General features: G+C 37.6%; 1 protein-coding gene and 1 pseudogene across 1 annotated transcript; both read left to right on the plus strand.

Moving 5' to 3' along the window:
* Positions 1-6,597: 6,597 nt before the first annotated feature.
* On the plus strand, positions 6,598-33,066 carry LOC143553329 (uncharacterized; annotated as a pseudogene).
* A 29,612-nt stretch (positions 33,067-62,678) lies between these two features.
* Positions 62,679-64,986, plus strand: LOC143553324 (disease resistance protein RUN1-like). Its single transcript, XM_077043345.1, has 2 exons — positions 62,679-63,769; positions 64,898-64,986. Exons 1-2 carry the CDS (start codon positions 62,756-62,758, stop codon positions 64,973-64,975), a joined length of 1,092 nt encoding a protein of 363 aa, XP_076899460.1. The 5' UTR covers positions 62,679-62,755; the 3' UTR covers positions 64,976-64,986.
* Positions 64,987-72,089: the final 7,103 nt, after the last annotated feature.

A 72,089-nucleotide genomic window follows, 5' to 3' on the forward strand; every position in this document is an offset into this window, starting at 1 on the left:
TTACTTATAAAAATATAATATTAATAACTAATGCAATATATTTTATATTAAACAAATTAACATATTTATGATGGTGTTAATTCTTTTAAATTATGATGGAATTATTAAAAATTGAAAAAGATATATTAAAAAGAGAAATGTACTTAATATGAGAGAGAGATATGGGTGTTCATCGGATCGGATAACGGATTATTCGGGTTATTCGGTTCGGGTTATTCGGATTTGAAAATTTTTGGACCCTATCCGAAATCCGATCCGATCCGAATTAGGAATATTCCTATCCGATCCGAATCTATCCGAATTCAATTCGGATCGGATTCGGATAATATCCGAATAATCCGAAATTATCCGAATAATCCGAAATAAACCTAAAAAAATTTCGTATTTTTTTGTTCCTAACATTTAATAGTTTAGAATCACAATAAACATACAACCCGGAAAATACGAATTACTCTTAACACAAATTTAAAGTTTAAACTTCAAATAATAGTCTAATAGATATACCAAACCGGAAAATACCACTAAAAACATGTTTTTTATTCGGATTAAATGGATATCCGAATAATCCGAACAATCCGAATTTTTTCAAATTCCATATCCGAATCCGATCCGAATCTGAATTAGTTATTCGGATATTCGGATTTATCCGATCCGAATATCCGAATAAGAATTTGGATCGGTTTATTTGGGTTTCGGTTTCGGTTCGGATTTCGGTTTTTTTCGGAATTCGGATTTCTTGAACACCCTTAGAGAGAGAGAGGAGGAAAAATTTTATAAGAATTAATATAATGGTGACATTTGGCATTTAGAAATCTTTATTTATTAAATAGTATAGATTATTGTTAAATATGTTTTTATTAATTAGTATTTGAGTATGATATGTAGTTTGTATTCTAGTCTAATTAGGTTTTCATGTTTAAACTAATATATATACCCGAGCCTGTGGGCTATATCATTGGGCGTTTTTAGTATTGTGATATTCGAGTTAATGAGAATTACAAATATCAAGCTTATGATCTAAAACTTCTTTTTTGTATTTATCGATCCTGGTCACCAAAATTCTCTCGTCTGCTCCTGAAAGCATGAACTGTTGAAAAAGATATATAGCATAATTAATTATGAACTCTACAATTCCTATATAAACTTTTGAAATTCAAATAAGCAAAAAGTTTTAAGTTATAATAAGATCAATTCAAAAAAGTATTTCATGAATTACTTTAAACATACAGTACAATCGGAAAATCAAGAATTCCCCTTTTTGTAAGGGTTAAAGTGAATGTGAAAATTAAAATCAAAATTAACATAGTTTCAATTGTAATAAAAAGAATTGAACAGTTACATTTGGTGATGGAAATCTATTCATGATCTGTGATGGTATTCTTTTGAATCGTAATATCCACTACTAAAAAAATAGCTTTTAATGACGAACAATTTATGATTTGGTTCTTTTTCTCCATTAAACCTAAAACTTTGTTTTTAGTAAAATTGGGTTTGTTATCTAAAATGGGGTTGCGGCGCAGCTTGTTGCCCGCTTACCTGCCACTTTATTGTGAATCGTTTGGATGTTTTTAATGAAATACTTAACTTACCTTGAAAAAAAAAAAACCTAAAACCAAAGAAATAGATCGAATCAGATCAACAGTATCAATTCTCAGTTATGCAATAGGTGATAATTTTGCCTGATAGAATTTGCAAGAAGAAGAACGACAGGATGCGGCATTAGGGTTAGGTGTGTTAGGATTAGCGATATTACATGAAAAAAAATGGATCAAATGGAGCGGGTTCAGGTAAAATGGGTCATGAGCAGGAAAAGACCTCAAAATGTTGATTACATGTGTTAAAGTTATTTTTTTTTATTAAAAGATGTAGTTTTTTATATTTATGACTAGCTTTTAAACCCGTGTATTACACGGGATTTATAAAGTAATAAAGATAAAAAGATCCATTATCTGAAAGAATAAACAAAATTATAGATAAAAAGAAGATAAAATATATTAGTACAAACAATAAGAAGTATAGAATCTCAAATTTACAAATTCGAATTTTATTTATATACAACATTTGCAAAAATTGTTTTGACCAATTACCCGTGGATAACTATGATAATGAGATGAGAGATTAAAGAATTAGAAGAGAAATTATAACTCATTTCTCAAAATTGTTTTGTCCCATAACTCATGGATATGTAGGATAAATAAGATAGGAAATTAGAGAATTAGAAATTAAATTATAACCTATTTGGCAAAATTATTTTGACCCATGACCTGGATAGTTAGGATGAATGAGATGAAAGATTAGAGAATTAGAAAGGAAATTATAACCCATTTGACAATACTGTCTTGCTCCATAACCCATGGATAAATAGAATAAATGAGAAAAGAGATTAGGCCAATAATGAATATGAGATTGCCACATTATCCTCGTTATATTCTTTTATTAGTATAGTTAGATTAGGTTCTTTTTCTCACCTACCCAAAATGTAGAAATAAATAACATCTTAAAAGGGGACGTATCTACTTAGAAGAAAAATAAATAGAATACGCGAAAATGACTTAATATTTATTCACTCTCTTAACCTTCTGAAAATTTTATATATAAAAAGTCGTTTATTTATAGCATCTATGTATATGAACAAATTAGTATAATATTATACATATTTGTAGCTAAAAAAGTAAAATTTTATAAGTATAAATCATATATACAAAAAAAAAAAAAAATTAAACGACTTAAGTTTGTTCTTGCAATAATTTAGGTAGCGTTTTGTATACAAGATGTGATAGAGAATGAAATGAATTAATGTGATGGAATGAAAAGAAAGTGTTTGGTTGATCAATGATATGTAATCAACTATTATACAAGGAACCTCATTCAATCAAAATATTCCTTCCCATTTCATTCTTCTTTTTTTTTTTCACATTCAATTCCTCCTCCATCCTATTTATCTAGACAACAACACCATCACAACCTCACCACCTGACGCCACCTCCATCACCGCCACCACAACCACCATTAACGTCGCGCAACTACCACCATTGTCATTGGCATAACCGCCACCTGACCCCACCACCACCATGGTCATTGCCATTTATTGTTTGTTAGTTTTCTTTACTTTGAGGTATGTATCTTTGTCATTTGTATTTCATTCATGCGGTTTTTTTTTGCTACCAAATAACATAAAGTAATAATACATCTCATTCTCATAGGTTAGCTAAATAAGATAAATGAATGGTAATGATCTATTTCATTTCATTGTGCATTCTATTCCTCTTTCATTCAATTACCTCAGACCAAACATACCCATAGTCTTTTAAATAGTAATGAACTTCTCTCCACCTTTATATATAGGAAAAATATCATAAAAAACCAACCAACTTTCTCATTTTGCTCACAAAAGTCCCTCCACTTTTTTTTTGCATATTAAAGTCCCTAAACTTGTTGTTTTTAAACATAATTATGATATTAACCTGTAATAGCATGTTTGTTGCTTACATGGCATATAATTATTATATAATAATTAAAAGTAACAAACAAATAGCCTACAATAACTAATTTATTTATCATATTTAAAAAAAAATTATGTTTAATTTATTGATTTTCTTCGTTTCCTCCCTGGCGTCGAAACCCTACGACATGTGTGTAACAACGATCGATAGCAGTGCGGGGAGCGGCGATGGTCAGTGGTCCGTGATGATAGGACGGCTATGGTGATTGAAAGAGATACGTGTATCAAACGCGCTTCCGCTGCTGACTCTATTCCCGCTTGTCGTAATCGTCGCAAAATTACTACAAAGGCTTTACCTCGCCGAATCTTGGTTTCCGATATCCTCACTTGACCTCCGTTCTGTTGAAAAAAAAAAGAAGATAATTCGTTTGAAGAGAGCAGCGATTCTGTTTAATTTAGGGGGGCGCTTGGCATCTCACTCATTTATTTTCATTTGCGTTTGTGAGATTGGGAACATAACGGCAATGTAAACGTTCATTCTGGCTCAAGCACGTGATTGTGTGTTTCCATTGCTAAAGGAGCACTCTAGGTGTTTGTTCAAATGAAAGAATTAAACATGTCTTGGTTTGGAGATACGGTGAATGGTGATTATGGCTAGTAAATCAAGAAATTAAACATAATTTTCTTTTAAATATAATAAATAAATTATTTGTTGTAGGCTACTTGTTTATTACTTTTAATTATTATATAATAATTATATGTCATGTCAGCAACAAACAGGCTGGCTATTACAGGTTAATATCACAAGCATGTTTAAAAACAACGGACTTTATTAGGGACTTTAACATGCAAAAAAAAGTGGAAGGACTTTTGTGAGCAAAATGAGAAAGTTGGTTGGTTTTTTATGATATTTTCCCTTATATATATATATATATGTATATATATATATATATATATATATACTAGTCAGGTGCCCGCGCTATGCAGCGGAGTACGTGCACAAACCGATGACGGTGCGTTCGTAACTCGATATTGGATGTGTAACACGTGTAAAGTCAGTACGTGTGTAAATGACAGTTGAGCATGCATAATCGTCACCTGAATGCATGTTACATGCTTAACCGACTTCATGAGTGTAACTCACGTTGATTACTTGTGCGTTATGTGGTGTTGGGCGCTTACCAAGGTTGGGTAATGGTCGTTACGTGGTGTTGGACACATGTTTATCGGGTATGGTACGTGTAAACAATGTCATCACGGAACTAATGCCTAAAATATACAACAATTTCAAATAAATCGATTTTCAAACCAACCCGTTTTGACCTGAAACCCATCTGGACCAGACACCGTTTTAACTCGAAAATCGTTTCGACCCAATACCCTTTTGACATGACCCCTTTCGACCTGAACCCATCCCGACCCGAACCAAATTAACCAGCTTTTGTATTGACATGTTCCGACTCTAATTCATTTTAACCCATGATTCGAACCGCCCGACTTTACCCATTATCGTTACAAATCGGTAATCACGTAAATGTTAATTTTTTAAATTAATAAACTCTAGCAATATCATACTCAAATTAAAGAGAATAAAATGTTCGTTTTTATAGAATAGTTTCCTTAAAAAAATATTAAAGTGTGAAAAAGTTATGAACGTTTAAAAGTCGTGGAGGTAGTTTGCTTTAAATAAGGGGTAGATGTGTAATTATTATATAATTAACATAATTTTATTAAAGTTAAAGGACTAAAATTGAAACTATTATGTAAGAAACTAAATGTGCTATAAAGACAATATTACCCTTAAAATTTCTTAAATATATGCATAACATGTTGTACAATAAGCAACAAGTTAGGTACCTCTTAAAATTTAAGAGGTCCCTAACTCATGCTTTATATATAGTAGATATATATATATATATATAAAAGAGTTCAAATAAGAATAAAAAGTTTCTTAGGAATGGTAAGAACCAACAAATTTTTGACATTTGGCATTACAAATGATGGTAAATGAACAATTCTAGGAAACTATGTCGGTTATAATAATTAAAGAGTAATTTTAGGAAACTATGTCGGTTATTGGTGATTTTAAATCTCAACCATTGATTAACATGATCCAATGGCTATGATTTATTCCTAGTCTTCCTAGAAAACTATTTATTTTTAGGATAACCCTCCCATATATATATATATATATATATATATATATATATATATATATATATATATATATATATAACCTTTGTACAAATTCTAGTACTATCACCACTTAAGCGCACTTTAATGTAGAGTTTTCCTCTCATTTACAATCATTGCACCCAAAACGCATCGATAATAATTGAGATCTGGTGTGCTTTATGAACCCAACATCTCTTATGTCCACAAGCGAATATAAGATTTAGCTAGAGGTGTTAGAAGTTACAATCGCATTATTTTAAATTAAGGGTAAAAGCAATGTTATGGTTGGTGGAGCAATTAACCAACCTTGGACGCAGTGGCGAAGCTTGGGCAAGTTTGTCGAGGGGGGGGTGGGACTCAAAATGTATTGTGAAAATCATAAACTCGGGCTGGCCGGGCTCAAATTTTCGGCCAAAAACGGGTAATGTATTGTGAAAATCATACACTCGGGGGGGCCGTGCTCAAATTTTCGGCCAAAAACGTGTAAATTTACACTACGTATACAAATTTTCGGCCGAATATCGGAAAATATACACTACTAAGCGAAAAAACAGGGGCGGGGCCACCCTTTCTTTCTAGTCGCTAGTGTGTAAACAGCAAACTCAATTATGAGATATTAAAAAGGAAACCTTCAATTACTATCAATTATATGGACCCAGTTAACTATGTGGACCAAAAAATTAATTAACATCCAACTCCACTAGTCCACTGGTCCACCCTAATCACGTAACCAATATTTTAAAATATAAAATGACAATAATTAAGTGATTTTCAGTTCTTTTCTAATTATCCTTAAATCAACGTACGTATAAGATTAACATATTCTCCTACTAGCCAATTAGGGTGGACCAGTGGACTAGTGGAGTTGGATGTTAATTAATTTTTTGGTCCACATAGTTAACTGGGTCCATATAATTGATAGTAATTGAAGGTTTCCTTTTTAATATCTCATAATTGAGTTTGCTGTTTACACATTTTCGATGGCTTCCAGTTCTTACTCTAGCAGCACCGCAGCTTCTCCTGCAGATAACATCAGAAGATATGATGTCTTTCTAAGCTTTAGAGGTGAAGATACTCGTAATTCTTTTACAGATCATCTATATGATGCTTTAGTTCGAGCAGGACTTCACACTTTTAGGGGTGATGATGAAATCGAAAGAGGCGATAGAAGAATAAATTATCACGAAGTTGATGTTTGACTTGGGCCATTGCTATAATATGTGCATAGGAATCTCCGATCTCCGTTCGACATATCCATGTCTTATTCTTGATTATCTAAAAACACTTTTAAAATACATTTGCTATATGTTGATGAATAATGCTGATTTGACTAAAAAATGTTTTCATAATTCGTTAAGACACAACAACAATAGCGTTCAACGACTCAGTCGTTCTCAATCCCTTTTCATCAAAACTAAACATACGCGTAGACCACTACATGGACAATAATGTGCCCGATGGCCGGTATGATTGTAGTTTGGTAAGCGATTTCTGCCACCATCGGAAAAGCGATTTCTGCCACTACAGTTGTGACGGCCGCCGTCCTCTCTTCTCTTCTTTCTTTCATGAACAACCGCCACACATTTGTTACCCATCGCCGGATAATCAGATTCCGGTTACTAGCCGCCCGAAAACGGTTTTCGACCGCCGCCACCATATTCTTTCTCACTCCACCTCCACAACCAACTTTCACCGCCGCCGCAACCAGATTCAACCACCGCCGCTGTCTGGCTATAAAAGAAAGCTCCGGCCACCCATCTGTGGCCACCTTCGCCAATGACTTCTTCTTTCTTTCTTTCTTTCTTTCTTTCTTTCTTTCTTTCTTCGTCGGTCGGAAAAACGAATGCCGGAAAAACGTATCGATTTAAATCGAATCGAGTTCGATTCGAATGGATTCGATTCAAATCGAGTTCGATTTGGTTTGTTTTGAACGGTTTTTCGATAAATAGAAACCCAGACAACCACCATCCACCACCTCCAGCAGTTACCGGCAAACTCGTCAGTCACATCTTTATCCAATAGTTGCTACGACCCGAAATAACCGACACTCATCCATCGGAGTTTGATATTTTACATCTTCAACTTCGAACTCGTCACTGAGAAGAACCATAGGGTCGTCGGATTTTAAGCGTATAGCGGAACGGTTCCAGAAACGACCAGATCTGACACTTGTAGATGGAGAAGCTTCAAACACGCTTATTTCCCACTTTATTTTCAAACTTCAACGGGTCTTTAACGTCTTGGTTCGGGTAATAGCGGAAATAGAATCCGAATATCAAGAGCAAAGTTGAATTATAAGATTCGACCTGCTCTGTTACCCAGTGTAGGTCCCAAAACGACTATACGAATGGATTTTGCACTTGATAAACATTTCGAGACGGGTGTGGTAAATCAAACGGCCGAACACAAATATAAAGATTAGATATATGAATGATCTCGTTGTCGGTTAAAAGATTTATAACATTAATAAATAACCGACCCACCCAAGGTGAGCTCCCCTTGGGTGGATGATTTACATCATGGAAAACACACACATATAAAAGACTACAAGTGTTCTATTTATAGGCTAATAAGTATTCTAGAAGCTTTATCCCATTAAAGGTAAACGCGCATCCCGAACTCTCGTTTCGCGTCCGATTTTCATGTCGGCTTTAACTATTAACTTGACCATAAAATATATAACGGGTTTCGTAATTTGATATCGCAAGTCACAAATATTAGCCTTACATGCAGTTAATTTCTTAACAAGGTTAACTAACCGACAACGGGCCATTAAAGATTTAGAATGTAGGTCCCGGCTGGAACTTGACGAGACCTAAACGTTCTACCAGAGGTGTGGAATCCCTTTGATTAACACTAACAAGTAATAAACGAACAACGAGAACAACAAATCCACTTTTACCATTTTCTTTTATTGATCATAAACCGATTACAACCAATACTAGAATACCCCTAGAACACCAAGTTTCCAAGACACACAAAAATGGATGAAAGTCTAACCTAAACCAAAGTCGAACATGTCCTTATATACTAGACATGTTCGCCTTCACAAGTCAGGCGAACTTTGGTAAGTTCTCCTTCCCTAAGTTCGTTACAACCCTTAACCACATAAACACAATCATAAAACTGATTACAATATCGGTTACAAATACGGCCTATCTATTAAGAATTTAAGATGTTGTCACATAGAATATGCACTAACATAGACGGCGGGCCGTCACCCATGTTAATCGGCGACTGACGGTTGAAAGTATAGGCGGCGGTTTGCAGGCCAAGATTTACAAAATTACAAATTAGACTATACTTTGGTGTCTGTTTGGCCTTTGAACTTTCAATATTTCCATATTTGGCACAAATATTTTTTAGGAATGTTACAACTTCATCCGGTACTGTGTTGAAGATGGTGAATTGGAAGTCGAATACATGAGTGGCAAAGAGCAACGAGTTGACACACTGATGAAAGCTCTTGCAAGGATCAAGTTCAAAGAGATGTGATACAGTTCAGGAATTAGGGGGGGGAGGGGTTGATTGTTAGGCGTATTGGTTTAACGGACCGCCTATTTCAAGTTATGAGACTGACTTCATTTATTCAAATTCAATTAGAGATAATATTTGATTAGGACCTTTTTAGATAAATATGCTTTTATTTAATAGATGAATTACGAGTTTAATTTGTGTAGAAAACTAGAGGGGTGGGGGTGGTGGTGGTGGGGGGGGGGGGGGGTGTGAATAGATTTTCTTAAATTTTAACTTGTTCAGGAATGCTAATGACCTTCTTAAACTTTTTTCACAACACAGTAGTAGTAAATTCAATAAGTAGTTTAAGGGATAAAGATGTCACAACCGATTTATAGAGGTTTAAGTTAATATTAACTAATACACTCTAGTCCTTTCCCCGAACTTCCAGCTGAGTGTTTTTTAAATATGCGTTTTCCTAAATGGTAGGGATCACCAAGTACAACCTCACTAAGCCAAGGTAATGACCACATCCTTCAACACACTATGTTAAGATAATGTATTTACAAGTCTTCAAATGTTCACTATGTCAAGATAGTATATACACAACAATTGTAACACTATGTCAAGATAGTGTTCCCCCCTCAAATCATTAATAAGATTGGTAAATTTATTACTATTTATTTAGTTTGGTTAAATTTATGTCTAAAAGTTGTTCAAAAAAAATTTATGTCTAAAAAAGCAAGTGTAACTAAGATTAGAAACGATTTATGTCTATGCAATTGCTATTCAAATATATTAATTATCATAATCAACTTACAGATATTTTTTTTGTTGATTGTACTTTACATTTGGAACGTTTTCCACACCATCAAATTGTACAATCATCCCTTAAATGCCATATGTTGAATTTGCTCATATTCCTTGTTGCTACAGGCGTGAGACAGTATTTTTGAAGAAAATTGTAGATACCATTTACAATAAGCTTGATCGCAAACAAGTTCATCTTCCACCCAATGTAATAGGGATGGATGCTCGTGTTAAAAAGATCGATTCATGGTTAAAGCAACCGGATAGTGGGTTTCTAGTAATTTCTGGCATGGGAGGAAGTGGCAAGACGACTTTGGCCCGGTACATTGTCTATTCGAATTGGCAAAATTTTGATGCTATCAGTATCATCGAAGACATTGGTGGTCGATGTAAGGAACCTCATGATTTGCTGCAGCTACAAGAAAAACTTTTTGGAGATATTTTAGGGGGCAAGAAGAGGAAAATACCAATTGTTTGTCAAGGTACATCTAAGTTTGAAGAGGCCTTACGAACAAAAAGGGCACTTATTGTTCTCGATGACATTGTTGAACAAAGCCAGTTATTTGCTTTCCTTGGAAGCAGGGATATAAATAAGCAAAGCAAGATTGTAATAACAACCAGGGAAGACAATACACTCAAATGGTTTGAATCCAGGTGTCAGGAGTACAAATTGGAATTACTAGATGATGATGAATCATTAGAGCTTTTCAGTCTTCATGCCTTTAGATCCAAAATTGTGATGGAAGGTTATGAGGAGCTTGCACAAAAGGTATTGAAGTATTGTGAAGGAAATCCACTGGCTCTTGAAGTGTTGGGGTCCTCTTTACAAGAAGATAACAGCATCACATCATGAAAAAGTGCACTGAATTTATTAGAAAAAGATTTTCATCCTGGAATTCATCGTGTACTCATAAGGAGCTATAACTTGTTACCATATGACACTGATAGAGAGTTGTTTTTGCATATTGCTTGCTTCTTTATTGGTATAGACATGGATTATGTGGTAAAGATATTGGAGCATGACTACTCAGCAATGTCTAGGATCAAGACATTAACTAAGAGATGCCTTCTTTCTATTTCACCAGACAAAAAACTATTGATGCATCCATTACTTCAAGAAATGGGGAGAACAATAGTCCATCAAGAATCACCTAAAGATCCTGCAAAACGTAGTAGAGTCTGGTGTAATAAGGAATCTTATGATTTGCTAAGAAAAGGGAAGGTAAGATTTATATCTACGTTGAAGCTTGTTTCCCCCTTCACATTATCCTGTTTCTTCTAAAGTTCCATGTTTTGATCCTCTTTTTGTTTAGGGTTCAAAAACAATGGAAGGTCTAGCACTTGACATGAAAATACAGAGGGAAGGCAAGTATGCACTCAAGGTAATTATTATAGAATAAGTAAAAACTAGAGCCTGATATCATATTAGAAATTTATAGAAAGAAATAACCATATACTGTTTAAGTAATAACTTTCTGATTGCAATAGATAGATATTAGGGGTTAGATGTTCTAATATATATGTATGAGCGTGATAGAACTCCGAAACTTAAACAAGAAATTAAAGGATAGTTGACCCAATTCGAGATGGGTTAGTCTCCGGTTAGCCGATTCGAGACGGCAATTCTCCAAATACAAGGATAATAAACCCTGATATTTTAATATCATAAACATGGATATCCATAAACTAAAGCATAAACACTTATATAGACCTAATTGTAATAATTATTGAAGCGGTTACTTAGACCATTCGACTTCCTGTAGCTCTTCATCTTCCTTGAACCCTTCAGCTCCCTTGGATCCGAACGGGTTCGTATCAATACTTCTGGCCCGGAAAATCGACTTGTCATCAAGTCGGAAATTCGATAATAGTTTTGCCAAGTGATCATCCATTCAATTGTAGCTGCACACGTTTCATAGACCCGCTTCATAGAATATGGCATATTATTGTCACCTCCGTTTAGATTTGATAACCAAGCGATTAGCCATTCAATCATGGCCTGGCCCGCTTCCTGAACCCCATAGCCATCTTCAACTAAACAAGGCTGATGCTGAACATGGACCAAAATGAACAATGGAGCATAAGGGACCGGATGGGAGCGATAGTTTGTTAGGAGGGCAGGCTCACAAGTCACATGGACGACCCTACTGATGGTAAGCCCAAGCAATGGCTTATCCTCAAGGGGATTGGCCATATCAAATACTAGGTTTTTCTCCAAATCTCTGTTCGTTGTATATGGGGGGGGGGGGGGGGGCAATACAATGATGTTTTGATTTGAAAATTCCCGATAGGAGCCTTGTGCCCATTGTTTAACACCTACCACCTGCTCAAATTGATCTTCACCATTGCTAGGGTTATCATCTAGGTCTTTCTCCTTAGACAAGTCCGGTTGTAGGTCGTGAGGTTCCTCCTGGATTTTGAGAATGGATTGTGATGTCTGAGGTTTGGCAGGTGAATCAAATTTATGGGATTTAATTTCCAGAATCTGATCGTGACCCTTCCAGCTATCAGAAGCGACCATCTCATCCTTTTTGTCGGACACTAAAATGTCCTCCGCCACTGTGTTCTTACAATCCTCAGGTTTTTCACGGTAACTGCCATCTCCGATCATTTGTGTCTTGATTGCTGCAATATCATCCTTCATATTTGCTAGGATGGAGTCTAATCGTGACACAATGGCTGATAATTGGGTAGCGATAACCGAATCCTGGGTTGTATGTGCCATTCGAATTTCCCAGCAACGGAACCAAATGATAGAACCCCAAAACTTAAACAAGAAATTAAAGGATAGTTGACCCGATTCGACATGGGCTAGTCTCCGGTTAGCCAATTCGAGATGACAATTCTCCAAATACAAGGTTAATAAACCCTAATATTTTTATTATATAAAACATGGATATCCATAAACTAAAGCATGAACACTTATATAGACCTAATTGTAATAATTATTGAAGCGGTTACTTAGACCATTCGACTTCCTGTAGCTCTTCATCTTCCTTGAACCCTTCAGCTCTCTTGGATCCGAACGGGTTCGTATCAGAGCGTCTGTTCAACCTTTATACACGGGTTTATTTTGAATTTTGATACAGTGGTTGTACTTGAAGTACAAATTTTTTTTTAATTGTATACCACTACACCGTACAAGTTTTTTGATACATTGATTCTTTTTTTCCACATTATATACCATTTTATGGACACTTCAGAACATCTGCATGCTAATTGTTGTCTTAATGCTAATTTTTGCAGGCATCAAATTTTCGGACAGACTCACTTAAAAATATGGATGAACTAAAATTGCTCCAGCTCAAATATGTTGAACTTACTGGATCCTACGAGAATTTTTCAGAACATTTAAGATGGATCTGCTGGCTTGGGTTCCATTTAAGGACCATACCTCGTGACTTATTTATGGAAAACTTGGTTGCTTTAGATATGAGCTACAGCTGCTTGGAAATATTTGAGCCGCCCATGGTAGGGAATACATGATCTTCTTTTCATGATATGGCCTTTTATCTTATCTGGCTTTTATATTCTTTATTTGTATTTTGCAACAGGCTCTTCAATCGCTACAGATTCTGAATCTTAAAGACTCGCACAATCTATGTAAAATCCGCAACATTTCATTACTCCCAAATCTTGAGACTTTGATTCTTTGGAACTGTCACAATTTGTCTTATGTATGTGAAACCATTGGATGCCTTAAGAGTCTTGTTCTTTTAAACATGACAGGGTGTGAAAACCTATGCAAGATTTTAGGGAAGACAACTACATTTTCATTGCCCCATACATTACAGCGGTTACTCCTCAAGGATTGTTATATTGAGTGTAGTGATCTTTTTCCTTGGCGATTTAGTGTCCACTCATTTTTACAATACTTGAATTTAGGAAACAGTCTATTCGAATTTCTGCCTGATTACACTCATCTTAAAAGTCTTCGAGTCCTTGACTTGACTTTGTGCTCAAACCTTAAGCAGCTTTTAAGTCTGCCAAGTACACTTGCAGAGTTATATGTATATTACTGTGTCTCTCTGGAGAAAATTACTTTCCAATCACTCCAATTCACATTGCAAGAGTTTGGCTATGAAGGATGTACCAGTTTGTGTGAAATTGAAGGATTTATCAAGTTAATGCCACTAGCCAAACTTGATGAAGCTGATTTGGGACATATGAAGTGGCTAAAAGAATATCAAAATCATGAGATGTGCCTGATTGGCGATGATGAACTCGCAATAGGCAGAACTCGGCAGCTCCAGGTTTTCTGTTCCGCTATCATGTATTGCCTGCAAATTTATTTAATATGAATGACTGACCTTTGTTGTTTATTTGGTGCAGATGTTGTATGAATTTAATATAATGAGCACATCTCTGCCAGACATAAAGGATGCAAACCTGATGCCTGAGTATATATCAGAATCCCCATTTCAATCCTTTGATGTGCCTTTGTGTCCCAAGGATAAGAGGCTCAAAGGCTTAAACATAGCTTTTATATACACGATATTAGATGAGGAAAATTGGGCATGGTTTGCTAAAATCAGTACAACCAGTGGTGTTGATTTGATGTACAATCCCAGGCTCTTTGGCAAACCTGTGTTTGGTGAGGTTGCTATATGGTTAAGCTACTGGCCCATTGGAAACACGTTGAAAGTTGGAGATAATGTTAACGTGTCTATCATTGTGATGAATGGATTAGATATACGTGAGTGTGGTGTGAACCTTGTGTACACAGATGATGAAGTAGCGAATGAAACCATGCAAAAGGACATGGAATTAGTAGATATTCTTGGAGGAGGTTTGTCTAGATTTCAACTAAGCACAGGAGCATACTATCTTTGCCGCCGTGATTTTTTTGAGTTAATAGAGGCTGGCAAAGGAAATCTTGGTTGGTTTAGGATTTTAGTTGGGGATACCATTGACTATACAGGTATGCTCTTCTTGCCAAGCTAATTCTGGTATTTTTAATTGAATTTAAGCTTACATCACACATTGTTATAGAGGTAAGAGGATGGAGAAAAACCGGTAGACCTCCGCAATCAGAGCAATCTTTTACGGAATTAAAAACTATGCGCTGCATCATCCATGGTCCTGAATCGGTAATGTGCTTTGTAATTTTTGTATTTATATGCCAATTTATATCCCTAATAATGGAAAAAGATGAGGGTTGTTCACGTGCCGAGCCAAGTCAAGCTAACTCGAGCGCAGCTTGACTAGTACCAATCTTAAAACCTAAGCTCGAACTTGGTTAGTTTATAAACTGAGCTAGCTAGCTTGGTTCGTATTAGTCAAAAGTAATAACAGATTGGGGGAGCAATTAGGGAGTCTAGTGTTGGCAAATTCGGATTGAAATTGAAGAATAAACACAATTGGATGAACAATAGATTGAATTTGATAATAATACTGCTTCAATAATCTTGCAAATGTTACATTCAGACTTGATTGTGGTCGGGGGTTTATATATAACCCTAGAACCGGCACCACATAAACGATGCATCGCTAAGAAACATGATTCAAGTTTGACATAATTACATACTAGCCCATAGACTTCTTACAAATACAAATAAAATATAAAATGTATTTTATAAAATGACACAAAACCTCTATACTTAATATTTAGTTTTTACCTTTCAACATCTAGGTTCATGAAAAAATTAAGAAAACTATAATCAATCAACCAATCGTAATTTTTGTTTCTTTTATATAGAGTTAGTATTATATAAAAATTCAGCCCACGAAGTTATATATATATATATATATATATAAAAGATTAGGTTCATTTCAGAAGTGTTTCTTAGTATGAGAAGTGCGAGAAGAGATTCTAACCAATCACATTATTTCTTTTTAATTTTTGATTATTTAAATAAAATGGTATATTAGTAAAATATGATTTACTCATTTTTTGGTAACTAATAGTAATTAAATTACATGTAAGTTACAATTTATTGTTTATATATTCATTAATATTTATATAATCTTTAATTCCACTTTTCCTAATTAATCAATATGATATACTTAATATATTGCTGCAAAGTTGAACATTATCGATTGAATTTGAAGTTATTAGTTTGATTAACTAATTTTAATATTGCTACTACATTAACCTAACGATTTTATATTCCCATTTTGTTATTGCACTTTTACACAAATTAAACCTAAGAATAAAATTGATTTTGCCTCCATCACCCAAATCAAGATCCAAATATTTGTATGTACGTGATCATTAATAAAAGAAAATATATATATATATATATATACATACATGGGATTTTGCTTGTCCCACATACTAAACAAAAAAATTACTCTATATCATTTAAAAAGAGATCCCATACTAACATATGAAACTTGTATGTACATGATACACTTTGTGAATGTACATATGTATGTAGGCTCGTAGGGACGTCCACACGTGGGATGTAGGTGCGTACGTATGTGTGTATGTACATGCGTAGGCATGTAGGGACATACGTATGTAGGCACATAGGTTCGCTTGCACGTAGGGACGTAGAGCGTACAGCCATCCGTGCGTACGTAGGCATGCATGTACGTCTGCACGTAGGTATGTACCAACCTACGTATGTATGTTTACGTATATATGTATGTGTGTATGTACGTACGTACCTACACTACATAGTGATACAAGATATTTTTACCAGCTTCATCACCATTAACTCTTGCAAATAACAATATATTCAATATCCACCATGTTATATTAAACATTTGTAAATCTTGAAAATGAGTACACCAATAAATGATTTTCAAAAGATACACTTAATTGTGGCTTTAACTAAGGGATTTAAATGACTAGAGCTTCAAGTTTCTATTTAATGATGGTATACCAAAATCACTAATATACCCTTTTGGTATTAAAGTTCAATAAAATGGTGAAACAAAAATTACAAGAATACCATTTTGAGTAATGACCATTGATCAAACAAAATCAATGGATGAGATCCACTTCTCGCACTTCTCGCTCTAATATTACTTCTCGTAAGATCCATCCCATATATATATATAACTCACAAATTTGCATGTGAGTAGCCAGAGTAGGTAACAAGTGACCCCTGAGTTTAACATGTGAAAAACTCTAAAATAAAAAGTTCATTTTTATATGTTATAAAAAAAATCATTTTTGCATATTTTTATTTGAAGTTGTATATAAACATAGTCGTAAAAACTTCTTTTTAAAAAAACTTACTTTTGTAAAAGATCTTTTATACCTTATTAGCTGTTTATTATGAAAAAGTATAATTTAATATATATATTTTTTTGTGAAAATGCTTCTACATGTTTTATATTACATGTAAAACAGACGTACTCCACTTTTTTTTGGTTCATAATGAACTCACCCCCCTATATTTATATATATATATATATACTCTTTAATAAAAATTTAGAATGTTTTGCCACTCTCATATATATATATATATATATATATATATATATATATAGAATCAAGCTAATGAATGTTAGAGGTTATAGGAGGAGTATATGTAGAATCAAGCTAATGAATGAAAAAAAGTTATAAAAAGGTTTACTTGATAGAAAGGTTGGTATGTAAAAGAAACTAGTTTTTAGACCCGCCGCAAATCAAGACGTGTAACTCTCAGTTTCAACTTTTACATTGGTATAAAGCCGGCAAAAGAACATTCACTTTGAATCTGAATCTACCACAAAAACAAAATGCATCACCAAAACAACAATTTATTTCAAAGCGGAAGCCTTAGGTTCTAACTTTGAATAGCAGCATTGAGGTCTCCTAGCTTACTTATCATTGGAACCTATGTAAACATACACAATTGATTATTAACTTACAATAAGTATTTGTATATTATGTAGCATTCTCTAGAATCCAGTAAAACAACACAAACTTGTTTCCTTGCTTTTTGTTCCCAATATGAAGCACCTCACGCAAGTCTCATCTTTCTCCTAAGCAAGGTCTTATTAACACTTTTGAAACCATTTTATACACTTTCAAACCTCCAATCAGTTACCTACAACAACAAAATATGAATTAGTTAATAAAAGATACAAACCTTAAGGAATTTTCAGTGTATATTACTATTAGTCACCTAACCACATTGGTAATTGTAAAATGAATGCCAAAATGGCAACTTTCAAATTTTTTACACTCTTTTGACAGGTTTATTCTGTGACCTGCTCCAACCCAAGCGTCACGCACGGGTTAGTGTCTAGAAATTTGGACACCACACTTGGCAATAACGTGTCAAATTGTGAAAGAACCGATATTGGCAAACCTAAATGTGTCACTGCGTGTTGTGCCGTGTTTATGACAAAGCAAAAAAAACCCGTTAACATTTAAAATAAATGCTTACGCTAGTGAAAACACAAATGCAAAAAATAAATATATAACCAAACTTTGAGGAAAATAAAAATAAAAATGCATCATCATAGAACTTACAAAAGAAAGAGGCTCATATGCACAATTCATCATTGTCATCACTAACAAAGCACGGCTCAGTCCCGCCACGACTGCAACCAAGGTTGCCATGCCTAGTAACGGACCATCATCGTCGCCGGGTAAAATCGTCATAAAGAGAGAGAAACAAACTGACACACACTACTGCCAGTGACCGCCGTAAGGTCACACAACCACACTTTCCAATCCATTTTTTTTGACGATTTTGACTTATGGGTCAATCCAATCTTAACTTTTTCAACCCATACAAAATATAACTGTTTTGGCCCGTTTTGACTCATCATTAACGAACCACGGCTCGGCACACCAAGTAGCTAACCACCATCATCACGACTAAAAGTGAGAAAGTAACCAAATGTTGCCACTTTATCAGCCACATCCTACCAAATCGAACACCACAAACAATAACTTCTAAGGGGTTAAACTTCAATCTACAACAACAATTTCAAACTATATCAATATCAAATCAATCGTAGAGTTCCAAACCAAACCATCAGATTCATATGCCTTCAAACTAACAGCAATGAGAGCATGCCCTATAATTTAGATGAATATTTATTTAACCTAGTATTGTTCAAATTATATGTCAAAAGGCCCAAAATTAGAGCAAACCCAGAATCCACAACCACAAAGAAAAGCTTTAGGCCCGCCACCACCGGCCTCGCTTCGCTTAGGGCTCAAAGTGGAAGCCGACAAGTGTAAAGTATAATCAACAGACAGTTGTGGCACAACATTTTAAGCAAGATGTATCTATACCCATGTAGAGCATAATTATAATAAACATTGATTTAATGGGAGGAGAGGATAAGAGGTCAAACATCACCAGCTTACCTCCACCACAGCCGCCGCCTAGGGTTCCAAAACGGAAACCCGCAACGGCTGTCTTCGAAAAAGAAAGCAGATTTCGGAGTTACAAAGGCGGCGTCTTACCTTCCCCGCCTAGGATTCCAAAATGAAATCCGGCAATGAAATCAGAATAAAAAATTAATTGGTTAATAGTTGAAAAAAGACACACTTGAATGGGATTCGAACAATTGGTTAATAGTTGAAAAAAGACACACTTGAATGAGATTCAAACCCTCACGGCCAACATCAGAACATAAACATACCATAGGGAAATGGCAAAGGCCATTTCAACATCAACACTATTAGTGAATATAGTCCCAAAAATAATTCTTATATCCTTAAAAGAAAAGCAAACAATCAGATCTTGTGGCACCAGGATGGGATATTTATCTTATTAGATAAAGAGAGAGACAACTTTTGGGAGTAATTAAAGCTTATTTGGTTGTACATAGTACAACGACTCATATATGTCATATTCTAGAACAAATTGATAGTCGATAACACAAATAAATACACAATTTAGGATGAACTCTCGTATTATTATAATCAAGAAACTAATTAAAACTCGATTACAATAATCCCTCATACAATAACCCTAATCATGGCTATGTATATATAAGGGTGACCGAACTTGGATAACAAGTAATATCGAATATGATAAAACCATATATGTAACACTATAAACCTATTACATCATTAATAAATCTCACGGGCTTAAATAGGTCAAAGTCGGTCACTTACAAGTGACGGCCATATATTAAGAAAATTACCAACAATCACCCTAATTTCTGGCTCGAAACTAGGAGGTCTTCAACATGAGAAATCTTTGGCTTTCTTAAAACTTGATTCTTCAAAGAGATTTTATTTATTCCTTGACACTAACCTGCTTCACTACTAACTCGTTTCGTTCCACACATTCCCGTATATAATGAAGCGATGACTCATGTGCTTGCTTCAACTTTTTAATACCAAATTTTTAACAAAGGCAATTGTCAATGTGTTATTAATCTTTAACACCAATTCTATCAATTTCCATCGAGTTAAGTCCACCACCAATTCATGTAACCATACGACTTGGCCCTTAACCGAGCTCACCGCCTTGTACTCCGTCTCGCATGATAAAAGTGCTACGATGCATTGTTTTTCTGAGTACAAGAAATCGGGGCTCATCTGTAATAAAACACATGACCATTAGTACTTCTTCCATCATATTCCTCAACATTATGGCTACTATTGTTGTCCCAATCAACAACTTTGATCCACCTTGTTTATACATGACCCCCACCCAACAGTTCCTTGAATAAACTAAAGAATATGTTTAATTGTTCTTAAGTGAGATTTCCTTTGAGTTTGAATGCATCTACTAACCATGTCAATCAAAACCGCTTGGTGTTTAACAAGTAACATAACACCTTACCATCTTTCGCTACTTCGATGGATCTACATCAATGTCATCCTTAGCTTTAGACAATTTTACATTAGGATACATGATACAAATATTGATTAGCGCTCCTCCATCCCGACTTCTTTCAATGCGTCGAGCATATGCGTTTTCAATCTAGTTCTCCAACCGCGAGACTCTGATTCCAAGGTAGTAACTGAGCTTTCCTAAATTAGACATTTCAAACTTCTTAGACATTGCAAGTTTGAACTGATTTATGTGATCGTTGTTCGAATCCGTCACGACCAAATTATTGACATATACCAATATAATAATGTCGGTCCTACACCACCTGTTATTGTGAGAACCTTACAAATTTTAAACATATTAGAATACCGCCAAGCTTGGCCGCAGTGCTTGCCTCAAACTGTATAAAGCCTTGGATAACTTGTAAACTTTGTAAGAATACCATCCTGTTGAGAAACAAAGACCTCTTCCTATAGCTCCTCGTGTAATTTCCATCCATCGGTTGTTGCAATGACAATGAGCATACACGTGGTTTCAAATCTCGCCACCAAAGCAAAGACTTAGTCAAAATCAACTCAGGGTTGTTGCACGTACCGCTTTGCCATGAGTTTTGCTTTATGTGTATTAGTTGAACCCTTTTCCACTCCGTTTTGTTGAGGTATGTATGGTGTCGTTATATGTATTTAAATGCCTTCCATGTTGGAAGATTGGTTGAACTTGTGTGAGGTAAACTCACCACCTTGATCGGTATGGAACGTCTTGAACTTTTTCTCAATATCCTCTTAACCAGTTCCTCAAACTTTTTGAAAGCGTCAAACGCCTCACCTTTAACCTTTATTAAATACGTCCAAACGAACCATTAGTATCATCGTCCATATAGATCACCCGTCACCGTGCACAAGTTCTAGGGCTCGATTTTCCCTAAACGCCACTGATTGAGGAAAATATTGTCTAATTTGCTCCCCGAATAAACAAATTTCACACAACTTGTTTTCATGGGTAACTTCATGCATCCCTTAAAACTATCTCCCTTATAGCCATTAGCTTTTTTTACTCAAATTTAAGTGGAAAGGCCTGGCATGTGACAATAAACTTGTTTCTTTAATTAAGCTAAGTAACTAATCGGTGTACCGATTTTCATCTATATAGTTGATTAGGGGATCAAGTCACACTCATCAATAACCTACCTTGTCTATGGTGCATCGTAATGTAGTTCTATTTATATAGATATCACACACATGTTCAGAGGCCTGAATGATACTAATAATATTGCTTCTAAGACTTGGTATGAAATCAACATCTGTAAGCAAACATTGTTCTCTAGTTTTATCCTCGTATAAAATCAAACCCTTACCGCATATGTCAACATAAGAATTATGCCCGAAGTTAACCTTTTCCATAACTCGTTTGTTAAGTTTGTAAGAACTCCATACCCATCATATGGTTACTCGCATCATTTTCCAAGAACCATATATCACCATCCTTGGACACTTGTAGTTTCCTGGTATAACCTTTTTTCATTCAAGGACACCGTTTCCTAAAGACACCTCATCAAAACAAAGAAGGATCCATTATCTCGGAAGCTTCAACCTACTTTTCTTTGCTTTAAAAATTTTGTTTTCAGCCCAGAAACTTGGAAACAAAGTTTCTAAACTTATCGCATCACTAACATTGAACCTTTGGGAGGTCCCAGTCTTTACCCTTTTATTCACAGTTTTCAGGGTTCGTGGCATTTTCTTGATGAGTTGGGTTTGACCCAACCCACCTCATCCTCACCTACCTTCAAGTCTACGACCTCCACGAGTGGAGTCACGATTATTATAATGAGTACTTAATGATGAGTTAGACCCGTGAAACATAAGCTTACCTTGAGATTTGGTATGCATGTCTTCTTCTATAATCCGCTCCTCTTATGCTTTTAAATGTCCCACCACGTATTCAAACCCAACAATTTTGAGATCCAAAGTTTGTTCAAGAAAGGCAAAGATCTAAAGAAACTTACTTCAGGCTTTTGAGGAACTTCTTAACCAACTTAATTTCCTTGATCGCCTAATCCCTTAAATACGTCGCCTTCGATGTCGTACCTAGAGTTTCACTACAAACTCATCAATTGTCTTCGTCTCTTTCATCCTTAAACCATCAAAAATCGGTCATGAGGGTTTTCAATCTCTCCTCCTTATCCGGACCAACCCCAAATTACGCATTTTAACCGCCTTTCAAATATATTTCGCCATCTCCGGATTATCCACTTGCAAGATTGTAGCTTCTAAGATCGACTGAAACAACGGAGTCACGATATTGTTCTTATCGGCATCACTCTTTCCTGGATCAATGGTATCCCAAATTTTATGCACATTCAAGAATACATTCATTCGAATAACTCATATTGTATAATTAGTACGTAAGCACGAGACTTTGGAACACATTTTGGGTGCTCCCACCACTCGTCTTTGGTGTATCCTTATCCGCCATTGTTCTTCGTCACACCTAACAACGAAAACAAATCAATCACAAATAGTTGTCTTCGCCGTCATCAACACCAATCATAGTTCGACATGTGGCTATAGGTGGGAAGATCTTCAGTTTGGCTCTGATACCAAACTCAAGAAGAAATTTATAATTAGAAACACCCACAAACACACAATTTACAAACACACAATTTAGGATGACCTCTCATATTATTATAATCAAGACTAACTCAAAAATTGATTACAATAATCTTCATACAATAACCCTATCATGACTATGTATTTATAAGGGGCGACCCAACTTGGCTAATAAGTAATACAGAATATAATAAAACCCTAATTGCAACCCACAAACTCATTACATCATTAATGAATCTCACTGCTCAAATAGGTCGGTCACCTGCATTGGCCTATTATAAGGAAATTACTTGGTCACTTACACGTGACGGACTTATTATAAGGAAATTGCACAGTCACCTACACATGATGAGCCTATTATAAGGATATTTCAAATAGTGCCTGCTCGACTTTTGGGACCCAAATACCTTGGGGTGGCTCATATTCTTTTAAACAAAGCCGCAAACATATGTAGTTGATATTACATGAAGAACCAAAATTAAATACCATAAAGCGTGTGTATATCAGTTTGTTAATTCATTTTGTGTGCAATCTTGTCATCAAGGAAAAGGAAATTGTGAGTAAAGAGGTTTAGTATTGAGAACCCATTACTTTCATTGTGGTACTAGTTTGAGCCCGATGTATTATATGGAAAATTGATAAAAATTTTAAAATTTAAACATTAATCAAATTATAAACGACAACACAATACGCAAATATTTACAAATAAGAAAATCCTATAAAATAGGATATACTAAAAATTAATATCCATTTTTTAAAGATATTATTTATAATTAAGAAACAATTTTATAGTAAAAAAAACGGTTCATGGACATCGCCAAACCCATATAGCTTTTAAACCGGGTTGTAACATCTCATTTATTTGTGAAATTTTTTATCATCAAATCATAAGTATATTAATAACTTTCATACTATAAATAAAATTAAAATCCAAAAAAATATATTAATATTATAAACAAATAATATAAAACAACCTCGTATTACATAGGACTAAAGCTAGTTATATATATGATAGCTAAAAAAAATTCATGATTATAGCTATCCAAAATAAACCAAAATGATAAATTTAAAAGGTTAGTAAGGCGATAAATAAATTTATGAGAATGTAGTCAATGTATATAATGAAAATTTTTAAGAAAGAGTATTTTAATTGACTTTTATTTTATATGCCTGAAAATACTAATAATAATAATAAAGCAATGTTCAAACCACTTCAATCCCATTTGGCATGTTCTTTTTCTATAGCTAAATTGTTTCATTTTATTACTTAAGGATAAACATGACGTTAAAATATAAAAAGAAATAAAAGAAGAAATAAATAAACATTAACACACTTGCTTTATATACATAAGAATAAGACTATTTTAGGTTGGGTAATGACCCACATAGGATCCAAATAATAAAATGGGTTAGGATGGCTGAGAGAGTGATAGGTGACACAAAGTAGTATTCTTTTATTATAGCAGTAGATATGATAAAATTCAAGTAATGGTATTTTTGAAATTTGAGGATATATCAATACAAAAAATTTGTCTTTTAGCGGCGACAACAGGTCGCCGCTAAAGATCCCAAAAGACGTCGCTAGTTCTCCGCCGATGATTCTACGTCTTGCCGCTGCTGATGCACAGGCTTCGCCGCTAATAGGTCCCTGGAGACTTTTCCAGAATATTTGCCGGAAACTTTTCCAGAAAGTTTGTCGGAGACCGATTTCGCGCTTTTAACGCGACAAAACACAACTATTACCCAAATTGAACTAAAAAAGGAGACAAAACATGTGTAATTTCTCATTGAATCGTTAAAGTACATGATTTCTACATTATTTTCACAAAAAATTATAAGAAGTGGTGGAGCTTAACAATGGTGGTTAATGGCGGCTTTACGGTGACGATGGGGGCTAAAGTTGCAGGTCTTCACTAATCTTGGAGTTTGAAAGTCTTGATTAATCTTGGAAGTTTCAGGTCTTGACAAAGCTTGGAAGTTGCACGTCTTAACGGAGCTTGAATCTTGAAGGTCTTGACAACGCTTGGATATTGACAGTGTCGATTCACGGTGGCAGATGAGGGCGTTGACGGTGATGATGTCGACGTATTTTCAGCTGCATCAGTGGAAGAAGATGATATCATGTGGTAAGATTTTGGCCGGAGATTGTGTTGCTTGTGCATGGCGGCGGTACGGAGGATGAGGTAGAATGGTGGTGGCTAACGCAAAAAACTTCAACTTGTGAGGAGATTAACAGAGCTTGAATCTTGAAGGTCTTGACAGCGCTTGGATATTGACAGTGTCGATTCACGGTGGCAGATGAGGGCATTAACGGCGATGATGTTGATGTATTTTCAGCTGCAGCAGTGGAAGACGATGATATCATGTGGTAAGATTTTGGCCGGAGAATGTGTTGCTTGTGCACGGCGGCGGTATGGTGGATGGGGTAGAATGGTGGTGGCTAAGGCAAAAAACTTCAACCTGTGAGGAGATACGAGTAGTGGTTGTTTGTGTGTTAGTTTTTTGAATATAGGGAACTTTGGATGAGATAAAATGGTTAGACCCGTTGGATGAATGTTTTATCAAGGGCTAGGAGAGATTCCAAAGAAGATCACTCGGATTGGGGATTTAGTGACGACACCAATAGCGGCGACTCCTGGCATTAGCGGCAACATCTTTGGCCGTCGCCGCTGATACTCGGAGTCGCCGCTAAAACTTAGATTTCTTGTAGTGTATCCAAGGTTTCATACAAATCCTCTACCTCATCATCTTCACATATTTCAATAGAAAACATCTGTTTATTCTTATTACACTTATGTGAGGGTGAGAACTTTTCATTACAACCAAAATATTCTTCCCCGGCCCTTTTATCTACAATAACCTTTGTGGTTAAACATTTTGTAAATGTATTTCTAGGATTGAATGATGGTGTTGGCCATAGGGGCAGGTTAGCTGATGTGACTGTAGTGGTAGTTTTGGAATTATTGGTATATGAATTACTTTCTCTATTCCTTTTTAAATGTCACAAAGTTTAAGGTAGATTAAATAATTACTTTTTTGTTTACCAAATGATTATAATGCCATTGGGAATTGTGTCCATCAATATTGTATATTAATGCTAGTTGTGTGTGTTTAAGGGTAAATTTGAAAATTGGCTAATAAATTTTGAAAGCGGACATTTGTAAATGGGACAAATAAAAAAAATATAGACATTTTTAATGGGACAGAAAGAGTAATAGGTTTATAGGATTTATTCCAAGAAGTGAATGGTGTAGTTTTTAGAGTGTTTTCTTGATTTCTAGCTAGCATATAGGCTTCGGGAAGGAATTTATGGTCTTAATAGCTATCAGGGTTTCCAATTTTTGGTTTTAAAGCAATAAGGAAAAGGCTAACAACATATTCATAACATATTAAAATTCTAGTTAAAGCCATGTCAAATTCTTTACACAATTCTTAAAGGGTACCGGTTTGTTTGATTGATGCTACTGCCCCAATGGCATTTTGATCCATGATAGGGTTATGTCTTTTAGATGGAATATAGCATATCATACCTTCATATTTTCAGGGGTGCAATCAATATAGAAAGAATGATCCATTCTACACAGCCAACCTTCAATATTTGTTTCATTGAACTTGGGAAACTCAAATTTCAATAACTGGTTAAAAATTCCATAATTGGGTCTTTGATCCCGTGTTTCATAATTATGAATTGGACCACCAAGATTGGAATTTGATTAATTATTACTGAGTAGTTGCAAGTTCATGATAATTTTCGGCATTTGTGTTGAATTCTGATTCAATTGACTCCTTACAGCTTCCAACATGAGTTCTTTGTCCATTCAGTTGAACTGTTCATTGTCGCCAATTTAATGGCTTCAAGCCTTGTTAAATTCCGACCAGTTAATGTTTCTAATAGACCATATATTATATGTATATATTTAGATAATACTAGAATTATACCCCCGCGTTGAGGTGGGGGCGTAAAATCATGCCAAGTAGCATCCATGTCACACCATCGCCAACGACAACCAACACGGAAAAAAACTCATATAAAGAAAGAAATAAAAAACAAAAAGGTTAAACCGAACGACAAATAGATGTAAAACATTGAACCACGCACACGAAATGTAAAACTAAGAAACAATAACTAAGTCGATAGGAGTTGTGTGTTGCGACGGGCTCGTGAAACGGGAAAGAATAGGCGTAAAAACGTTGAATCACGCATATATGCATGTTACGATGTGTTAACTCGCAAAGTTTAGACCGAAACATAAAACGTAAAATTTGTAAAATATGAAATGTATAGTGTAAAATTTGGATTAAGTTGTAAATGTTGAAGTACTAGGTTAAAACTAAAGTATTAAAAATGAAAAAGAAAAAACCAAAGGTGAGTACAACCATTAAAGCCCAAAGTACAAACCATGATGCATACTAAAGTTGCTAATTATATATATATATATATATATATATATATATATATATATATATATATATATATATAAAATTGTCTTTCATATATTGAGCATTGACGGTTAGAATTTTATATCCAAAAAAGAGACTTTATTTACTATATATATTGGGGAATGAATACTGTAAGGCCAAAAAGTTGTGATTTGCAATATCAAATTACGAAACCCATTATATATTTTATGTCAAGTTAATAATTTATGTTGGCGAGAAAACTGGACACGAAACGAGGGCTTCGGCACACGCGTTCAGCTTCAATGGGATAAGGCTTCTAGAAGGGATAGTGTTAGGCTATAAATAGGACCTTATGTAATATCGTATGTGTGTTTTTTTTGGGTGTAAATCACCCACCCAATGGGAGCTCACCTTGGGTGGGGTCGGTTCTAGTCCAATATATAAATCTTTTAACCGATTACTCGATCATTCATCTATTTTATCTTTATATTATTTTTGTTTGGTCGTGATGATTTACCGCACCCGCCTCAAACAATTATCAAGAAAAAATCCATTCGTTTGTCGGATCCGGCTTTTCGGGACCTACAATTACAAGAAAGGATTGATCAATTTCTAACCATCATCGATCTAGTTCTATCATGGTATCAAAAACCCTAGCCGCCCTTCCCCATAACCAGCTGTAACTTCCGATCCTCCATCCATATTCCGCAATACGAAGGAATTGACATGATAATTTAAATCACCGAACCGCTTCCATCATTTGCCATCGCTCGTTCCCATGTCACCATTGAAGAACAACGAAGAAATCATCAAGCTTCCCCAATCAACATCATACTATTATGTTTTTATGGCTCTAATTTCATTTCTTGGTCTTCTAAGCGCCATCCAACTATATCCCGATCCAGTGCCGAGGCAGAATATCGTAGGGTCGCAATTTTGTCGCAGAGATATGTTGGCTTCACAATCTGCTTCTGGAACTTTATCGTCAACTTTCTTGTGCGACACTTGTTTATTGTGATAATGTTAGTGCCATTTATATTTCAGGACCCCGTCAATCACCAACAAACGAAACATATTGAACTAGATATCCATTTTGTCCGAGAGCAAGTTCATAGGGGGCAGGTCCGGGTGCTCCATGTATCGTCTCCTCATCAGATTGCAGATATTTTAACGAAGGGTCTTCCCTAGGTTTTGTTCGAAGATTTTAGATCCAGTCTCAACATCCGTTCACCTCCCGCTTCGACTGCGGGAGTTTAATTAACCATATATTATATGTATATATTTAGCTAATATGACATATATTGAGCATAGAGCTGGCAATTGGGTATCTGTTTAAGACACGATAAGACTTGTTAATCAAAAAAGTGTCGTATGTGATTTTTTTATTTTCTTAGATAATTGAGATTAGTAGGCTAGACTCCATTATTTTCCCTTATTTATACACAAAACTTAAAACTGTCTTACAGTCATGACATATAAAGTAGTTAAATAAGTCGTATTCATGTTTGATATTTGTGTTACGTGCGTGCTTCTTACCTGTTAAGACACGAATTTGAGCATTGACAGTTTGAATTTTATCTTCAAATATGAGATTGTATTTGTTAAATATATTAGGGAATGAATACAAGAAAGGATCGATTAGTTCCTAACCATCATCTAGTTCTATTGGTTTCTAATCGGTGTAACGCCATCTCATGTTTTGTAACGCGTTGTTCCAATGTCTGATTATGAGTCGCCATGGTTGAGTTGCGCGGTGGAATTGATGGAGTTTATTTGGGATGGGTTCGAGTAAATTTGGGAATGAATTGAGAAAATCAGAGAAAAGGATGATTCGATGAATAACCACATTAACAACTAACAACTTGTTAGTTGAACAAGTATCAAACTATTACACAATTAGTTCATGTCTTCTAATTGTTACAATATTCAGTCCTTGATCTGTTACATTTTTACAATTGAGTCCTAAAGTCTTTTACTTTGTAACAAACAGGAGCAATTTTACAAGATCTCAGAGATGTCTAAACCATCTCTTATCAATAAAACTGAGGAGTTCACCTCGAGCATACAAGAGACAATGAAGTCTGTCTCATTCGAAAGAAGATTCCAAAGGGGAAAAAATATCCAATCACAGGGTGAAGAAGCTTCCAAGGTAATTAAATTTGAGGTTTAACAAGATAGCATTGAGGTTTATGTGTTATGTGAGACTTTAATTACGTGGAGAAGAAGATCCAAGTGGCATTATATATGATCTTTCTTTAAAAAAAATATTTGGTGCTTAAAATTGGTCTTGAAGTGCACCTTTTATATTCATTATCACCATCGCCTAAATAAATAGAAAATGAGATGGATTTCACACTTTTCTTTATTTAGCTATTTTTTTAGTAGACAGTACCTAAACTGATTTTGTAATTTGGTTGGCTTGTGTAGTTGTAATCTTGTTTTTTCTTTTGTTTTTTGTATCAGGGTGGTTCAACAGTCCCTTTGGTTGTTGAACGGCTTGACACTGAACAGGAAAGGCAAACTAGAAAGGCTCAGAAAGCTCAATCGTTGGCAAATGTTGACTCGGCACAGCCTCCATCTTTATTTGGAACACTTCCCACCTTGATAATTTGATATTAGATTCTGATAAAACATTAAGGCAATCAGTTGAGGGAAATGAGGAAGAAGTGATTTGTTGTCTGGAGGAGTGGCAAAACTTATGCGAAGAAAGAGCTGAGCACCGGGAATGGGTAGTTTTGGAGAATTACATTCCTACCCTTGTGGGTTTACTTAGCTGTCGTAATAACCGAGAAATAAGGATTCGTACACTTGTCTTACTTAGCACTTTGGCAAAAAACAGTGATGATGCAAAGGTACTTATGTATACTTCAACTGTGATATATAATGATGTGCAATGATATAATGCAAGTTCTACTTCATTTAACGTTAAATACATAAAGGATTTACCAACTTTGGTCAATTTCTAAGAACGTCAAAGTTTTAAAAGGTTTGATTGAAGGTAATTACCAAATATAACCGGTTTTCAGGCACTATGCCATCATTTTGATAGCTTACCAGATCTGATTACCCTAAATCAAAGTCTTTGAGTGACAGCCAGCTTTAACGATAGTTTAGATACTTTGATGCGTTTTCTGGCCAAAAAAAGTTTTGTAATCTGAAATTGAAACTGAACCAAAGTTTTTGTTGCCTTGTATCTTTTTTCTATTCATCTATCTGATACTAAAAGCGTATTGTAGGATAAGATTGCAAAAGTCAATGGTGTGATTGAATCTATAGTTCCATCTCTTGGGCGTCCAATATCTGAAGGAAACTGGCAGTTGAATTATTATTGGAATTAGTACAAATTGAGACGTTAAAAAATTGCTTTGGGATGGTTCGAGGATGCATACTACTTTTAGTGACCATGTCCAACCAAGCACTTGATACTCAAGCTGTCACAGGGGCACACGAACTTCTGGACCAACTTGCATTCTCTGATCAAAATGTTATCCAGATGGCAAAAGCTAATTATTTTAAACATCTACTTCGTCGACTATCTTCAGGTTATTACTGTGAATACAAGCTAATTTAATATCAAATTTCTTATTAATGCTTAGATAGTTACATGACAGGCCTGTTAAAGCTTTTTAGCGAGTTAGTAAAATGACCAAATTTATTACATGTGACGTTTTCGACCCATTATGTAATTATGAGTGTGGTTTGACATGTTTTGTGTTTTCTTTATAATCTCAAACAGGTTGTAAGCCGTCCAAAGTCTATTTTTGATACCTATAACCTTCTAAATCATTTTTCTTTATATACTTAAATTATTAATTTATAATTTGAGCAGCAAGCGTTCACGGGTCAGCAGAACCCAACCTGGATTGGCCTGTTTTGACCCGTACTCTGTTTTGATGGCAGGGTCAGAAGAAGTGAAGATGTGCATGGTGACAACATTGACAGAACTGGAACTAACGGATTACAACAAATCTTATTTATTTACAAATGGTGCACTCGATTCACTTCTTCACTTGGTCTCTCAAGGAAGCTCTAGAAGGAAAGAAACAGTAGCGAAAGCACTAAGGAACCTCTCAAGCGTACCTGAAAACAGCATACAAATGATAAAAAATGGCTCAGTCAACTTGTTGGTCAATCTTCTCTACAATCACACGTCGTCACACTGTTTACAGGATGAGCTGGCAGCCATAATCATGCAGCTTGCCATATCGACAACCATGTCACAGAATTACAATGAACCACCTGTTTCATTGTTTGAATCTGATGGAGATATTGATAGCCTTTTTTCTTTCATTGTTTGTTCAAGACCTTTGGTGCAAGAAAGTTTACTCCATTCTTTTTATGCCATGTGCCATTCTCCTTTGGCTGTTACAGTGAAAACAAAGTTGAGACAGGTAACATCTTCATTCTTATAGCTTCGGTTTTGACGTTGGTTAATTGCGTAATTAAGAAAGGTAATATTATTTTTTACATATTTTTTCAGAATCCAGAAAACATCCAGTCATTGGTGCTTTTGTGTGAAAATGAAAACCAAAAAGTGAGAGCAAATGCTGTTAGTTTGTTCTGTTGTTTAACAGAAGACGATGATGACAAAGAGATTATGGACCGCACGGGGCTACAATTAGTCGAGACACTAATAAATATAATAAATACTTCCATTGATGAAGAAGAGATTGCTTCGGCAATGGGTGTGTTTTCAAACTTGACTCAGTCATCTCAACTCACCGAGTCACTATTAAAAGCAGGCGGACTTTCCGTTATTTCTTCACGTCTTCGTGCAGAATTGCAAAACAGGCTCCACAGGCGCAGAACACAACTAATTGAAAACACCGTTGGTTCACTTTGTCATTTCACCATCCCCACAAATCAGAGTTCACAGAAAAAAGTAGCCGAGACGGGTGTCATTCCATTGCTGGTCCAGTTGCTGGAGCTAGGAACAAGTTTGACCAAAAGGAGAGCATCCATTTCTCTGGGTCAACTTTCTAAAAGTTCATCAGAGTTAACTCGACCAATCCCGAAAACCTTGGGGGAAATATTCAGGTGCTTCTTGCCTCAGCTGGAATCAGCATGCCCTGTTCATCAGGGAATCTGTACGGTCGAAACGTCTTTTTGTTTAGTTGAAGCTGATGCCGTTTCACCATTAGTCAGACTTTTGGGAGATCCTGATTTGAGTGTTTGCGAAGCTTCTTTAGATGCACTGTTGACTTTAATTGAAGCTGAAAGGCTACCATACGGGTCCAACGTTCTAGGTGAAGCTAATGCTATACATCCAATTATAAAATTACTGAGCTGTTCATCTTCGAGCTTGCAGGAAAAAGTATTATATGCATTGGATAGAATATTCCGTTTGTCTGACTTGAAGCTGAAATATGGAACTTTGGCTCAGATGGCTTTAGTTGACTTGACTCAAAGGGGCAACGACAGAACAAAATCTTTGGCAGCAAAAATTCTTGGCCACTTAAATGTGCTTCGTGATCAATCATCTTATTTCTAGGAGTTTTTAAAATAGAAATCTATGTTTGATATGCGGTTTTCATTATGTGTTTTATTATCATCAGTGGGGTAGATAGATTACCTATATATTGTTTCTAGTTTACAGTCACGGCTTTTGTATATGACAATGCATAATATACCCCAATTTTATTTCAAGTTTTGGTGCAAGAAAAATACACTGATTCCCGACGATCAGGAGTTGTTTACTATGATTTTATGCGCTGGAGTCTTCTCCGGCATCAGCTGCGAGTAGTGGTAACTTACTATTACATGAGGAACCTGAATGCAAGTTCCATGTCACGGTGATGAATTAATATAAAACATATTTGAGTAAAAACGATTAATTTAGGGGTAGACTCTCCCAATTTTATTAACCAAAAAAATAACTCGAACTTAATTACAGCCCTTATCATGACTCAGGATATATAGCTAAACATAACCCGTTCATCAGTTTATCAAAGTCAGGATATATAGCTAAACATAACCCGTTCATCAGTTTATCAAAGTTTAGTTATGTAACTGAAATTTTGTTGGATTAAAATATTAATTTATATAAAAACATGGAATTAAATACGTATTTATTTACATTTACAAACGTTTTGTCAAAATATGTTACAAACTATTATAAATCATCTGAGCCATCCATTAGATAACACATAGGTGTTATTTGTTTGCAGTCTCGGACCACATCTGCAGTCATCTGTAGTAGAAGAGGTGGACCAAATATATGCAATCTGCAAAAAGAAGACTGTTTGTTTTTTAACGTCTGCATACTACTAAAATCAAACAAAAAAATTTAATTTAGCTAAAATTTAAATAAAAAAATCCTTCAACATCGAAATTTAAATAATAGTCAAATAACCCTAAAATAATATTTATAAAACCACAATAACATTTTTTTAATAACTTTTTTTGTACTTTACATAAACAATGTTATTTAATAGATGTTGTGCTTAAAACAACGTGAAAGGTGAATTGTGAAAGTTGAGAACAATTCTGTATCTATTCTTTCTTTGGCTAACATATAATAATATACAACAAAGATGAAAATACAAGAAACTTGCTTTAGGGTGAAATATTATGTTCAAAAAGATTATTAGATGTCAACAAAACCCAAGCCTAGTCCATCCTATTTTAAAGCCTCAATGTCCAATCATATAATCCTAGATTCATTCTCGTCAAATCTCATGACATTATTTCTTTAGCAGAAACATACATAACTATTTGTAATATGGAGAGACCACATGTGTAGATTGCTAGAATTAATGCCAACATTTGTAGATTGCTAAAATAAATTGGTGGTGGTGTACGAACTATGGTAGTATGTGGCGGTGGTGTTGGATGGTGATATTGGTAGTAGTGGGTGGTGGCGATGGATGGTGGATGGTGGTGGTGGATGGTGGCAGTGGTAGAAAGCGGTGGTGGGTGGTGGAATATGGTGGCAGACGGTGGTGTCAGCGGACAGTGGTGGTGGGTCATGGACGGTGGTGGTGCTGGATTATGATAGTGGTAGGTGGTGGCGTGGAAGAAGGCGATGGTGGGTGGTGGAAGATGGTGGTAGACAGTGGTGGTGGGTGGTGGACGATGGCGGTGGCGGACGGTGGGGTGGTGGTGGTGGTGGCGAACAGTGGGTGGCGGTAGTGGTGGCGAACGATGGGTGGGTGGTGGTGAACGGTGGGTGGTGTGATGGTGGATAGTGGGTGTTGGTAGGATGTGGTGTTTTAACCTTCTGCAGACCTTATAAGATTTCAGAAGTGGATGGGCAAGGTCTGCACCAAGAAGAGCTTACGCGGACGTTTTTTAATGAAACGTCTTTAAGAAAACAAACAGTCTGCATATGGCAATGTTTGCGCGTGGTCTGCACAGTGCAGACAAAAGAGGCTACACATACCCTTTTCAGGAAAACAAACGTGACTATCACCTTTCATTCATCTTCAACTTTGACTTGGTACCAATCGGTTTTTTGTTCTCCGGCTTCTTAACTAGCCTCCACACATTGAGCTTCTTGAATTGTTACAGTTCATCTTGCATTGCCTCAACCCATGAGTTTTCCTTTAGAGCTACCTTGTAGTCCTTTGGTTCGACCTGTGAAATAAAACAAACAAAAAGACATATGCTAATGGTACCGGATTTACTCCTTGTTTCGATGCCGGCTGAGGGATAACCAATGATGTTTTTGGTGGGATGTGTTCGATGAATGGGTAGCTGGGGTATGCCTTCTACTTGGGTGACTGGTTTCGCTTGAAGATCAACTGTCAGACTCTCAACGGGATGGAATATGCGATGTGCATTAATTAGAACATCAGTGGTTGGATGAATGATGTCGGGTTGATCAACCACATGGTCTTGTGCAATGAGACCATCCCAGAGATTTTCAACAAAAGGAACAATAACCGCAGGAACAAAAGTAGATGCAGTCATGTTGTCAGAGTCACCAGCAGCGGGTTCTTCAGCGCCAACAACTTGTACAATGTCGTTTGAAGAGAGAGGTGTGGCAACAGATTCAACCACATTTGGTGCTATTTTAACATTGGCTGTAGGTTCACTATGAACTTGTTCCACATTGTTAGCTGGCATGAATGAGCCATCTAAATCAGATGCATCTTCAACCGTTACCAGATAGGTTGAATCAACGGTTTGAAGAGCGAGGTTATTGACAACTGGAGGAAGACTGTTGGCTGAACATTTCTGTTGGAAGGGCCAGCAGACAAGTTGACATCATTCAGGTTGTTGACAAGAGTTTGCTAATAAAACAGGCTCAGGTATAGAAGTTGGAACTTGAGTGCTTGTTAAGGATGGGTTAGACATGCCACGAAACTGATTGAACGTGTAGTCATAGACAAACAACAAGTTGGTCCCGTGCGAGCATCAATAGTGTTAAGCTCATGCCAGTCAATGTTGAATGATTCCATAACCACCTTAGTCTTCATGTTGTATACACGATAAGCGGTTTTGTTGGATGCATATCCAACAAAGTAACACTTATTTGTGTTTTCAGCAAACTTAGGATCTGGGTGAGCACCTGTATGCAGTGTTGTAAAAATCGTTAGTCGCTAGTCGGGCGGTGGGGTGAGGACTAGCGATTAATCGGGATTAATTGGATCGGACTTTAATGTATATATTTCAATTTTTATATATAATTTTCAGTTTTATACATACATAGACACATTTTGGCCGGAAATTAACTTGAATCTCACCGAAACCAATGGTCCTTTATGGAATCTTGTCGGAAACCACTAATTTTGGTCGGAATCTCACCGGAAATTGCTAATTTTGGTCGGACTCTTGCCAGAAACGTTGATTTTGACCGGATTTGACCATTGACCGATTAATTTTCCGATTAGCCCAAAATTAGTCCGTGAAGTGGGGGCTAGCGATTAATTGGGGATTAATCGGCGCCTAGTCGGGATTTTTGCAACACTGGCTGTATGGAGCAAAGTGCATGGACATCTGAATGTCTTGAAGTAGTTGGCTTGCGGCTTAGTCTTACAATAGACTTCAAAAGGAGTCTTCTTTAAGCGCTTGTTGATGATTACATGGTTTTGAATGAAGCATACAACATTGATGGCTTCACCCCAAAAGAATAATGGAAGTTTGGAGTCTAAAAACATGGTTCGTGCAACTTCGATCTGCGTTCGGTTGTGACGTTCTGCTACCCCATTCTGTTGTGGAGTATACGGGGCGCTGAATTGGCAGTCTATCCGATTAAATAACAGAAGTCATCCACAGCCTTGCTGCAGAATTCGGTTCCGTTATCACTTTTAATACACTTCACCTTCGGTTGTGCCCTAAGAAAGTCCAACTGAAACAAGAGAAGTCATCAGTAATCACAAGACAATGGGTTTTTTCGGCCAATTGCCAAAGGATGAATAAGACCAAATAAATCCAAACAGTTGAAGAATGGAATCTATGGTATTGAAAGTATTGGGCCTGTGAGGGTGCTTGTGTTGCTTGCATTTGGAGCATTGAAGACATTTTTCAATGCAAGAAATAGTTTTCACTGGCAATCCCCTCACATGCTCACCTTTAACCAGTTTGTTTAAATTCTTAAAGTTTACATGGCCAAGAAGTCTATGCCACAATGATGAATCGTTTTCCAATGCCTTAGATATTAACATGAAGTGGTCTTACATGAGTAAGAACTATTCATATCCAATATATAAGCATCACTATGCCTTGGAGTACTCATCAAGATCCATTCCTCGGGGACTTTGAAACATGGTTTTAAGATCAAATATTCATTTTCCATGAATAGAATGGAGTACTGTCGATCACAAATTTGTGAGACACTAAGAAGATTGTGGTTAAGTTGTTCCACAAGATTGACATCGTCAAACGTCAGGATTCCGTTCGATACTCTTCCTTTCTTCATGATATTTCCTCCCATGTCACCAGCAAATGAAATGTGTCGACCATCGAACGGTTGTACGCCAAGCAGTAAGGACTCGTCTCCTGTCGTGTGTCGAGTGCAGCTACTGTTAAGTACCAAATACAGTTGACAGGGGTCACACCCCGAATTAGGGCCTAAGCGTGTGACCACAAGTTGGTACCTGTTTTGTAAATACATCAGAGTTGCGGGTTATTTTAGTGGAAGACTTTGGTTGAATAGAATACTAATTTATTTGAAAACTTCTCGGATAATAAATACCCGGTGTTTGAATTATAAAGCTTGTTGAAATACCGTTTGTAATATTTTAATAATTAAAAACTGAGCCATCATTACCTTGCGAGCATCTAACTCCATGAATGTCTTGCTACCTGTACTAATCTGTTTCCCTGAAATGTGGGGAAAAATATACGTCAGCTATATGCTGGTGAACACGTATGACTCTATAAAACATTTGAATGACATTATAATACAAACATAGTTTTCTTGACAATCTCAGCGGAAGCATTTCTTCTTCCGGTATATGTACCACTGCCATACAGGCATAACGGTATTCTCCGAGCCAAACGGCCCTGACTAGAGAACAGGTCATGACCGTTGCAGCCCGCGGCTTTATTGCCTTTGATTGATTGATTGATTGGGCTTTAACAGTTATGTTTGGATCCATACACATGCGTATTCGGTCTGAGTTGATATTATTCTCTACTTTGTATCATAACGTTTTAGAGATTTCATTATCTCATGTAGACATTGATTGACTCGTTAAGACAAACACCCGTTCGTCTCATTGAGTATAAACATGTTTTGACTGATTGAAAAAGGTTAACGTATTCACGTTATAAAAGGTTTGAACGTATTCACCTGTGATTGTCTGTTCTGAATGATACGGTGATCTCGTTTGAAACCTTGACTGTTAATGATTGATTGACTGATTGATTGATTGACCTATAATAAAATAGGTATATAAATATCCGGATAATCTCTTGATCCGGCTATAGACCTTTAGTTTGGTTTAAATAGCTTTAAACCTTGATTGATCATTTGTTAAAATATTTAGACCCGTAGTCTTTCTGTTTATTTACCAAATCATATGATGAGTTTCTTCTTCATAAAGAAACATCTATAATCTGTTTCTTCTTCAAGAAGAAACATTCATTGACTGCTATGCATGTAAAATCTTATGCTTCTTACACATGAAGAAACAATGTTTTAACTATATTCTTTGTATACGAATGCTATGTTTCTTAATGGTGAAGAAACTATATTTCTTTATGAATGTAGAACTGATATATCTTAGTTGTAAAGAAACACTATTATAATCCTTTGTATGTTTAAAGCATATGTAAACATAATTATGATCAAGGTTTGGGCTATACCCCTGACTATGGTCTAAGCCATATAATAATACCATAATGACTTAGGTCAGAACCCTTACCTTACACGGGTATTTGAAGTTACATACCTAAGTTTGTACGAGCAACACTTCTACTATAAGTTGTGTACTGGTTCTTAGATTGTCAAAACTTCGAGGCTTAGCACGAACTTTGAGGTTGGCACGCAAAATGAGGAAACATATGGTGGCCGTCGTGACGTGCACGTACTTCGAGATAGAATGTCGGTATGTGGCACGGAAATCGAGGTAGAGAGAGTAATTTCTAGAGAGAGAAATTTTGGTGTGAGAATGAATGAGCAGTGAACCCCCCCCTCCCTATTTATAGCTGATTTAGGATCCCATCACGGTACGCGATGGGTCCTCTCCCTTGGTCGTCGCGTACCACGATGCCGCCATTTTTGCATGGGCGCCACGTGTCCTTCCCTGCTGCCACGTGTCACCAGAGTGTGACACGTGTGTGATGTGTCATCACGGCCCATCGCGGTACGCGATGGCTTATTTTTCACTTTTAGTCCCTTGTCTTTGATAGCTTGTTATTTCTAGTATAATTCTCGTTGTCCAAAAATACTAAGGCGGCTCGCGGCGATGCGAGCGTGCCAAGTGCGCCATCAAAGCGCCACATTGGGCCCATCGCCCTTCGCCCGAGCCCGTGCCCGTGCCCGTGCCCGTGCCTGAGCCCGTGCGCGTGCGCGTCGGGTGCTTCGCACCCTCCGCTAGGACCACTGGGTGCATGCTAGACATATAAGAATATTTTTATGGAAAATCTCTTCCTTATAAAGAGCTTCCATTTCTTTACCACTTTCCATGTGGGATGGGTTTTAACTTCCTTATTTATACCCATGTGGAATGCTTCCACTTTCTTACATCTTTCAATGTGGGATGGAATTTCCTTATTCCATATCTTTAACATTAGATGACTTTATTTATGGGATATTTTATTTCCTTATAGAATGTTTTATATTTTCTTTATTTAAATTTTCTTATTACTTATTTGATCCTTCAACTTAACTAAGTTGTCAAATTTGGACCAAAATTTTGGGGATGTTACAACAGACCTTCTTGACTAACCTTACACACATCAGCAATTAATTAGACACGGGTTCCCGAGACTTAGTTGTGTTGGGGAAGTCAACCATGAAGTTTCCAAATTTTATTTTATTTATAGAAATTATGAAGCTTTGAGGTGTATCGGGATCAAAAGAGCAGTCTTTAGGTACCCATGAAGATGCATGCTTCCTGTGTTTAGAAGACCTTCGACTATCTTCTTCTGGGTTTTAAAACAAAATCTTCCGATGTCTTGATCTTTGGACTTCTTTTCACATTTTTTTGTTGGGTTCTTCAACTTTTCAGTCTTACAACCCCTTTTTAAAATTTTCCTTCTTGGTTATCCAAAAAGGTTTCCAGGTTTTCACATTGATTTTGGATCTCACATCCATTTCATCAGCAGAACTATCAGACTGATCAGTCCTTGTTCTTGAGCTTGATGTAGCTTTAGAACGTAACTAATTAACCCGATTGTTCATTTCCTTTTGTTGTTTATGCCAGTTCTTGCAATGTCTTGCTAGGTGAGATGGGTTACCGTAAACATAAAAACACTTTCTTCTGGAGTCCTTATAGAACTCCTCAGAACTTGTATATACATGACGTGGTGAAAAAGGTGATGATTGGAAAGGAACATGGAAGTTATCAGATCTGTTACCTCTATCATCAAAGTCATTTAAATATAATGAATTAACATATCTTGTTGATGATAACCATAGTAGTTATTATCAAAATGATTGTCTAATTAAGGTTGTTCATAATAATTAGTAGATTGAAAGAAAGAGTTTTTGTGAGTTGGAACATATTTACTTGATTTACTAGCGTTTTCACTTTCAAAAAACTTTCCTTTTGTTACAATATTCCTCAACTTTACAACTTTTTGATGAACAACTAGTTATGTTTGTCTCATCAACCACATTTGCATTTATATTACTTTTAATGAATGTTTCATCATAAACAGTCTCACAAACACTGTCAGAAATAAAACTATCATTTTCATTCAAAGCATTTTGATATGTGCCAACATCAACACTCTCACATATTACATGATCATTCAAAGTATTTTTCAAAGTATTACTATTATAAACTGATTTAACAAATGGTTGTTTTAGATTCACGTTGGAATCAAAAAGTGAATTAAAAATTCTTTTCTCTTCATAACCCATGTCCTTTTCCACACATTTACTTTCTTTTATACGACCTGCTGAAGAAGATAAACTACCATTAGAACTAACTGATGAAAGAATGGAATCAACAGTTTTGGAGAAAGGATGAACACATGTCTTGGGTTTTGGCACGTGACCAATACCATAGACCATTTCGTCCTCGGGTGGGGTATTGAATCTAAAATGAGGCAACCTAGTATAATTCTCATTGAATGGACATGGAATAGCTGTGTTATCATAGCCTATGTCTGTCTTTTGTTTCACCCAAATTTGTGCCCCAATAATCTCGTTCAGTTTATCATAAGCCAACTCAAATTTTTCTACGGCTATATTTATTTGAGCTAAGTCTAATTCTAGCTTCTCAATTTTAGCATTTAACTCTACAACACGTCTTTCATGAAACTCTGCTAGGTTGTTGGACTAAAACAATTTCTCATTTAACTTATCCATATCACTATTGTGAGTTTTAATTCTAGTGGCAAAAATCTTTTCAGCCTTCTTGTAATCATCATTTTGGCATTTAATGCTTAGATTTTCATCTATTAAGGCAGCATTATGAGTCCTATTGTTCTTTATCTTATCAATGCAAGCTTAGAGCATAATTTGTGTACCTCGGGAATGTATTAGACGGTATGGTATGCCTTAGCATCAGAGCTTGACGAGGGTTGGTCTTCATCCACAAATGTATCTCTGAAACTGTATCTCTGAAACTGTTATTACCATACTTCTTCATGAAGTTGAAGCTCTATGAGCATTGATTTCCATCTTTTTGAGATCCTTCTTGTTGATCTCGGGAATGTCTCTTTGTTGAAACGAATAAGGTAGAATCTTTCCTTGAAATAACTCCCCGTGGCTTGACATAAAAGGCACGAAATAATGCCACACGTGACTCATCGATTTGAGGATTTGAGTAGGATGGGTTGTTTGCAGGTTTCTTAATTCCATGAACCTTTAATGCTTGAGCAACAGCTTTATCAACCGCTTCTTAAAAGGAGCTTGAACTGGATGGTGCTTGTGTACTTGCAGCAATCTTGAATGCAGAGTTCTGTATTGGTAGAGTGGAAAACATCTTAACCCCATCAACTAGATGAATGGTGGGATGTGCTTGGCTAAGAAAAATTGTACTGACTCCAGACCCGGTAGAAATTCCAGCATGATTGTAAGAACTTATATGGTTGCCAATTTTAGTTTGTCATCCATTTTAAATAACTTGATAGTGGATGTAAATCGAAAGAGAAGTGATTTTATGGTTAGTTGTTCTCTTGATAGTGACCACACTACTATTCCAGGTGTAAGGTAAGGAGTTCAACGACTTGTCATTGATTTCAATTTGATCATAATCAATGCCTGCACTCTTCATCTTAGTGATCAATGTTTCAAACCTATAAATAAGATTTCCAATGGTTTCTCCTTGCACAGGGTTGAACATATTGAATTCACCCTTCAACATGGCTTTGATGTTCCTCATTTCTACATTTCCTTCAAACTTGTTGACCAATGCATACCATAAGCCTTTAGCCTTTAGCAGTGGTGTGTTCCCTCAAAGTTTGAGCAATTTCGAGTGAAAGGCACACACTTAGAACACCATAGGCCATTTGATCATCTCTCAACATTTTTCTATCTTCATCAGTATAGGCCGTCACAGGTTTGGGAATTGGACCATATCGGTGGTAGGAATGTGAGGACCAGTTTCAATGGCTCTAAGAAGAGCATAATCATTTATTCTTATGTAAATCTTGAAACGCCACTTGAATTCTTCAAAGTTATTGTCCCATTAAGCAGTTTATGAGGTTTATTTGTGGTTCCGACCTCATTTTCAAATATTATGAAGTTCTATATCTCTTCAGTTTTAGAAGTCATCATGCAAAACAAGTCTTGAGTCCAAATGGTTCACAAACGCGTTCTGTTGAATGTTCTAAGTACAAACCAATCGAATCTGAAGGATTCGAATCGAACTTTTATAAACGAATCGAATAGGATTGGAATCGAATCGAATTGGAAATTTGAATCGAAATGAATTTTGAAAGCAATCGAATAGAATAGAGATTCGATTTGATTGGTTTGAGAAATTCGATTTGAATGGTTTCTTAGATTCGATTCGAATGGTTTTATCAATTTGATTCGAATGGTTTTACCAATTCGATTCGATGATTCGGGGATTGATCAGATCTGGATTTAAGGAAAGTACATATTGTACTTTTAGACGTCTTTTCACACTATTCTACTTTTGAAAAATTGATTGAAACCCTTTCATGCTTGTAGATCTAAGAACTACCCATTTTAAGGCTTTAACAACCCAAGTTATTGAACTTTAACAATATTAACAACACAAGAACACACAAACAACCCTTTTAGCAAACCCGAAGCTAAGAACACACTATTTTTAAGCTTGAAAACACGCCTTTTATCAACAAGTGAACCCGTAGACCCACTTAAACACGTGAAAACAAGTCTTCAACGCACAAACATGACCAAAATCCAAGGTTGTGACCCAAGATCCACAACTAGTAGAGTCGAAAGCTTTGATACCAATTGTAGGTCTTATGGCCGGATCAAACAAACAAACAACTAGAGTTCTTGGATCAATCTCACAACTAGCTATCAGAAATCACTAATTGAGAACCGAGATCTCGGATCTTGTTTGGTTTTTGCCCGAAGTAGAAAGTAGAAAGGGAGAGTAGGGAGTAGGTGAGTGGATAAGATGGAAGTTTTTCAAAAGGTGATGTTTGCATGAGAATCATACACTATTTATAGTGTATGTTCTCATGAACCATTCTTTATTACTAACGGCCCAATGGGCTTTTGTTTACAAGGCCTCGGGCCCAAACATACAGGGAACAAACCGACAAGCTAACTAGTGTACAACGTTAATAGAACAAGTAAATACAAAAAAGTAATGTACCAAACAAGGTCCTACAATAACATATATTTAGGGGATGTATCTACATAGAAGAGTTTGTTTGGTTTTTTTATCTTCTTGTTTTTTTTAAAAGAGGAATCACAAATAAATCATTTTTAAATTACAAGAAAATAACTTATGCAATATTTATTCTCTCTTTTAACCTTCTAAAATATAAAAATAAATAAGTTACGTTTCTATAAAAACACACTAACAAATCAGTATAATATTGATATTCGTATGTAAAAAAGTAAAAGTTTTTAAAAGAGTAAGCCATAGATTGAAAAAAATAAACCACTATATTCGTTGGTGGTGAATCAATTGGTGGTTGTGGTGGTATTCAGGTTGAGTTTCATGCTAAAAATTGTGACTTCTTCAGCCAAAAGTGTTTTTTCGAGATGCGGACTCTTAGAAACAAATATGATAAAAGTGGGATCGTTATCAGCCAATTCGTTAGTTGATCCGACAACGAACAAAAAAAATGATAATGGCTTAATAAAAACCAATACACCTATTTGTTTAATTAATATATAAATACCTCTATGTACAACTTCGAGTACAATCACCAGTTGAGCATGCTTAAATGTGTTGTGAATAGTTGTAATCTAACATCAATAAACTAACCAAACGAACCTGATAATCTTGTATGTAACGATAGACAACTGAATCAAACTTGGATCATGTATGCAACCATAGGTGAGGAAATTGAAACCCGGATCATTCTCTAAATCGTGTAAACATGGGCCGGAAGATCTCACATTCTACTAAGCATCTATCCAGTCTCTCCTATAGTGGTATTGGTGCGTTTTCCTGTGGCTGTGGTTATGTGATAACAACTTCTTTTCCTATTTTTCCACCTTTTTATTGTAGGTATTTCCGTTTCATTCGTGTTGGGTTTATTGATACCTTTGCTTGAAATAGCATAGATTCTCCATCTCTAGATTGGATATCATGTGTTTTGTTGACTATTTCCAATATCCGTGTTTGTAACGGATATGTTATGAAAGGCTTCTGAAGAAACACTAAGTGACCCCGGGCAGATTACGGATAATCTGGGGGTTAAGTAGATGTTTCCCACGAGGGTTAGGTCCGGCAAGATGGTTATTCTTCTGATGACCTGCAAAACAGACACCGTGAGCTCGTCACTGAGAAGGGGGGGTACCTCCTTGTGACCACCCTCCGGCGTGAGAATCAGACTATATTGCTCTTGAATATAAGTGTATATTAAGAGAAATAGCTAGAGCAGATATCAGATGATATATGAAGATATAAGATGAGATATATGATAATGATACCGTTCCAAGGTGTTGGAGTATTTATAGCCGAAGGTAGGTTTCCAAGCAGGTACAGCCGGCTGTATAATATTCCTGTTCTACCAACTGTGGGCTACGCACGTGCCATGCTAGTGGTTGGTGGGAAGGCAGCGGCTGATAGTGACATGGCCGGCTGTGCACTGTTCCTTTTCCACCAACTGCAGGCTACGCATGTGCCATGCTAGTGGTTGGTGGGTAGGCAGCGGCTGATAGTGACATGGCCGGCTGTGTACTGTTCCTTTTCCACCAACTGCAGGCTACGCACGTGCCACGATGAGGGTTGGTGAGTAGGCAGCGGCTGATAGTGACTTTAAGTACTAGAGCGTGCTGCTCGTCGTACTGTTGTCAGTGAGCTGTCGCTGCTTTGGTCAGATCTTTTGTCCATACCTTGGCAGGTATAGTACAAAAGATCCTCTAGTAACGTACGGACTGGCTCATTTGGGCGGGAGTATTCCCGGCTTTGTGCGGGAGTATTCCCGGCTTTGTGCGGGAGTATTCCGGCTTTGTGCGGGAGTATTCCCGGCTTGCTCATTCCTTCTTCAGGTGACATTGCTGAATTATTGAGAGTTAGTGCCTTGTGCGTGTAGCCTTGCTATTAGTGCGGGTAGCCTTCCCTGATGGCTTGTATCCGCAGCTGCGGGAACAGGCGGGCTACTTCACCATTGGGAGGCTTTTCCTGCGGGAACAACCCGCGTACTGCGCGTAAGGTCTTCATCTCTCTGAGCATGGTGGGTCCTGCGGATCCAGTTGGTCTTTGCGCAGACGTCCCTTTTCAAGGTGAGTCTTGCGGGTCCAACTGGGCTCTGCTGGGACCTACCTCTTCAAGTCCCCCCAGTCCAATGTTCTTCTCATGAATTGTTAATAAGTGAGGTGAACTTTTGGACTTAAGCAAGGGGTTTTGAAAAGGGGTTTTTAGTTTTATGGTTGTCCGTGGGGATTCTTCCCGCGGTTTCCCTAATGTCACGTGCAGAAATTCCCGACTTTTCTGCTTGATCTTTGGGTATGATGCGGGTAGGTGTGTAACCTCCCCGCAAGTCAGGAGCGTCGAGTTTCACTTGTGTAGATTCTCCACGAGGTTTTGGTAGTTTTAGACATAGTGATCAATTATGTTAAACAACCAATTCCATCTTGGAGCTTCAAACAATCTAGTTCTCAACGTTCCCGCTATGCGGGATGTTATTTCCCTTTCCGCAAGCATGGCCCAGAAGATCCTTCTTGGTTTCAATTCCATGCGAGTGCTAAGTATGTGAAGGGTTTCGCCTTGACACTGTACCCGCACTCGTCTTATAGTTACTTTACTTCCATGGTATTCTTGGCGTCCATTCCCTGCGGGTGCTAAGTATGTGAAGGGTTTTGCCTTAACACTGTACCCGCACCTGTCTTATAGTTACTTGGTTGCCCAGGTATTCTTGGTTTCAATTCCCTGCGGGTGCTAAGTATGTGAAGGGTTTTGCCTTAACACTGTACCCGCACCCGTCTTATAGTTACTTGGTGGCCAAGGTAAGGGGGTGTAGTCCCTCTTAATTTTGAATCTTTTTGAATCTTTTTGAATTTTTTTGAATTTTTCTGAAATTCGAAGAGTTGGTGAAAGGATAAGAACAGTCCAAACTGTTGAAGGGACGTTAGTGTCGTCCGACGGTCGCTTCTGACAGTTTCAGGACGTGCAGGAAGTTATGGCGACGTGACAGTATATGGTCATTCCATACGCTTTTTCAGGCGCGTGGGCGCGAGTTTTCGGGCGCGTGGGTGCGAAGTTTACGGCACACGTCCTGTCAACAGCTGTTGCCAGCTTGCTTTTTCCACGTGTCATAGTTTCATTGCACCTGCGTTTTCCTCTCTCTTCCGCATTAAATTCATCGCATTCATTGCGATGAGTATATAAAGGGAGGAGAGGATGCATCTCAACTCACAGTTTCACTTTTCTCTTCTTCTTCTAAACGATTTCCGGCGAATACTCTAACTTTTGTCGAGCATTCTCCTGAAATCGTTCCTTCTTTACATTTAAAACATGTCTTCTACTCATGATCTTGAGGCTACCGCCGAGGAGTCTGACGTGTACGTCGAGAACCCATCGTCCACTTCTGACAAGGACGATAAGAGTACTGCTGGTGAGTGCCAGTGTGCTATTCCCGTCGACCTCTATCAGTACATTGTCAGGAAGTTCATGCTCGAGCCTTTCGAGCCTGAGTTTCCTGCGTCTCATCAGACGGTGTACGATTCCCCCAAAGGCAAGATAGGGGTATATGCTGCATTCTTCGTCTATGGGAATCTCAGGTTCCCATTGACGAAGTTTGTATACCGTGTTTTGGAGAGACACGGTGTGCACCTGACAGAGGTACACCCAATGGCGATCGCCAAGATCCGCCATTTTGAATGGGTGTGCCTCATTCTGGATGTGGAGCCCCATGTCGACCGCCTGATGACCTTCTACTCCTGGAGGTGCATCCAAGGCTGGTACACCTTGGTCACCCGGATCAAGGGTTTGAAGATCTGTGCTACCGAGCGCAGTCTTCGGTCTTAGAAGCGGGAGTTCTTCTACATCTCTGCCCGTGTCGTCCCTATTGTGATGACATTCAAGAACGGGAGAGCACTCCCCAGCCTTCACGCCTCCAACTACCAGGAGGCGGAATGGTTTTCCAAGATCTCTCGGATCCGGACTCCGGTTTACCGCTTTGCGGAGTCTGGGATGGTGATGCTCGGGATGAGCCGGGTGTGGAAGGATGCTGGGGCGGAGGCGCCACAGATTCCCATCGTCCTCGAATACGATTTGAACTCTATCCCTTACGGTATACTCCGTCTTCTTTGTTGATTTAGGGTTTTTCTTCTAACTGTTTCTCTTTTTATTTCAGAGGGGAATGACTTACAATCGCTCCTGCATCCGCAGGAGGCTGGTGGTCCCGCTCGGCTGGGTACTCGTGCTCTTGACGAGAACGAGTTGCCCATCCTGGAGCAGACGGCGGATCGGTTTGTGGAGGTCTACCCGCCGGGCCACGAGATTCTGAGCGCCACGCGACTAGGTAAAAGATTATTTAACCCTCGCCCTCTCAATGCTCAAACCTCTGCTGGAATTCCTCTAATTTTGTCATCTTCTGATGAGGAATCCGCAGATGGTCCTTTCTTCGCGAGGAAGAAGAAGGCTGCTGGCGGGAAGGGCAAGGCGAAGGTTGCCTCCACTGCCGATCAGGGGAACCGGTCTGAGTCGGAGACCGAAAGTGAAGAGGTGGCGGGGAACCCTGGTGGTGTTGAGACCACTGTTCCTGAGGTTGAGACGGCTGTCACCTCCGAGCAGCCTAGGACGACGACGGTGACTGGCACGAAGAGGCCGGCTCCATCGGGTTCGTCCCCGCCTGTTCGCACCTTCAAGCTCAAGAGGACTCGTAAGTATAAACTTCATTTACTTTAACTTCATATCTTTCCGCCATTATATTTAAATATGTTGTCTTCATGCAGGCGTGAATGCTACCGCATTCCAGAGTGGAGCGGGGAGGAGCGTTTCTGGACCCATGACGGTAGGTTTGGTCAACCTACCCGAGGCGATGACCCAGGTGGCTACGCCTGTTTGCAGTATTGGTTCAGTTGCTCATCCTGTTGAGGCAACTGTTCCAACTGTAACATCATCCCCGCCGGCTGTCAGTGCCATTTTCACGGAATCCTTCACTGAGCCGGCGGTGGTTTCTCTTGCGGGTTCTTCCGCAGCGGCGACCACGGTTGTGAGTTCACCTCTGTTGGTTTCTACCACGGCGGCCTCCACCATGCCTCCTCCGGCGCCGGCGACTACGGCCGGTCCTTCAGGTATGTTCAGGGTTGGGGCGTCTAGCCAATCTTTGCCTCCTTCTCGTCTCCTTGACCTTTTGGATGGATATCCCTTAGGTTCGGGTGATGGGTTTGGCGGCTACCGGCCTGTTGTCGACCCTACAGGTGCGTAGGGTTATTTTGGCCTGTTTTTTTTTTTTTTTTTGCATCATCTTTTCCTAACTGTTTCTTGTTTTTGCAGTGTCGGATTCGAATGAGGTGTATGTTCCGCGGTGGAACATCCGCCGGGGAACAACCCTTCGGACGGCTGTGGACTGCGTCGAGTGGGCGCGCCACGCCGCCCCAAGTGGTGCGCTGGGGGAAGCTATGTCAAGCTACCAGGAGGGTAGGCTGACAAACGAGCTTCGGATTCTCCTTGCCCGGATGTAGCCCCGCGTCGAGTTGCTTTGTCTTGAAAACGACAAGTTAAAGGCGGCGCGTATCCAAGAAGTAGCTCAGGCGCGGGCTATCCGGGAGGAGAACAGGAGACTCTCCGCCGTTGCTGCGGAGAAAGAAAAGGCCTTCAAGGCCCTCGAGGTTGAAGTTCAGGCCCGTCTCGAGGCCCGTTCCAAGGCTACCCAAGCTGTTAACGAACAGCTTCGGTTGGCTAAGGAAACTGCACGGAACGCAACTGAGAGGGCCACCAAGGCTGAAGCTGTTGCTGAGCCTCTACGCGCCGAGAATGAGGAGCTCAAAGCCAAACTAGAGAGGCTCCAGCAGGCTCATGATGCCTTGGCCATGGAAGACGCCAAGAAGCTCCAAAAAATCTTGGACCAGAGGGGCATGCTTGACCACACTGAGCGTAAGCTGAAGGGCGTCGAAGAGGCTGCAGCCAAAGAAGTGTTGCTTGCCAACCTTAACCGAAATGAAGCCGAACGCGCCCGTGATGAAGCTCAAGCTGCCCTCCAGGAGGCTCTGGTCACCAAGGAATGGCTTCTACGAGAAGCGTTGTCGCAGGTATGCATAGTTCCGTAGCTTCTTCACGCTTTTCTTTATAGTTAGAAAAGTTTTTAATATACTTCTGTTTTGTAGGTTGTGCATCGGGTCTTCACGGACACATCATATGACGATGCTATGAGCGCAGCCCTCAACGCTTCTCATGAGGATGGGGAAAAGGCTGGCTTCCTGCTTGGTCTAGGATTTGTTGAACAAGGCATCCCGCCTTCCAACTTCCCTCTTTACGATGTAGATACTGAAGCTGCTTATGACCAAGCAGTGAACCAGTATGCTGCCTTCCCGCATCCAGTGGTGGAGAAGGTGAACGAAGTTGCTGCCGCTGATGATGGGCTAACTATCCTCAAGACTTTCCTTGAACCGCTACAGCCAACTGATGGTGCGGGTACAAGTGGGTTTGGAGGGAGTGGTCCTGAAGTTTGAACCTTGAGATCCCTTCCCACCATTAGGATAGATTTTTATTTTTGTAGGCGGGTAGATACCCGGCCATTCTTGTAATGTTTGAATTTTTTATGAAATATAAATGTTTGTGCGGGTAGGACCGCCACTTTCACTGGATGACTTGCTTTATAAACGTTATATGACTTGCTCATGCATATTATAGGTTAATTTGGCACTTGTTTTGCCGCATAAACAATATATGATTCGCTCGTGCATACTTTAGTTTAACTTAGCAATTTTCCAAGTGTTTTGAATAAGTTAACCGTTCGACGCGCGGTTGTCAATAGGTTAGTGTTCAGTTTCCTCTATCATGATTGTGCGGGTAGGACCGTCACTTTCATTTAGTGGGATGACCAATCTTCACCTATAACTGACATGCGTGAAGGTTTGCCGTTTTTGTGTTTATGCGGGTTTTGCCGCCGTCCACACGCAACGACTTCTTTTCACACTTATTTATGCGGTGAATACCGGCATATCAGTGTTTTGAATAAGTTAAACCTTTCGACGCGCGGTTGTCAATAGGTTAATGTTCAGTTTCCTCTATCATGATTGTGCGGGTAGGACCGGCACTTTCATTTAGTGGGATGATCGAACTTCACCTATAACTGACCTGCGTGAAGGTTGTCCTCATCTGTTAGAAATTTTTATCATTTTTTGTGCTTATGCGGGTTTTGCCGCCGTCCACACGCAACGACTTACTTCCCCACTTATTTTTGCGGTGAAAACCGGCATAACAGTGTGGAAAGTTCATAAGTATAAATGTAAGACCATCAGCGTCAATGTGATAAAGGAGAATCATTTCCATTAGAAGTGGCTCCAGGCCGTTTCTTTACAAGTTTGGAATTGATCTACATACAGCCTGTGTAATTGAGCTCCCTTCCATGTTCTTGGGATGGGAGTGTCATCGAGCCTTTCGAGCCGATATGCACTTGGTTCGGAATCTCGTTGTTTACGCAGTATGTAGTCTCCAACATTGAAGCTGCAGTTTTATTCGTGTTTTCCCCAACTGGGGTTCTACACGCATTAGCCTGCTCAGCATCCATTACGCCACGAGGTGTGCGAGTTCCCCATCTCTGACGAATGTCTCGACGATGTCTTTCAAGTCTATGCATTCCTCGGTGGTGTGGCCTCTTGTCCTGTGGAAGTCACAGAATTTGCTTTGATCAGCGTTTGGACGCTGTCGGATAATTGGAGCCTCTGGCCATGGGAGCCTCTCGGTGGCGAATATCTCGGTGACGCTTTTGGTGAGTGGCGTCCATCTGGAGTTCCGGTTCGACGACTGCATGTTATCCTTTCCGCCTAACCGAGGGTGCGAGCCGGATGAGGTGTCAAAGTTTACCCTTGACTGCCAAATACCTAGCTTCCTCTTTTTGTTTAGTCGGGCGGTAAGGACGTTGTTTTCTCTTGTTTTCTGGGTGTAGAGGTTTGTGCTCTGAGGAAGATCTCTACCCAATTGCTTTTCCGTTTCCGCGAAGCGTTTAGCTGCTGTCATGATGGCATCCCATGTGGATGGCATGCCATCTTTACCCGTTAAGGTGCGGATGAGCTCTGGGTCTTTCGCGCCCTGGATGAAAGCAGCGCGAACAAGATCTTCGCTAACAGTGCCCAGACTTAGCTTCTTTGAATTGAAGCGCGTGATGAAGTCTAGTAAAGACTCATCTTCTTCTCGGATGCAGTTGAGGATTGTCCATTGCTCTTCGGTATACTTTCTTTGTTGGCTGAAGTGTTGGCTGAACTTCTGTTGGAAGTCTGCCCAATCGTAGATGTGGTGGACCGGTAGATGATCAAACCACGCTCTGGCTGCCCCTACAAGCGTCATTTGGAACATGTAACACCACGTGGGTTCCGTCCAATTGCTGACGGTTGCCCCCGCTATGAATCTGTTCAAATGATCGTCTGGGTCAGAAATACCATCGTATGTGCCGATGTTGGACATCTGTTTGGCACTTTTCGGGGCGATTGCTTCCGCAATGTCCCTTGCAAACTTGGACGTTCCCGCATTTGCAGCAGTTGGTCTAAAGGTTTTGGAGAAGTCACGTGGGTTTCCCCTCGCGTTCCTTGGTTTGAAGGTTTCTCCGAAATTTCTTCTTGGTTGGAAGTCCGTTTCCTTACGCTTCCCTTTCGCCCTATGGCGAGGGTTTGCGTCGGTGTCGGATTCCTCCCGATCATCGTCCGAGTACTCGCACTCACTGCTCATGTTGAGCTGTTGTCGAGTGCTTCCGAATTCGTCAGCCTGTTGGAGTGAACGTAAGCGTTCATCCAACTCAGCTTGGAATTCCCTTTGACGTTTTTCCGCCCACGCTTTAACTTGTTCAAGTGTTTGGCGGGGGAGCCTCGTCTGTTGTCTTTCCACCTGGGTATCAATGAATCCCAGGGGATGAATGTTTATTGCACTTGCCCCGGCTTGGGTAACCGGGGTAGTGTTCGTAAAATTTACTGCACTTGCCCCGGCTTGGGTAACCGGGGTAGTGTTCGTAAAATATGTGTACTCGCCGGTGTTCCCCCCAGTAGCTGGGGTTGTGGTTACCAGGGTTTCTTGGTTACTCACTGGCCTCGGGACCGGAGTAACGTTAACCATCTTTCCAGAAGTTTTGAAAAAACTGAGAATTAGTTCTAGCTTTTATGCACGGATGGCGCCAATGAAGAAACACTAAGTGACCCCGGGCAGATTACGGATAATCTGGGGGTTAAGTAGATGTTTCCCACGAGGGTTAGGTCCGGCAAGATGGTTATTCTTCTGATGACCTGCAAAACAGACACCGTGAGCTCGTCACTGAGAAGGGGGGGTACCTCCTTGTGACCACCCTCCGACGTGAGAATCAGACTAGATTGCTCTTGAATATAAGTGTATATTAAGAGAAATAGCTAGAGCAGATATCAGATAATATATGAAGATATAAGATGAGATATATGATAATGATACCGTTCCAAGGTGTTGGAGTATTTATAGCCGAAGGTAGGTTTCCAAGCAGGTACAGCCGGCTGTATAATATTCCTGTTCTACCAAGTGTGGGCTACGCACGTGCCATGCTAGTGGTTGGTGGGTAGGCAGCGGCTGATAGTGACATGGCCGGCTGTGCACTGTTCCTTTTCCACCAACTGCAGGCTACGCATGTGCCATGCTAGTGGTTGGTGGGTAGGCAGCGGCTGATAGTGACATGGCCGGCTGTGTACTGTTCCTTTTCCACCAACTGCAGGCTACGCACGTGCCACGATGAGGGTTGGTGAGTAGGCAGCGGCTGATAGTGACTTTAAGTACTAGAGCGTGTTGCTCGTCGTACTGTTGTCAGTGAGCTGTCGCTGCTTTGGTCAGATCTTTTGTCCATACCTTGGCAGGTACAGTACAAAAGATCCTCCAGTAACGTACGGACTGGCTCATTTGGGCGGGAGTATTCCCGGCTTTGTGCGGGAGTATTCCCAGCTTTGTGCGGGAGTATTCCCGGCTTGCTCATTCCTTCTTCAGGTGACATTGCTGAATTATTGAGAGTTAGTGCCTTGTGCGTGTAGCCTTGCTATTAGTGCGGGTAGCCTTCCCTGATGGCTTGTATCCGCAGCTGCGGGAACAGGCGGGCTACTTCACCATTGGGAGGCTTTTCCTGCGGGAACAGCCGGCGTACTGCGCGTAAGGTCTTCATCTCTCTAAGCATGGTGGGTCATGCGGATCCAGTTGGTCTTTGCGCAGACGTCCCTTTTCAATGTGAGTCTTGCGGGTCCAACTGGGCTCTGCTGGGACCTACCTCTTCAGCTTCTAACAACTCACCTCACTCATACTGTTAAAGATAATAAAACAATGAACTACAAAAGAAAAGTCATATATTTATATTTATGGTTAGAATCTTATATATTCGTATAAATAATAAGATAATTAGTTAATTTCCTAACTCTTTATTTAAGATAAGTGTAGGTCCTTTTTGGATGGATCTAACAACTTTACTCGGATCTCGGATCTTAGTTTGTAAGAAAGAAACGATAGAAAGTGGGAAAAGTGGGTGTTTGGTAGAGAGAGGATTCTCTTTATTTCCAAGTGGGTTTTTGAATTATGAAGAGTTGATTGGAGAAATGGGTAAAGTGGCCTTTTATATGGTCCACATTTCTCCAACTTTTACATTTCATCTTACAAAATAAACATACACTAAAAGCAAATATAAAGACATGCACAATCCTAATACTAATATAGAATATTTCCCTACAATCTCCCTCCAGGATTGAGTATGTCCAGGAACCTTCATCAAGTTCATTGATTCGTCTTTATTTCTTGAAATCTAGTACTTGTCCTGATCCAAGAGCTTGAACGAGATTGGATCTTGGACAATTCCTTAATTTCCGATCTTGAAGACTTGAACTTCAAACTTATTTTCAGGGAAGGATCGACAACAACAAATTTTAGAAACATCAGATGCGGGAGGCTCGACATCTAATTTTCTTTTGTTGACTTTCTTTGGCCGACTTATGTGCTTCGTTTGTCTTTTGACTGATCTTTAAACACGATCAACTCCCTTTTAGGTTCAACCGTCAACTGTCAGGTTCTCGTATTCTTGTAAGCGCTTCAGCAACTTCAACTTCGGTCTCTGCAGCCCAAGACACTTGATCTTGATCTACCTGTCCATGTATAGCTGCACAAAACATAAAGCGAATAAGATTTGTTCGCAGACCCTATCGAGGGTCAAATAAGAATTTTCTTTTTCAAAGCATGCCCCTTCAACTTGTAAATGATTTGTTTAAGTCCCAGGTTTCCAACGAACTTTGCATGAATGACCTTGACAACAAAACACATGATTTTGAATAAACCAAAGATATAATAAAATATGTATGTACACATAAAAATGTAAAATCTTTTGGGCATTTTCATATGTTTTAAAATTACGAAAATATATACAGTATTTTGAAGTTGAAACATAAAATAAAACAAGAAAAATGAAAAAGATAGGAGTAAAGATGAAATTAATATTATATAACCATAACATTTACAAGATTTTCTAATTACTTTAGTATTTTAGCGAGAAAGATCACAACATGGAATCTCATTGATCGATAACGTCCTAGATCACACTTCTATTTGGATATTATTATGCCAAGAACCCAAAGTCGATTGTAGATATATTTTGTCCACTTTAAACTTAACAAGTATTTTGATGTCAATGTGATATGTTAAGGTATGAATTAGGCACAATACTTATGTGGTCCCATGTTAATCCGACATATTACAAACTCCATCATACCTCCGGCATAATTTGTGTTTATCAGTATCACCCCGAATTGACTCCGACCCCTAATGATTGATCAAAACATTTGAGCTTATTTAAACTTTTTCAAATTTTCTTTCAAACAATGTTAAAGGTTGAACCATGGACTTATATGACTTCATATAAAGTGTTTAGGACTTACGTGTTTGTCCCATGTTACTTGGTTCTAATATGCCCCTTTTTTTCTGACAATTTATCAACATTTGTGTTGTTTAATTTGAATCTTTTAAGCACTTTGCAGTTTTCTGCTTTAACATTTTGATTTTCAATATTTGTATTTAAAGCAAGAATAGTTTTTAAGGTGGTCAATCACTAACAGGCTCGTGTATGATCGACTAATAGCATTTTTGCCTTCATCGATATAACTTAGTTTGGACTCGGAAACCGCTTTATAAGAATGTAACCACTAGCATATGTATTTAAGTTTATATCACTATGACACTTACTCATTTGTTAAGTCTATCTACACATCAAGCAATGATCTTGTTGGTTTTGGTCTACTCTTTTCATGTGCTAGGATCGTTAATGATACTTTCTTATCATTTTCCAAAGGTCGGATCAATTTCTCAAGATTTTAGAGCTTTAATTATCCGACTCCCTCTAATTAGCAGGAGATCCCTTTAAACGAGAGAATATATTTTTGAATATTTTTCTGATTTTCTTAACGAAATATAACTAAATAATAAAATATAAAATATTTTTGGTAAGCCAAATGACTTAAAAGAAAATGATAATCTTTTTGGTGAGTTAAGCTTGACTCATTATCTCCTTCTAAAATTGTGACATATTTGAAAAATATTTACAATTTTATATACAAAAAGATAGATAGGTTGTTTGAATCAAAGTTGATCGATGGCTTTAGTGAAAAGGTCAACAAAGCTGTTGTCAGATGGACTATCCTAAGCATGCATTATCACATCATATAACAAAGTCAACGTTCGAATAGAAAAAGTCAAAGTCAACGTTCAAATAGAAACTCAACGTTCGAATAGAAAACGTCAAAGTAAAAGTCAACTATTGAATAAAAAGTCAACACTCGAATAGAAAAAGTCAAGTCAATGTTCGAATATAAAGTCAAAGTCAACGTTCGAACAAAAAAGTCAACGTTCGATTCGAATTTTTTTATTGAAAGATAACAACCCAAATATCAATAAAGTCTAAAGGACTTTAGCCTAACAATCTATAGATTGGCCTTGATATGAGTTTTTAAACTAGATATGAACCCGGAGACGAAAACCAAAAACTTAGATTTAAAGATTTCCGGGTATTTCTTGGATGTAAAGCACTCCAAAAGTAGTGAGTAACACCAAAAACAACCTCAAATCTATCAAAAACTAAGATCAAGACCCGAAAAGTATGATCCGAAAACCACAAAGTTGAGCCGAAAGCTCTGATACCACTTGTAGGCATTATCAAAATACATATATTTCTTAAACCGGTAGCCATGATACCACTTCCTGTCACAGCCTCGACCCCTTACTCCGGGCGGGAGCTGCAAACGCGAGCAGTGGTACCGGTGTTTATTAAAATATTTGGCAGCGGAAAAAAATTAATCAGGCCGTAGTTAGAAAAAAAATATCATAATTTAAAATACCGTGATTCTTATTTCATAAACTAGGGATAAACCCACATTTAGACAATCAAAAAGTTTTATATGGATAAACCTTAAAAAAAATAAAAAATAAAAAACTTTATTTTAACAACAAGCCACTTATTCAAGTTGAACACTATCTCTATTTCTTTCACAACAAGTCACCTGGAACATGTTTAAAAACATTTTATCATCAGGAAATAGTGGTGAGAACATTCATTTGAAAATGACACATTTACAGTATAACATTAAGATGTTTTACATTTGTATGTTTACAAATTACTGAAAGGTATTTGTCACTCGTTCGTATATGTGATTGTGGTCATATTACTTATCGACTAACTCTTTGTCCAATAAGAAACGATATATATAAGTATTGTATATGTACAAAACCTCGTATACCAATAGTGACCATCCCATAAATCTACAAAAACTTAATCACTTTAATGTAATTAAAATTGTTTGAAAATATTTTGAAAGCATTTGAACTATTATACTCTATCATGAGTTATATAGGTTTGAAAATCTCAATGACAGTGTTGGAAGACTGGTTATCTAACTTTAATGTGAGATGTACAAAAACTCGAATGTCTCATATTGCAAGTTTACAATTTACGAGATTCCTGGTATTAAGCACCTAATATATTACAAGATACTATGTATTAGTATATAAACCGAAAGCTTTAATTATAATCATGAGATTGAAAACTTTACACGATGGTAAAAAAGTCTCACCTTGTTCAGGCATAGATTTGGATTTGTGTATCAAAGTCTCGATTGATCGGATAAGGTATCGTTGCGGCGATTAGTAGTATTATCCCAATGTTCTAAAGAGAGAACGAGAGTGAAAGTGACATGAGAATTGAAAATCGAAACATTCCTTGATCACCTCCTTTTTTAGCTGACTTTTGAGTCGGCGCGTATCGCGACAACCTGAGAAGGACATCACGTAGCGTAATGGCATTATAGCCTTACCGAGTCAACCCTAGCTATGCCACGTGGCATGCAACGTGTCACGATTACTTAACCTCCACTTCGCGTAGCTCGATGGGTTAAATAAATAGTTTATTGGATTTTAATAATCCATATTGAATGGTATTGGCCGATAATAATCCCTATTCATTTTATCGCCACTAGCGGTCCCAAATTTAAAAAATTGGCCACCAATATCCCTCGTTAAAAAAGACTTAACGTCGTTATTCTTTTTTTACGAATTTCAAACTAATGTTTTAGGGCTTTTGATCGGAAGGAGATACAAATCGATTGATGTAAAACTTAGCTCGAAACAGTGATCCAAACGGCTTGATTTTTGTTAATTGTAAGTTCCAACCCTCGGTTTGAAGCATTATTTCGTCGTTATACCGTTTCGAACTAAGTTTTATATCAATCGGCTCGTATCCTTTTTCCGATAAAAACCCTAAAACATTAGTTTGAAATTCGGAAAAAGTATAACATCGTTAAGTCATTTTTAACGGGAGAGCATTTGGGGGCCAACTTTATTAAACTTGGGACCGCCGGTAGCGATAAATTAAATAAGAATTATTATTGGTCAATACCATTCAATAAAGATTATTATAATCAAATAAACCTTAATTATATAACCTGCAGTGTAGCCGCCAAAATTTCCGGATAACCATTAACCTTCAAGTATTGAGATAAGTGTAATTATTACTCAACGCGTAGCACAATGGTAATAAAAATAAGAAAAATTTATTTTCTCTATACTTGTTCTCGTTGCATGTGTTTGAGGTTATTTTGGGAATATTTTTGAAGGTCGTTACAATTGTGTTTCAATTGGTTAATCATTTAACCATGCATATACATAATTCAAATTAGTTTTGTTATGTTAATTTGAGTGTAATAAGCAACTTTGAGAATCAACGGGCCAAACGAGGAAAGTTAAATATTAGTTGTTAGATATGGAGGGAAAAAGTTAAACCGAAACATGGACCAAGTTGCATATGTTAGCAGCCCACAGGGTTGTAAATTGTAAGGGTATTAATGTCTTTTTACATGTTAAACTAATTTTGGGACTGATGGCTGGTTTCAATTGTAAAAAAAAAAGAAAAAATGATCATCGCATGGGCCATATCACCAAAAAATCTACCCGGGGTTGAATCATGCGTTTTGAAATTCATCACATGGGTAAAAACTACAATTAAGTCAACTTTAATTAGTTTCTTCGTCAACATTGTAAGCTGTGGTCCATATGATTTGACTTCATGATCAAAGTCAAATCGTCTGGAAGGTGGACAGCTCATAATGTGAAACTGTGGAAAGCAGCTCTTACAGAGGTTGCCGATCTGGCCGGTCTGGTACTCTCTGGGTATGTTTCTTTTTTACTGCATACAATCAATCCTTAATGAAATACCACGAAGTTGATGTGTGACTTGGTAAATTTGTTGATAAATGAATTCAAGATCTTTTGTTTATTTTTTTTATTATCTTTTTTGGAACTATAAGTATTTTTATTTTTGTTAGCATGTAGGTAAATTTCCGAGACCGAGTTAATGAGTTAGGTGACGGGCCTATTTCGAGTTATAAGACGGTTTCGTCTATTCTTAAGACAATTAGAGATAATACTCTAATTGTCTTTAGAATAGACGAAACCGTACTTGGATAATTCTAGTATACATGTCGTGTATGATTGTAATGAAGTTAACTAAATAATGTGTTGATTTAAGATAAGAGGATGAAACAAAGAAGTGAAGAATAATACGTTTGACAAGATCGATTTACATAAGATTGGTAAATCTATTACTCCCTCCGTCCCATTATAAGTGTCTAGGTTTGAAAAACACAGTTTAAGGTGGATTGAATGATTATTTTTTTCTTACCAAATGACAATAATGCCCTTGAAATGTGGGTCCATCAATATTGTTTATTAATGTTAGTTGTATGTGTGTTAAGGGTAAACTTGGAAATTGACTAATAAATTTTGAAAGTGGACACTTGTAATGGGACATATAAAAAAAGGAAATGTTGACACTTATAATGGGACGGAGGGAGTAGTATTTACTTTGTTTGGTTAAATATATGTCTAAAAATGTAAGTGTAGCTATGATTAGAAACAATGTATGTCCATGCAATTTATGTCCATGCCGGTTTTTAGAGTTTGGCTTGGGCATTCCTCGAAAACCATACCGCCGACTAACACTTGACAGTCGTTATGCCACCACAAGAGTAAAAATCTTTGGCGTAACACATGGATGAAAACCCGGGTGGACTCGGGGTTCAAACTGATAACTTTTGCACAAGACCTAGAGGCCTAGCTCAAACTCTTCATTGCCAATATCCACCCAAAGTGACACAAGTGTGATTCGAACTTGAGTCTCCATTGGAGAACCTCGAGCCTACTACTACTAGGCAGGGATATTTATGTCCATGCAATTGCTATTTAATAAAAAGGAGCAATTTCGTATATACCCTTGTAAAAACTGAAAATATCATATATATACCCTTACAAAATAAAATATATAATGTATACCCTTACAAAATAATTAAAATATCATATATGCCCAACTGATTAAAAATAAATTCTTAAATTACCATTTTATCCTTGGTTTCAATTAAAATCTTTTCTTTTCCAATTGGATCAAGCCATACCAAAATTTAATCTCCATAATCTCTAATTGATTCGAGTCAATTCAAATGAGAAGCAATTATGTTAAGAGACAGACTAAGTGATTGTAATTTGCAGTAGTGCCTAATTTAGCAAAAAAAAATGATTTATGGTTACAAATCATTGCCTGCCCTTCCCCTTCTGATGCTTTCATTTTCATTAAGACTTGCTTAATCTTTGATTTATGGTTACAAATCATTGTCTACCCTCCGTCTTTCTACCAAAATTGTGTTCGCACGGCGTAGATTTGACCAGATTTGGGGCGAATCTTTCATGCCTGATGTTATAAATCAGACACTAAGGTGTTATTTATTATTTAAGAGGTAAAATGTCTGCAGTGGTGGACGGTGGGTGGGTGGTGAATGGTGGTGGTGGACGGCGGCGGTGGGTGGTGAACGGTGGGTGGTGGTGGACATTGTGTGTTGGTAGGGTGTAGTGTTTTAACCCTCTGCAAAGCTTAGAAGATTTTATAAGTGTATGGGCCAAGTCTGCACCAAGAATAGCTTGCGCAGACGTTTTTTAACGAAACGTATTCGAGAAAACAAAAGTCTGCAGATAGCAATGTCTATACTGCGCGGCGCAGACAAAAGAGGTTGCGACTATCTTTTTTAGATAAACAAACAACACCTAAGGTGGGTTTGGATCAAGATGGGATTTTTTTAAGAGGCGAATAGATTCAAATGTGTTCATACATGGTGTTATGGTGAGGCATAAAGGAGATGAAGATCGATGGTGGTTGCCTGGTTGGATGGAGTGAGCAACATGAAGGAGATGTAAAATAGTTTTTATTAAAATAATATAATGGATGGGGTAAAATGGTCAGTTTATTGAAATTGGGCATATATGATATTTTTATTTTTGATCGGTACATATATTATTTCTAATGTTTGTAAGGGTATATATGAAACTAGTTTGATCCTCCCGTGTTACGGGGGTTTATTCAAGTTTTTGTTTTAATCGTTTTGTTATTTTATGATAATTTATTTTATTTTTTAACGTAGTTTAGTTTTAATTTAATACATATATATTAGTTTGTTATTATTTTTTAGCGTTTGAATTTTTTCAATTGAGATGTATAGGTTTTTTTTATCTTTAATGAACAAACATAAACGGACAAGAGCATGTTGATTTTTTTAAATGAACAAACATGAACACAAATATTTGTCTAATGAAAAAGGGGATGTTAATATAGTTGACAATGGTGGGTAGTATCGGAAGTTAACCAACGATGAAGATGATAGACCAGCAACAGAGAACATGTAAAGGAGATAAATTAAATTAGGGTTTAATGATAGTGTTTACCAATAAATGAGTTCTTATAACCCAGTTGAGGGCTATTAGGGTTTGGTAAGACCCATAACCCGTGTAAATTATTCTTTGATGATTAAGGAGTTATTTCACAAATAATTGAGATGTTATAACTCGTTTAGGAGTTATCCGGATTTGGTGAGACCAATGACCTGCAAAAATTATTGTTTGATTATGAAAGAGTTTCATAAATATATGAGATGTTATAACCCATTTAAAGGCTAACCGGGTTTGGTAAGACCCATAGCCGTGAATTCATGTCAAATGCATGAGAAACCTCCATTTAGAAATCAAACAATCTGATGGCTCTAGAGAATGAGGGGAACAACATGAGAGCGACACATAGGATTTCATGATAGGCAATTATATAGATAGTTAGATTAGATTGATCATAATAAAAATTATTAATCGTTGGTTGGTTGATTTGCTCATATTCCTTGTTGCTACAGGCGTGAGACAGTATTTTTGAAGAAAATTGTAGATACCATTTACAATAAGCTTGATCGCAAACAAGTTCATCTTCCACCCAATCTAACAGGAATGGATGCCCGAGTTAAAGAGATCAATTCCTGGCTAAAGCAGCCTGATAGAATTTTTTTAGTAATTTGTGGTATGGGAGGAAGTGGCAAGACAACGCTAGCCCAATACATTGTCTATACAAATTGGCAAAATTTTGATAATATAAGTATCATCGAAGACATTAGTAGCAGATGTAAAGAACCTCATGATTTGCTTCAGCTACAAGAAAAACTTTTTGGAGATATATTTTGTGGCAAGAAGAGAAAAGTTCCAAGTGTTTGTCAAGGTACATTTGAGATTGAAGAGGCCTTAGAAAAGGAAAAGGCACTTATTATACTTAATGACATTGTTGAACAAAGCCAGTTATATGCTTTCCTGGGAAACGGAGATATAAATAAACAAAGCAGGATTATAATAACAACCAGGGAAAGTAATACACTCAAATGGTTTAAACCCACATCTTGGAGGTGTCAAGAGTACAACATGAAATTGCTAGATGATGAAGAATCATTAGAGCTATTAAGTCTTCATGCCTTTAGATCCAAAATTGTGATGGAAGGTTATGAGGAGCTTGCAAAAAAGGTAGTAAAGTATTGTGATGGAAATCCATTGGCTCTTGAAGTGTTAGGTTCCTCTTTACAAAAAAATAATAGCATCCTGTCTTGGAAAAGTGCACTAAATTTGTTGGGAAAAGATATCCATCTTGGAATTCAACGTGTACTTGTAAGGAGCTACAACATGTTACCATATGACAATGATAGAGAGATATTTTTGCATATTGCTTGCTTCTTGATTGGCATGGATATGGATTATGTGGTAAAGATATTGGAGCATGATTATTCGGCAATGTCTAGTATCATTACATTAACTAAAAGATGTCTTCTTTCTGTTTCACCAAACAAAAAACTGTTGATGCATCCATTACTTCAAGAAATGGGGAGAACAATAGTCCGTCAAGAATCACCCAAAGATCCTGCAAAACGTAGTAGAGTTTGGTGCAATAAGGAATCTTATGATTTGCTGAGGAACAAGAAAGTAAGATCTTTTATATATATATAAATATATATATATATATATATATATATATATATATATATAATTTCCATGTCGAAGCTTTCTTCCCCTTTCAAATTATCCTGCTTCATTTGAAGTTATATATATTGATTCTATTTTATTCAGTGAAGAGGTAGGTCCCAGCAGAGCCCAGTTGGACCCGCAAGACTCACCTTAAACAGGGACGTCTGCGCAGAGACCAACTGGATCCGCAGGACCAACCATGCTCAGAGACGTGACGTCCTTACGCGCAGTACGCAAGCTGGTCCCGCAGGAAATGCCTCCCAATGGTGAAGGACTCCGCCTGTCCCCGCAGCCTCGGATACAAGCCATTAGGGAAGGCCACCCGCGCAGCATGGCTACACGCACAAGGCACTTAGCTCTCGATCATTCAGTGTCACCTGAAGGAATGAGCCAAGCCGGGAACAATCCCGCACAGAGGCGGGAGGGGGAATACTCCCGCCCAAATAAGCCAGTCCGTATACTGAAGGATCTTTTACTGTACCTGACGAGGTATGGGCGAAAGATCTGATCAGAGATACGACAGCTCACTGATACAGTATGGCGAGCAGCATGCTCCTGTACTGTATCACTATTAGCCGCTGCCTACTCACCAACTACTGTCATACCACGTGCGTAGCCGGCAGTTGGTGGAAAGGGAATAGTACACAGCAGGCCTGGTCACTATCAGCCACTGCCTACCCACCAACTACCAGCAGGGCACGTGCGTAGGCTACTGTTGATGAACAGGAACACTGTTGCAGCCGGCCATACCTCCTTGGAAACCTACCTTCGGCTATAAATACCCCAAATGGTATGATCATCTTATCATATCTTATCACATTATCATCATATTATACCTGATATCTGCTCTAGCAATCTCTTAATATACTTTTATATTTAAAGAGCAATCTAGTCTGATTCTCACGCCGGAGGGTGGTCACAAGGAGGAACCCCCCCCCCCCTTCTCAGTGACGAGCTCACGGTGTCTGTTTTGCAGGTTATCAGAAGAACCATCTTCCAAGGGTCTAACCCCTCGTGGGAAACAGCTATCCAACCCCCAGGTTACCAGTAATCTGTCCGGGGTCCGGTTAGTGTTTCTTCATTCAGGGTTCAAAAACAATGGAAGGTCTAGCACTTGACATGAAAATACTGACGGAGGACAAGTATGCACTCAAGGTAATATAGAACAACTGAACAAGTAAAAACTAATGGTTGATATCCTGTTTATGTTTTATAGAAAGAAATTCTGGAGATCTTCGGTTTAACTTAAAATTATCTAATTTCAATTGCTATTCTGGGTTATATGATCCATTATGTTTTGCTTTTATTGCTTCTTCTAAAAAGATTAATTATTAATATAGATAAACCACATAAATGTATTGTATATTGATTGTATTGAATAAGGTTGCATTAGGTGTTTATATTTGGAGAACAATATTACATGTAGATACTACTATTTCGAAGAACATAACTAGTGTAGTATTCACTCGCAATCTAAGAGCATGTACAACGGATATTTTTTGGATATTTTTTTTACCCCTCGCTCATCAAATGAAGAAGAAAAAATCAGTTAGCGATGTGAGGCAAAGTCCTTGGACCAAGTCTTTCCCAATAGACTACATGACGGATGCCACATCATCACAATATCTCACATCAATATATATATATATATATATATATATATAAAAGATCATAAGAGAACTTTTTTGAAATTGAGAACCATGAGAACCATTTTAGACCACAAAAAACCAAAAAATAAAAAAACTCATAAAATAAAAAAAAACACAAAAATAAATAAAGTAAAAAAACCAAAATTCTTATTTTAACATCCCGGTTTCATTAAGAAAAAAAACTCGGTGGAGCCTGAAGGCATTCCAAGTGTTTGTCAAGTGTGGTCTAAAGGAGGCCTCATCGGGTGGCGGGCTCATATCTATTGGTTGGTTAAAAAGCGACGAGATTAGTTCACACACCCACTTCCATCCCCCCTAAGTTGCCAAGGCACGCTGAATAGAGATGCATTGCTCGGACTTCCTATTCCCAGACCTACGTTCTTGTTGGCTAGAAGACTTGAAAACCTGTAGTGTGCAACGCGGTAATATCAAAAATTTAACCCATGCCTCAACTAACTCCGACATTGACGCCACCTTACACAAAGCAAAAGTTAAGGCCCTAGCAAATGCCATGCGACAGCTATGAGGGATGCTTTTAACCGTCTTACGATCAAGGAGGGCCACGTCCATAATAATCTCACCTGTAGCAACTACATTAACTGCAAGTTGCGGTTTAGGGATTCCTACAATGAAGTCTTCCACTCCTTCCGTATTCGCCTTGAACTTTATTACCTTGTCAACATGGTGTCAGAACCGAACCGACTGAGCGCACGTAAATACATGCACTCCCCGCACAACCATTGGTTTGTTGCCTTCAAGGCGTCAGCCACCACAATAAAAAGCTTCCCATCCGCAGATATAGCATCTCGCATAGCCCATTTTCGTTCATCCGAACCTAGGTTTGTTAAAATGTCCCATCAACCTTGAGATTCCCTTGAACCCGGCCAACCCATCCGGGCAACAATCGAAACCCCTAAAAGGGCACGGCCAAACCTGGGCCTCGGTCATACCCCCTACAGAAGAAAACGCTAATAAACAAAACTCGAGTTGAGTTCGAGGAATGAACACCCGGACGTAAGAGGAAAGAGGAGAGCAACCACACGTTGCCATCCCCTCTTCAAACACAAAAATTGTGATTATTTCATTGACGAATTTTGTCGAGCACCTTGTGAGCAAATCATTTTCTTCAAAAATTTTAGTTGATGATGATTCCTTTTGAATGTTAAATGATAAGGATAGGGTGAGAGGAGATTGAGACCAGTGATCCGAATGAGTTTGGAAATCTAAACCGATTTAGAACCCGTGAAAGTTTTAAATCTGTAAATAAGAAAATGATTCATATTGAAATTTTTAAATCTATATCGATTCTTTGATCATTTCCGTCGTTTTTATTTTTAATTATATTTGACCTATCATCATAGGCATGTATAAACACCTAGATCATCGTAGGATCTAGCTATCGACAATGGCTAGGTCTGGTTTTATTGTTTAAACTTGTTCAAACCTGGTAAGTTCCATTGTTTCGGACCGTCATATGATTAGACAGTCCATCAAACATTTTGTTTGACTTTTGAACCAAAACTGGTTTTAGACGGGTCGCAAGAATGGTTAGATGTGAAGAACATTCACATATTGCTTATTACACCTTACCTTAATACTAACTTATGATTCTTTTTTATTGCTTCTAACACCTTAGAATCATTTGGATAGAACCTCTACACGTCTTTGATTATTGAAATGCGAAGAACAACTTCACATATAGCCTTTTTTTCATAGTGAAGCGAAGCAAATCATCAAGAACAAGATATTTAGAGTGTTATTAGGTGTAGGGATGATTTAAGGTGGGTATAGAGGGTATGAACGTTCACGGGAGATCATTTTATAGGCTAAAGTTTCCAAGTAGTGATAAACCTGCGTTTTCCACTTTAATAGCAAGCTGTTAAAACTGACAGTGCTGACTCAGCTTTTAGATGGTCCATTTAATAAGTCAAAATCGTCATACAACTTAGGTGTTGTTTGTTTTTTAAGACAAAATATGTCTGCAATCTGATTTCATCTAATTTAATGTCTGCAATTGAAGACGTGGTCTGAATGTCTGCAATCTGAAAATATAATACTATTTGTTTTATAAACTGGAAATCGTCTGCATAAGCTGAAAATTAGTTATTTATCATATATATTACAATAGATAAAGTCATTTAACGTTTGTAAACTGCTAAAATAATTGGTAGTGGTAGACGATTGTGGTAGGCGGTGAACGGTGGGTGGTGGTGATGGATGGTTGTGGTGGTGGACGGTGATGGTGGCCGACAATGGGTGGTGGTGGTGATGAACGGTGGTGGTGGGTGGTGGACTATGGTGGTGGTGGATGGTTGTGGCGGGTGGTGGTGGATGGTTGTGGCGGGTGGTGATGGTGGTGGCGGGGTGGTGGTGGATGTTGGTAGCGGCGGATGGTGGGTGGTGCCGGTGGCGGGTGGTGGTGGATAGCGGTGGCGGGTGGTGATGGTGGATGGTGGTGGTAGTGGAGGTAGTTGTGGCCGATGGGGGTGGTGGTGGTGATGGGTGGTTAACGGTGGTGGGTAGGGGTGGTGGTGGCGGACGGTGGGTGGGGGTGGTAGTGGTGGACAGTGGTGGTGGCGGCAGACGGTGGGTGGTGGTGGTGGACAGTGGTGGTGGCGGCAGACGGTGGGTGGTGGTGGTGGTGGTGGTGGACGGTGGTGGTGGGTAGTGGTGGCGGCGGAAGGTGGTGGTGGGTGGTGGTGGCGGCGAAATGTGGATGGTGGTGGTGGTGGACGGTGGGTGGTGGTGGTGTTGGACATTGGGTGTTGGTACTTGGTATGATGTTAAGAAGTGTGAAGATGTGTGAAGATGGTGAAAAAAAACTTATTTTTTAAGACAATAAAAGCAGTTTTCAGATCTTTTTTTTTAAACAAACAGTCTTCAAGAGCTTATGTCTGCGCGCCCGCAGACATAGGCTCCTTGCAGACCTTATAAACAAAAACAAACACAACCTTATGAGCCCTTAGACTGTCTGCATCAGTGCAGGACAATTCTTTCTACAAACAGCTAGTCAGCATGCCACATCAACTTTCCATTCATTCTTTCCACAAACACTTTTTACCTACAACAATATCATATTCATTCTTCCCACAAACAACCTCATAATTTCCATATCACCAATATTGGGGACCCACCAACCACCATCCTTGAGGAAGGATCGTCAAGGATGGATGGCCCTCCACAATACATGTCTTTTCCATCCTTCTAACAAATCTCCTCCACATAAGCCATGGATGGCGTTGATGCGGAAGGTCTTATGTAGACCGTCTAAAGGGTTAGGTTGTCCGTCTAACCAACCTTTGGGCTAGCTATTTTTATTTTTTACCCTCCAGTTTAACTTTGGTCGAATTGTCATTTAGTCCCTTGACTTATAATATACCAAAATGAAGGCCCGTTATCATAAGGTATTTTATACCTTTTTTTTTCGTTCGGGACATTATATCTTGCTCTTTAACTTCAAAAATGACATTTTTGGTATGAAATTTTAGCGAGTATTACATACAAACTATAAGTGAGGAAACAGACCAAAAACAATCTAATTATCTTTTCTGACTTGATTTGTTTTATTTAGTGTATAATTAGTTTTAATTAACCGTTTTTGTGTTTATTGAAAACAAACAGGATTTGTTTGCATGGATGTCTGAAGCATCTTTTGTCGATGAAACTGTCACATCAAGCATACACGAGCGAGTGACATTAGTCCTGGTGGAAAGAATATTACAAACAAAAACGAATGTTCAATCAAGTAGTAAAGAAGACTCTGAGGTAAAATCTGAGGGCATTTTTTGTATTTGTTAATATGAAATTTGCTTAATATGATTTAATTTTCATTTTTGAAATAATGCTCAGGGTTTTCTTAAGGGTGAGCATCCAACTGTGACCAACAAGTTGAACATTAGACCCCGGTTTGTTAGATGTCCAAGATGCCTAAATATTCTACCGGAGCCGCCAGAAGTTCCCACCTACAAGTGTGGAGGGTGTGGTGCACTACTTCAAACAAAACAAATAAACATAACCAAAATGAAATAGCCAATGGTTAGGATTCTAATATACTTGATGTCATCACTGAGAAACCGAACCACACGTTTAAGCATCGGCCATAGTCAGTTTCTGGTTTTTTTTTTCAAATGAACATTGTGAGAGATGGAGAGGGAAAAGGGTGGCAGCGCTGTCTTTAGACGCATGAAGGGTCGACACATGGGTCATCCACGTGACATGGTATATTTTATATATACAACACATAAGCAATAAACATGTTATTAGAAGTTAGTTAGTTAGTTAGATTGTTCAACATTAACAAGTAGAGGGACTTTGCAAGATTAACCCAAAAACAAGAAAGTATGTTGATTTTTGTGGTATTTGTTCTATGTTTATTAGTACTAGACGGGTGCCCGCGCTATGCAGCGGGAACAAAAATCATAGTAATCATGTAACAATTGTGGATGTTCAAAATTCGTTTAAAACCTTAAAACGTTTGAACCAATCATCACTTTTGGTCAGCTGGTTTCCGAATATTCAAACCATAGCAAACGGTTTGGTTTATGGTTTATACAAAAAATTGGCCATATAAAACCGGACCGGGTGATAAACTTATAACTGAAGCTCAATGCGTGAAACCAAACCATTAGTAATGGTTCAGTTCAAAGTTTCTATGGTTCAGTTTCGGTTCTCAGTAACAAAAAATTGAACCAATGGTTTGGCTCACGGTATAACTTAGAAACCGTTAAAACCGAATTGTGAACACCCATACATAATATGTTAATTTTTTTTATTTGAAATTATGGCAATACCATACCCAAATTAAAGACAATAAAATGCTCATTTTTATGGTGCAATTTTTTATATAAAATATTAACGTATGGAAAAGTTATGGCCGTTGGAAAATCGTTGGTGGGAAGTTATTCACAATTAAAATTAAAATGAATATATAGGTAAAGATAAAGGTCCAAGGTGGTAACTATTTCTTAAATTTACAAAATTTGAGTAAAGTTGAGGGGGCAATGTTGTAACTATTTCAAGACATATTTTCTAATGGACAAGTTTGTCCCATGTTATATAAGGTGTACCTTAGGCATTAATAATTGTAATTTACTTAAAATCTAAGTGTCTTAATTTGCCCATGAGTTATGTACTATATATATATATATATATATATATATTACTTGTATATATTAATATTTATTTTATCTAACTAGGTTAGCTACCCGTGTAGCATACGGGTTACAATAAATAAATCTATTTAAATAATAACACAATGTAAAATACAAAAAACATGTTCAAGAGATATAAAGATATATTAAATGGTAGAATAAATTACACATTACACAATATGAAAATAAAAAGTTGTTAAAAATTCATAAATCTCTAAATATTTCTTTGTACACGATACTTGTAGCTTTATTTGTAACTTTATTTTCTATATCAAAACTTTGTAGTTTCACATTGTTTCTGATTATAACTCTAGATAATACAACACATAACTATCATGAGTTAAAATAAATTATCTCGAAAATAAACCAACCATCTATAATAATTGGCCTTAGCTTTCATTAATCTTCAATGCAAATTGTGAACATTTCATACTTTGAAATTAATCATTTTATCTAAAGGTATAAGATTTTTTTTAAGATAAAAATGTGAGTCCCAATATTACTTTCGGATATGATTTCAGCTTCTATAACACGGTTATCATATTGTATTTTCATATATAGTTTAGTTTCATTTTTTCTTGTTAATATTTTAAGCAACATTACTTCAACGTCAACTTTTAGGACTAATCTATAACTTGACAAACTTAGATTTTAAGGTCATTTAAAACATCAGGAAACTAACACTTTCTTGTAACGTATCATTTTATTACTGATAGAACATGGATAGCGAATGCTTGCTAATTTCTTGAGCGAACTCATTTTTCAGTGCAAGTATAACTCGCTCACTGAAAAAACTTTATTTTCAAAATCTTAAATAATAGAAGAATATACAAAGTCAATTTATCAAATGATAAATAGTGTGCTAATGTCTAACATGTGTATTCCAAAGATAAGTTGCTTTATCCACCTGAAAAACCAAAACATGTAGTCTAGTTTTTATATTTTTGTGGATTTTTAAGATTGTGTACTTAACATAAATGATGGGTTGATTAAATAGTTAATTAAAAAAGAAGTTGTAAATGGCTACTTTTTTAAACTAACCCGTGGCCGGAGCGAAAGTCATTTTAATCATAAACAGTTTTGACTTAAACCATGTTTGATATTTTAACTGGTTAAAGAACCCTGCTCGTTTAAGTTAACATAAACACTAAGAATACATCAATGGTGAATTTGTCTTTTTAGGGTTTGAAAGAAAAAGACTTGTAATTTAGTAAATAGTCATATATATTTAATAAGTTAAAGTTTATTGAAATTTAATTATAAATTAATCTATCATCTTCATCCGATATATCATTTCTTATAAAACCTTAATTAACATAATATATTTAAAACCTTTATTTTTGGAATCATTATTCAATATCAACATGAAAATTGATTACTTATAAAAACCTAATATGATTAAAATGTAAAAAAAAGAAAAACAAAATTATTAATAAGAAAGATAATTGTCAAAGGTATTTAATATTAGAGAGAGGAGAG

This window comes from Bidens hawaiensis, unplaced genomic scaffold (assembly GCF_021521415.1).
Source record: "Bidens hawaiensis isolate Kalapana, Puna unplaced genomic scaffold, B.hawaiensis_p1.1 tig00017166_1, whole genome shotgun sequence".
Taxonomy (NCBI): domain Eukaryota; kingdom Viridiplantae; phylum Streptophyta; class Magnoliopsida; order Asterales; family Asteraceae; genus Bidens; species Bidens hawaiensis.

What these genes read in the sequence shown, in the direction of transcription:
- LOC143553324 (XM_077043345.1), top strand. Translation starts at nt 62,756, where the DNA reads ATGGATGCCCGAGTTAAAGAGATCAATTCCTGGCTAAAGCAGCCTGAT. An exon ending in ATTTGCTGAGGAACAAGAAA is followed by an intron (nt 63,770 to 64,897) that starts GTAAGATCTTTT and finishes TTCTTCATTCAG; the next exon opens with GGTTCAAAAACAATGGAAGG.